We start from the raw sequence: 72,089 nt of genomic DNA, 5'->3' as shown, positions 1-72,089 counted from the left end.
CCAGAGAAGAAGACAAAGTATTTTAAATAGTTTGAAAGGACAAGTGACATCAATCCTGACAGTGGCCAGGCTTCCTTTGATGATAGTCTATTCAAAAATTAAATTAGGTGAGTTAGAGGTGAATCCAGACTATGTAGTAAAGAAGTATTTCTAACTCCTAGGAGATGATATTTCTAAAGGTGTGTTTGTGTGTGTACACGTATGTGTTCTCAGGTGAAGAGGCAGGGAATGTTTCAAAGAAACACTTAGCAGGTTTTCCATCAAGTTCATGTTTTCGAGCCTGGGTAAATCCTCACCTTAGTATTCCTGTAATATTTTTCGATTATATTCCAAAATGTTGAGTAATGCTACTCAATCATGAAAATAGAATGAATTTTTAAACTCTTAAATACAGTGTATTACATTTTAAGAAATAAAAATTATTAAAATGAGAAATGGTCCTGATGAGCAAATACAGTCTCTTAAATAAGGCTTGATTTCTTTTCCCAAAGAACACGGGTTTATTCACTGAGTGTTTGCTATGATTCAAGCATCTTGTTTATATATATATATTTATTTATTTTTGATATTTTGCTGTGTTAGAATCCCTTTTGCAAGGAAAGAGATAATAGAAAAGGTCTGGATTCTTAGATCAGACCATACAATTACCCCAGGCATTTCTGACTTAGAAACATGCACTATCAACCATTAAACAATATGCCCCCCACGTATGTGAGCACATAATACATACAAGATATTATTCTATGCAATTAATCCCTTGCATAGTGACTCTTAATCTCATTAAATCACGAAATATATTTATTAGTTTTTATTTATTTTTGGCTTTTTGAATCTGAGTGTTGCTAGTAGCATTCCAGCTGACCTAAAGCTCACTGTGTAGACCAAAGTGCCTCCAGATTTGCACCAAATCCTTCCTGCCTCTGCTTCCTGAGTGCCAAGGTTACAGGCACACCCAGATCCATTCCTGTTTTTAAGTGACACATAAAATTGCATATATTCAAAAGGCATATAAAACAGGTTTTGTTGCTGTGATAAAATACTGGTATCAATAGCAACTTATAGAAGAAAGGATTTATTTTGGCTTATGGATCTTAGGGAATGTCCTTAAAAACAGGGAGTCATGACAGCTCTGGGAACAGGAAGCTGAGTGATCATATCTTCAACCACATGCAGAAAATAGGGCAGACCGGAAGTGGAGTGAGGTTAGACACTCTCAAAGCCCACCCTCAGTGATGTACTTCTTTCCACAAGGCTCTAAGACCTAAAAGTCCCATAACCTTCCCAAACAGCACCACACAGTATTTCAACACATGAGCCTGTGGGGAGCATTTATCTTTCAAACCACAATAGTACCCAACATTCAGACCTTGGTGTGTGTTCTTCAGTGGGTAAAAAGACCTTTTGAATGCTTTCCATTTTGAGAATTCTTGCCTTAAGCAACAACAAAGAATTTAATAGAATTTAATTGATGAAGAAGAAATGTAGACAACCAAAATGTGACCTTCAACAAAAAACAAGGTTCTTGTCTCAAGAAGAGTGGAGACAGGTAAAAGTTGGAGAGCCTGTGGCTACAGCAGGAAATTGACTAGGCAAGGTCCAGGTCTCATGCAGAACAATGGATTATATTTGCTCAGGGGAAAAAGAGCCAAGGAAGTTGACACTTGTTGGATTTGTAGTCCTTTCTATGCAACTGTAAACTCTTCGGGGCCTCTAAAGATATCCAAAACACCAGCTCACTCACATCCAGTTGTTCCTTGGAAAAAATACTGTTATTGCATAATTGCTGCCTCACTGTGTTTAACTGAAGCGACAATGAGAACTTCTGGGAACAAAGTATGTTACCTTTTGCAAAAACAAAAACAAATAGACCTACGTTCTCCGACACTGATTCTAGCCTCTGTCTTCCAACACTGATATCGATGTGTTCTCAAGTTAGGACTTGGGATCTGGGGTTTTAACAGAGAAAATCAGCTATGATTTTTTTTGCTTTCTTTGTTACAATTTTAAGCAACTTTTTTTCAGTTGTGTTAATTTCACTAACATTGAGGGTAGGAGAGCTGTTAGTAGGAAATCAAGCTGATATCCTGTGCTTCATATGATATGACTTCAAGCTTATCCATTCTTTTTTATGTTTATAGGACTGTTTCTATTTATTTATAACCTATTTTTTCCACAAAGTATTTGAGACATTCATAAGAAAATATACCATAAATAGAAAGCTAAATATAAATAGAAAATGACTAGAATTAAATTATAGCCTCTGCACTAATTTGACCATCATTATCAAAGAGGAGCCACAGATTTCACATAAACGTTGGAAATAATCAGCATGACTTGGTGCAGGATTTACACTGTCCATAAAAATAAACATGGCTAGATCATGAAGAAGATTTTTTTAATCACATTAAACTTTTAAAAGAAAATAGCAGAACGTGTGCTTACTGTGCTTAGAGCCATGTCCCTAGCTCCTGCAAGGTGACTTCACTCTTCTCTGATGGGGATGTAAAACAATGGAAAATTATCGCTCTAGGGAAAGTCAAGTTTTCCTTCCCATATAAGTCTGAGAAAAATGTCTTAATGTTTCTTTGTAGGTGGGGTTCTGAATGAAGCAGGAGACAATATCCCTGAAGCACATACAATAAAAGTTTCCAAATAGCTGTTTCTTACGAGGTCCCCCCAAGGCATCAAATGGCAAAGCAACCACATGCATTCAGGTGGAGAAAATTCTGTGGGGCCCAAAATAATATGGTCTCAGTTTATGAGCTCATCAAATCTTAAGGTTACCTAAAGGATTGAGACCCATGAATGAGCAAGATATTGTGCTCATGAATACAGGTCCCTAGCAACCAACCTCAGCCACAATAACAGTCATGTCCAGAGCCTTTGTAATATGACAGGCACTTGAATGCATTGCTTTATTTAATCCTTGTAATAACTGCAAGTTACGGGCATTGGTCAGGACTCCTTTGTTTGCATTTGACTCAAGCTACCTTAAGCAGAGAAAAACAGAGGTCTTATTGATAAAGTGCTGTGGGATGGTCTGTATGTCAAATGTGTTGCTGATTGGTCAATAAATAAATCACTGATGTATGTATAAATCACAAACTGTATGGTCAGTGGCCAGGCAGGAAGTATAGGTGGGACTAACAGAGAGGAGAATTGAGAGAACAGGAAGCTGGGTGAGAGAGACACTGCCAGCCACCATGATGACAAACAGCATGTGAAGATGCCGGTAAGCCACAAGCCATGTGGCAAGGTATAGATTAATAGAAATGGATTAATTTAAGCTGTAAGAACAGTTAGCAAGAAGCCTGCCACGGCCATACAGTTTGTAACCAATATAAGTCTCTGTGTTTACTTGGTCGGGTCTGAGAGACTGTGGGACTGGCGGGTGAGAGAGATTTGCCCTGACCATGGGCCAGGCAGGAAAACTCTACCTACAATATAGTACAAAGCTAAATGGACCTTTTGGTTCTGTGTATCACTACCCATAAATACTATCTTCTTTCATAAGTGGGAAACATGGCATATCATAGACCCAGGCTTATACAGAAAGATAGAAAGATATTCCTTCTCACAACTCCAAACCAATTCTGGAACTGAACTGGGGAAGTAACAGACCTATGTCAGTCAGGGTGCTATTGAAGACATGCCCCTCTAATTGGCTGGTCTCTGCTGGAAATTGGTCCACAGAGAGATAGAATAAGAATTTCTGGAATTTAAGTGGGCAAACAAGCAAGGCCGATAAAACAATTAGCTGGGCTTTGCACTAAGCACTATTATTTCTACTTTACAGATGAGAAAATGGAGGCTCAGAATAGCAAGAGGCTCAGAACAGAATAACCAAGATGTGATTATAAATTTAGCATTAGTCATAATGGGTTAGATAATGCTGTGGTCACAAAAAATGAAACCTGAAATTTTAATGGGTTAGCACAACAGACATGGATTGTTGCACATATTACCCCCAGCTTAGGTTGGTGGATTTCACTCCTCATAGTACTCATGTGCAGCTGATATAGGAAGTTCTAACATCTGGAAAACATTGGATCCCAATACTCAAGGAACAGCAATAGGAATGGGCATGAACATCAGCAGCTATGGCCCATCAGAAAGGATGAGTCTCATGACCCTGCTTAACAGCAAGACAGTTAGGAGAGAGCTGAGGAATGGGGAAGAAGGGCAAGCTGGACTGTGAACATGGATGTCAGTGTGGACAACTGTATCTAACCTTTTAGTTGGTATCATTACAAACCTTTGGCTTACACCTGTTGCACTTTACATATACAAATGGCGTCCAACGTGGTGGCAAGAGTTTCCACCTAAAACCTGAGAAAAAAGATTCTAAAACGGAGCTAAAAACAGTTCCTAATTGTCTCTCTCAAATGAGCGGCAGCTGCCTGTTTGAGCTACTGGTGGGTTCCTAGAGTGCGTGCTCGACCTGCAGTATGGCGGGAATGAGGCCTCTGCAAGTGGCACATTAAGCTGCATGGTGGATTTAGACTTTGCTAGTACAAAACAAAAAAAAGAGGTTTCTGGACTACACGCTGCTTGGCTAAAAGCATAGACCGATGATAGCTCCCAGAGCTGGTGGAAAAGGTAACACCGCCATGTTGGGAAGCTGAGGTGGGTGGAGTCAGCAGCCACAGCTGCTGCAGTTTAAGGCAATAGATTCACAATAAGACAGATTCAGATGTAATAGTCTACAATGTGTATAAAAGATACGTAGGCTTGAAAGAGACAAAAAAGATGATATATAGAGTTATAGAAACAAATACATAGTTTTAAAAAATAAAGTCTTTAAAGAGACAGTAAAGGTAGTATAAAAAATAAGCCACGTAAAAATGGATATTACACAGAGAATCTGCATTGTGTTGTCTTTGGGACTTTTAACTGCAGAAAAACATTTGATTGTAAAAGCTGTTGAGTTATGCCAAAATGTATATTTTAAAGGTACCTTGACTTCAAAATTTGAATATAAGGATATGTTGCTTTGGAAAGGAGACTCTGCTTTTGTTCCCACAGAAAGCCAGAGGCTATGGATTTGTTCCAGATTAAGATACATCAGGTTTGACCAGCCAAGACCCCCTGAAAGGTCTCCAATGACACCATGGCCCAGATGATCCAACATCCAGAATGTTTTCAAGGCAACTGGCTCAGACGATACAGCCTCATGGACTATTCCATAATCCTAAAATTTTCTTTGTTTCCCCATAAGATACAGCGCCCCCCTCCAGCAGGAAGTAGTAAGAGAAGCTACGCCCAAATTCCCAAATTATATGTAATTTTACTTTGTTAAGGTTAAAACCTTCCTTTTTGAAAAAAAAAAAGGGGGGGGAAGTGCTGTGGGATGTTCTGTATGGCAAATGTGTTGCTAATTAGTCAATAAATAAAACATTGATTGGCCATTGGCTAGGCAGGAAGTGTAGGCGGGACAAGGAGGAGAATAAAGCTGGGAAGTGGAAGGCTGAGGCAGAGAGACACTGCCAGCCGCCACGATGAGAAACAGCATGTGAAGATGCCGGTAAGCCACGAGCCATGTGTCAAGGTATAGATTTATGGAAATGGATTAATTTAAGCTGTAAGAACAGTTAGCAAGAAGCCTGCCACGGCCATAAAGTTTGAAACCAATATAAGTCTCTGTGTTTACTTGGTCGGGTCTGAGGTGCTGTGGGACTGGCACATGATAGAGATTTGTCTTGACTGTGGGCCAGGCAGGAAAACTCTACCTACAGCACTTTGGTCACGCATCCCTACAAAGGATTAGTTTTCAGTGGGTCCTAAAGCAGGAGAAGACTTTTAACAGGTTCAGGTTACTATGAGAGCTTAAGCCATGTGATCCAGCAGACCCAATGATAGCTGAGGTGTCAGAGGTAGAAAGAAATGCTGTTTGGACCCTTTGGCAGGCCTCCATAGGTGAATCCCAAGCAAAGACCCTTAGGATTCTGGAGCAAGGGCTTGCTGTTATCCTCAACTAGTCGACCTTTGAGAAGCAGCTCATGGCCTGCTAGTGCACTTTAATAAAAACTTAACATTTGACAATGTGTTACCAATTTACTAAACAACTTGAACTCCTCATTATGAACGTTTTCTGACCTATCAAACTATAAAGTTGGACTTGCCTACCAGCAATCCATCATCAAATGGAAATGGTATATACATGACTAGGCCCAAACAAATTTTGAAAGCATAAGCAAATTACATGAAGTTACCTAATTGTCTATGGTTCTACTCTTGTTGCAATGTCTTATTCCCCAAACATGTACACATGGCCTCAAAGAAGATGGCCTATAATTTGTAAGAGGAGCCTAGGGCATGATTTATATGCAGGCATCACTTGGAAGTAGACAACTACAACATTATAGTCCCTTCTGGACAACTGTTAAGGACACCAGTGAAGTCTTGAATAAAAATGGCCCCCTTTAGGCTCATAGAGAATGGCATTATTAGGAAGTGCGGCTTTGTTGGAGTAGGTGTGGCCTTATTGAAGAAAGTGTGTCACTGGGGGTGGGCTTTGAGATTTTAAACGCTCAAGCCAGGCCCAGTGTCACTCTCTCTTTTCTTACTGCCTGAGGATCTGGATGTAGAACTCTAAGTTACTTCTCCAACACCATGTCTGCCTACATGCCACTGTGCTTCCCACCGTGTTTGGGCCTAGTCATGTATATATGATTTCTATTTGATGATGGATTGCTGGTGGGCAAGTCCAACTTTATAGTTTGGTAGGTCAGACAATGTTCATAATAATAATGGACCAAAACTCTTTACTTTAAGCCAGCCTCAGTTAAGTGTTATCCTTTATAAGAGTTGCCTTGGTCATGGTGTCTCTTCACAGCAACAGAAACACTAACTTAGACATGCATTTTACATAGAAGAAAAATGATCAGATTTGGAAGGGATATGTTGGAAAATTGGCAGGAAAGACATTTATGGAAGAGATATGTAGCTAGGTCATTCAAAATTGGTAAAAGACATAAGATAATCTGCATTCCATGTAATTCTTCATCAAAGTGTGAATTCTGCAGAGGAGGAGTTCAATAACAAAGCAGATGGAATAACTATTTTGTAAACAGCAATCTCTTTTCACCCATTCGTCTTTGTCAATGTCCAATAGGCCCATGAACATATGAGTTATGGTGGTATAGACAGAGGATGTTCTAGAACTCAACAACAAGGATTTCCATATACCAAAGCTGGCCTGGCTATGGCTATTGCTGAGTGCCATATCTGCCAGCAGCAAAGAGCAATGCTGATCCCAACAAACTCAATAGAAACTAAAAATAATTATCTTTTAAAACATAAATCTTTGTTATTTAAGCAAGATTTTGTAAACTCATACTATTTTTTCTAACAAAACAACTTTGATTCAAATGAAAACATAGGAAATGTATCTAAAACACAGAGAACCTATAAATATTTAACAGTTATAAATACAGAACTAGAGGTAATTTGCTTTCATAATACTTTACTCATTATTTGGGAATTCCATATTGTGAACCCTGAGCACACTCCCTTCTCATTCCTCCCATATCCACCCCCCAAAAAAAAGAAGAAAATGGAAGAAAAAAATACAACAAAATTAACTTTAAATTTGTATCAATAAACCCAAATTCATAGTAATGTAAAATATATAAGATTAATAGTTGTTTTTTGGATTGAAGTAGATTCAATAATCTACTCTTTTGTCCTATCATTTTTATATCATCTCCTCCTTTCTTCTTTTAGAAAGAGATTGACTATGACCAATAACAATTTGTAACCAAACCCCTAAACAAAAACAAACATCCATAATCCATTTTTGGGAATGTGGGCACAATATTTTAGGCTACTTCCTGATGATTGAGGGTGCTATTAATCTTATGGGGACCCTGAGAAAATTCAAAATAATGGTCAGATCCTGGGAGAAGACCAGCTATAACTTTTGTTGATAGACACCTTCTGTCAAAGTTCAGGAGGTCTTGCTTGATCAAATATGATCCATCTTAACCTGGAACAAATCCATAGCCTCTTGCTTCCTGTGGAAACAAAAGCAGAGCCTCCTTTCCAAAGCAACATATCCTTAGACCCAAATTTTGAAGTCAAGATACCTTTAATATGTTTAACTCAACAGCCTTTACAATCAAATGTCTCTCTCCGGTTAAAAATCCCAAATGCAACATAATTTAGACTCTCTGTGCAATTTCCATCTTTGTGTAGTTTATTATATTTTTCTGTATTATTCTATTTTTAAGACTTTTATTTTTATGACTATCTATATCCTTTCTCTTCTCTCTCTCAAGCCTTTTACATACACTGTAAACCTTTTAGAGGTTTATTCCATCTGAATCTGTCTTAAATTGTGTATCTATAATCCTTTTTTGGTCAGGAGAGATTTTAAACTGTTAAGTTGCATGGCTAGGATGAAAAAGCAGCAGCCCTGGCTGCTGACTCTAACCGCCCCCCCACAGCTTCCCAATGTGGTGGAGGTACGTTTACCACCAGCTCTGAGAGACATGCTCACCATCGACTCTGGGAAGCAGTGGGTCTATGCCTCCATCAAACAGTGTGTAGTGCAGAAACCATTTTTTTTTTTTTGTCTGTACTAGCAAAAGCTAAATCCACCGTGCAGTGCTCTGCACAGCTTGAAGACACCTCTGTGTACCATGGTAGGAATCCACCATGCTGTGCTCGAGATCAAATGCTGGAGCGTCTCTGTACCATGGCCCAAATGAGAGACGGGAACTAGAAAGCTGCTCGTAGCTGTGTTTGTAATCTCTTCTTAAGCTCTCCAGGATTTTAGAAGGAAACTCTTGCCAACAGTTATGGGCGCCATATATTGACAGAAGTTTTCCTGTGTCCCACCTGGTCCCACAGCTGCTGGGTCCCAAGTAAATACACAGAGGCTTCTAATAATTACAAACTGTATGGCCTATGGCTTGCTAGCTAGCTCTTTCATCTTAAATTAACCCATTCCTATTCATCTATATGTTGCCACATGGCCATGGTGTTACCAGTCTGCTGGCATCTTGTTGCTCCTTCTGCAGTGGCTGGTGTCTCTCTCAACTCCGCCCTTCTCTCTTTATCTCTGCTTGAATTTCCTGCCTGGCTGTAAGCTTTCTTGCCTTAGGCCAAAACTGCTTTATTTATTATCCAATGGGAGCCACACATATTCACAGCATATGGAAAGACATCCCACAGCAGAGGTGGTTGTCACAGAAGCCTTTTATGTCCCTTTTTTCTCCTCTGTGAGTCTGCAGTCATCAATGCCTAGACAAAAGTAGCTTCCTTGCCCTTTACAGTCAGCAGCAGCATAGATCATGGACGTCCACATGGTGACTAGAGACATCACAGATTAGAGACATGCACGTTGTCTCTGGAGTCAGCATGTGCCACAGTCCTCAGCAGATAATTTTTTAACCAACAAATCTAAAATAAGTAATTTGTTAAATATTTAAGTCTTATTATAAAAAGCTTTCAGAAAATGATTTTGCTAAAAAATTAAAAACTAAAAGTACTTTCATTTGAGTTCATGAGGCAGCAAAACCAGGATAATCCTTGACATCTGCTTTCATTCTCCGTATGCTCTTGTTCACTTCTGCAGGTAAGCACATATTATTTAAGGAAAGCTAAAAGCACATAGATAAATGACTGTTTCAAGTCTTGCATTGCTAGAACAGAAAAGCCTAGAGCAGTGGTTCTCAACCTGTGGGTCACCACCCCTTTGGGGGTTTTGAATGACTCTTTCACAGGGGTCACCTAAGACCATTGGAAAACACAGATATTTTACAATTCATAGCAGTGGCAAAATTACAGTTATAAAGTAACAATGAAAATTATTTTATGGTTGGGGGTCACCACAACATGAGGAACCGTATTAAAGGGTCACAACATTAGGAAAGTTGAGAACCACTGGCCTAGAGGATACTTATCCATGAGGCGGAAGTTGCACCTTGGGTCAAGAGTTCTTATGTCTTCAGAGACACTTTACTTGCCCCAAGCAAGAGTGGCTTCTTTTTAAAACTTCTTAAAATTTAATTAAAATATAATTACATCTTTTTCCACCTTGCCCTGCTTCCTCCTGTTCCTTCAAGTTGTCCTCTGACCTGCACACTCATGCCTTGGCAGATGCTAAAGTACACAAGCAAACACAATAAATGCATGTAGTTTTTGAAAGTTAAAAAAAAAAACATGATTCAGAAGATATGGGCAACAATGACAGCAAAAACTTGAACCATATGTCAACAAAAACCTCAAACCATGATGCAGCAAAATAACTGAACCACGGCTCAGCAAAAGTAACTACCCATGAAACTTTGGCCCAGCAAAATGTAGGGACAATGTAGGTATGTGATACTTAAGTTGCGAGAAGATGCCTGAGACATTGAGAAAAAGCACTGATGTGGGAAAATTCAGTCCTAATTACCTTTAACTGTCAACTTAATACATCCTAAAGTCATCTGAGAGGAAAGCCTCTGTGGAAGAATTGCCTAGATCAGATTGGCCTCTGGAGCAGGGTTGGGGGGATGGGTGGGGAGTGGGGAATGGGGGATGGGGGTTGGGGTTGTTGTCATGATTGTTAATTGATGGAGGAGGAGCTAATCCACTGTGGGAGGCACCATTTCCTGGGAGGCAGTCCTTGGCTATATAAGAAAACTATGTAAAATGGAAGTAGGAAGCAGTGTTACTCAATGGTTTCTCCTTGAGTTCCTGCCCTAACTGTAAAATGTATGTTAACAAAAGCACATGTGAAAATAACCCCTTACCTTAAAGAAAGAAAAGATCATTTGTCTAAATTGCAGAGCCTCATGAGGCACAATGGCAGTGCTTACTTTATTGGTGAGATAGAAGTCCAGAGGCACTGGTTTGAGCTGAGCTTCTGCATCCTTTAAGGCAAGTTCTTTGGTTCCTTAATCTACCAGCTTGCTCTTTGCACTTCTACCCCCATAAAGACAGTCAACATTTCTTAGTAGGTAGCCTTGAAACTCTAACATCATTGTCTGACAACCCCTAACACATTGTAAGCTACATAGAAATAGAACCTTGCTTCGATCAATATTTGGATGAAAGGCAAAAAACTGAAAAGAAATTTTGAGTGTAGAAGGAATCCTGTTGTTCACTCAGGAGGTTTCACTTTTGACTGTGAGTCAATAATACCACTTACCCAGTAGAGAAGTAGGGACTGTTTGAAAAAAATTGTTCCCATCCTGTGCAACACATAGAAAGTCCAATTTCTAAGATCTGGCACATTACACTACATGAAATAAGAAGAATAAATACTACACAATGTCACTTATGTGAAGCATCTAAAATTAAAGCCTAGCTCCCAGGTGTAGAAGGTGGAATAGCTGTTATCAGGGTCTGAAGCAAAGGAAAATTAGAAGATGCTATTTAATGAGCACAAACTTTCAGCTACATAGGATTAAGAAGTTCTGGGGCTGTTATGCCACATGGTACCAATAATTAATGAAACTATACTGTATACTAAAATACTCCATATACCAAGTAAGGTGTTCATGCCCTATCCCTAAAAGGGCATCAGAGAAAAGAGGAAACTTTAAAGGTGATGAAATGTTTATTATCTTGACTATGGTACTGGTTTCATAGATGTATGAACATTCAAATCCAACAACTTATACAGATTAAACATACAGACTTTTGTACACCAGCTGTCTCTCAGTAAAGTGGTTTTTAAAAAGAAGTCCTATAGTATTTCCAGTTAAAATAGGATGGCTTTAGGGTGAGGATCAACTCAGGTAATAATGTCTAGTACTAACTGTCAACACACCCTGGAATCACTTAGGAAGAGAGTCCACAAAGGACTGTCTAGATTATGTCAGCTTCTGGGCATATCTGTGGGGCATACCTCAATCACTGTGATTGTTGTCAGGAGAACCAACCTGAAAGTGGGTGGCACTATTTCGCAGTTTGGAGTCCTCCCCTGCACAGAGTAGAGAAAGTGAGCTAAGTACTAGACATACATGCATACATTTCTCTCTGCTCTTGACTGTGAAAGTGATGTAGTCAGCTGTCTCAAGTTTCTGCCAGTGTGACGTTCCTCCAGAGATGGACCATACCATGGAACTGGAAGCTAAAATCAGCCCCTTCTCACCTACGTTGCTGACTGTCAGTCAATTTCATCGCAGCAACAGAAAAGAAAGTAGAACAGGTAATTATATTCCAATCCAAATTTCCAATGATTTACAATTTATTCAAACAGGCATGCTGACACCGACTGCTATAAAATACAGTGTTCAACTAAACCATGATCAAATACATATTTTATCCTTTAAAAATCATCCTAAGGAAACTTGGTATGAAGTCTAAGATACAATGCCTATTTTGGTCTGGTCTTCTTAGAGTTTCTCACCTAGCTAAATAATGTTATTGAGATATAATAACTATAGCATTCGGTGTCTCCATTTTAAATACATAATTCAATACTTTTAATAAATGTACAGTCAGGAAAGTGATCATTAGACATTCTCTCTCCCTCCTCTCCTACAAATCATTCCACAAGTATCATCCCCATCTCTGTAGCAGACCATCTGCTGTGGCATCCGCTTCCACTCTGTAGCCATCTCCAGAATAACACGCAGATCTTCTCCTACAGCCTCCCTCACTACCCTGTCATTTGGCCACAAATACTAACTTCCTCTGGCATTCTCTGGGAATCTGCCATCCGTGCCAGACAAGGAAGCAGATAGGCCAGCAAAACAGGTATACAATCTTGGAAATACACACTCTCCTTCCTTTCCTCCAAATTCAATGTCCTGGTTTCCTCCTAAGCTCTGTAGTAAACTACTAGCCATGCCATCTTCTCTGTCTCTGCCTTCATTCCTAGGGGACTAAGAAGATTCTGGTAGCTCACCCTATTTACCTCCCTTCTGTGGATATAATCATCACCCCACCCTCTTATAGCTCATCTCCATCCCTGAGTGTCAACTGCCAGATGACAAGAAACATATTCTAACCAGAACAACCAGCAGCCAAACCTGGCAGGATCTCAGAAGCATTCCCTATTAGGCAAACCAAAGCAACCACACTTATCTAAGAACCAAAGAGGGCAACAGAAACAAGGAACAAAACACCCACCTAACAAAGAAAAGATCAGATATCAGCACCTAGAATTACAATCAGCCCTAACCTAGATGCCTAGACACCAGTGTAAAATCAGAATCAGTAACAGTCAGGACAATATTTCTCCACAAAAGCCCAGCAACCCTATCAAAGCAGGCCCTGAGAAATGCGACATAGCTGAAGCAAAAGATGAAGACTTCAAAGGAGCCTTTATGAATACATTAGAGGTCCTTAAAGAGGAAATGAATAGATCCCTTAGAGAAATCTATGAAAACACAAACAGTGGAATGAAATGAAGAAAAGAGCTCAAGACTTGAAAGGTGAAATAGAATCAATAAAGACAGTTCAACCAAAGAGAAAATGGGAAATCAAAAATTTAGGAATTCTTACAGGAAACTCAGCAGCGAGCCTCACCAACAGAACACAAGAGATGGAAGAGAGAATCTACAGCACTGAAGACATGATAGAGGAAATGGATACCTCCATCAAAGAAAACATTAAGTCTAAAAATATCCAGGCACAAAACATCCAGGAAATCTGGGACACCATGAAAAGATTAAATCTATGAATAACAGTAATAGATGAAGGAGAAGAAATCTAGGTCAAAGGCAAAGAAAATATTTTCAACAAAATCATAGAAGAAAATTTCCCCAACCTAAAGAAGGAGGTGCCTATCAAGGTACAGAAATATACAGAACACCAAGTAGCCTGAATCAGAAAAGAAATTCCCTACATCACATAATAATCAAAACACTATCAGAAGAAAAAATATTAAAAGTAAAAAGGAAAAAGGGACCAAATAACATATAAAGGCAGGCCTATTAGCATAGCACTAGACTTTTCAATGGAAACTCTAAAAGCTAGAAGGGCCCAGACAGAGGTTCTACAAACCCTAATGTCATCATAGAACACAGCAAAACTTTCAGTCACAATAGTTGGAAAAATAAAGACATTTCACGATAAAAACCAAATTTAAGCAGTATCATTCTACAAATCCAGCCCTGCAGAAGGCACTAGAAGGGAAACTGCAATCTGAAGAGGCTAACCACACCCAAGAAAACACAAAGAATAAATAATATCAGGTCATGGGAGCAGATGCAGAGACCCACCGTCAAATGCTAGGCAGAGAGAAATCCCAAACTGGAGAGCTCCATCAAGTCCCTCCCCTTGGAGCTCCAGGAACCCTGTGGAAGACGGGGAGGAAGAAATGTAGGAGTCAAAGGGGTCGGGGATACCAGGAGAAGACAGCCCACAGACTTCAACAAAGCAAGGCTCATATGGGCTCACAGAGACTGAAGTGGTAATCATGCAGCCTTCATGGATCTGTGCTAGGTCCTCTGCATATATGTTATGGTTGTTAGCTCGGTATTTTTGTAGGACCCCTAAGAGTGGGAGTGGGTATGTCTCTGACTCTTTCATCTGCTCTTGGGACCCTTTTCCTCCTACTGGGTTGCCTTATCCAGCCTTGATATGAGTGTTTGCACCTAGTCTTATTGTATCTTATTATACCATGTTCAGTGGATAAGATCTATTCTTTTCTAAAGGGAAATGGAGAGGAGTGGATCAGGGGAAGATGGGAGATGAGTGGGGTGATGGAAGAAGTGGAGGGAGGGCAACTGTGATTGAGATGTATTGAAAACAAAATAAATTAATAATAATAATAATAATCAGACCAGCAAACCAAAGTAAGGAGAAAACACATATACAACAACAACAAAATAATAAGAATCAACAAACATTACTTATTAATAACTCTCAATGTCAATGATCTCAATTTCTCAATAAAAGGACAAAAACTAACAGAATGGATTTGAAAACAAGATCCATTCTTCTGAAGCATCCAAGACACACACACATTAACATAAAGTGCATACATAACCCTAGGGTAGAAGGATGGAAAAAGATTTTCCAAGCCAAAAAAAAAAAAAAAACTGAGAAGAAAACTGGTGTAGTCATTTTAATATTGACAAAATAGTCTTCAAACCAAAGCTAATCGGAAGAGAAGAGATAGTGAAGGATGCTAAATATGCATCAGAGGAAAAATCCACCGAAAGAACATTGCAATTCTTAACATCTATACACCAAGCACAAGGGCAGCCAAGTTCATAAAAGAAGCACTACTACAGCTTAAATCACATATTGACCCTCACATGCAGATAGCAAGTGACTTAAATCCCCCACTTTCACAAACAGACAGATCATCTAGACAAAAACTAAACAAGAAATGGTGGAGTTACCTGGCATCATAAACCAAATGGATCTAACAAATATTTACAGAACATTTTACCCAATAACAAAAGAATATACCTTCTTCTCAACATTTCATAGAAAGAACTGTCTCCAAAACTGACCACATACTTGGACACAAAGCAAGTCTCAACACACACAAGAAAAGTGAAATAACATGTTGCATCCTATCTGACCACTATGATTAAAGCTGGATATAAGCAATAGAAACTAGGAACAACAGAAATCTTACAAACTCATGGAAATTGAACTATTCACTGCTGAATGAAAAATAAGTCAAGACAGAAATTAGGAAAGAAATTAAAAACTTTCTAGAATTAAATGAGAATTTCTGAAAACAAAATGTATCTAAACTTGTGGGATACAATGAAGGTAGTTCTAAGAGACAAGTTCATACCACTTAGGGTCTACACACACACACACAAAAAAAAAAAAAAAAAAAAAAACCACTCACACTAGCAATTTAACAGCACACCTGAAAGCTCTGGAAGGAAAAGAAGAAATAACACCCAAAAGGTTATTAAAAAGAAATAATCAAACTCGAAGCTGAAATCAATAAGATAGAAACCAAACCAAACAAACAATAATCAATGAAACAAAGAGTTGGTTCTTTCAGAAAATCCTTAAGATTGACAAACCACTGTCAAATTAACTAAAAGACAGGGAGAGAAGATCCAAATTAACAAAATTAGATATAAAAATACTGACATAACAACAGACACCACAGAAATCCAGAGAATAATGAAGACATACTTTAAAGACCTATATTCCATCAAATAGAATATAAAAGAAATGTATAATTTTCTGAACATATACCACCTACAAAAGTTAAATCAAGATCAGATAAGCAATTTAAACAGAACTATAACCCCTGGTGAAATGGAAGCAGTAGAAGCAGTCATTAAAAGTTTTCCAACAAAAAAACAAAAACAAAACAAAAAATGGGGCCAGATAGCGTTAATGCAAAATTCTGCCAGACTTTCAAAAAGCAGTTACAACCAATATTCTTCTAATTATTTCCCAAAATAGAAAAAGAGCATTGCCCAATTTATTTTATGAGGCCACAGTTACCCTGATACCCAAACCACATCAAGATCCAACAAAGAGAGAGAGTTACAGAACAATTTCTCTTATAAACATAGATGGGAAAATAATAAAATACTTGCAAACAGAATCCAAGAGCACATTAAGATCATCCAACACTGCCATACATAGTGGCACATGACTTTAATCCCAGCACTCAGGAGGCAGAGACAGGTGCGACTCTGTGAGTTCTAGGCCAGCCTGATCTACAAAGTGAGTTATAGGACAGCCATGTCTCAGGAAAAAAAAGTCATCCAGCATATTGAATTAAGCTTCATCCCAAAGATGCAGGGATGGATCAACACATATAAATCAATAAATGTAATCCTCCATATAAATAAACTGAAAGGGGGAAATCCACACGATCATCTCATTAGAGGCAGAAAAGGTCTTTGACAAAATCCAACACCCTTCATGATAAAAGTCCTGGAGAAATTAGAGATACAGGGGACAGGCCTAAACAATAATAAAGAACATAATGAAGGCGGTTTACTGAAAGTCCATAGTGAACATCAATATAAATAGAGAGAAACTCAAAGCACAGCACTTCCACTAAAATCAGGAACAAGAAAAGGTTCTCCACCCTCTCATACCTATTCAATATAGTACTTGAAGTCTTAGAGCAATAAGACACTTGAAAGAGATCAAGGGACTACAAATTGGAAAGGAAGAAGTCAGAGTATCTTTATTTTCAGATAATATGATAGTATACATAAATGATACTACAATTTCCACCATGATAAACACTTTCAACAGAGTAGCTGGACACAAAATTAACTCACTAAAATCAGTGTCTCTCCTATATAGAAATGGTGATTGATTGAGAAAGAAATCAGAGAAACACTTCCGAATAGCCTAAAATAATATAAAATATCCTGGAGTAACTCTAATCAAGCAAGTGAAAGACTTGTATGATTAAAAAAAGAGAGAGAGAGAACTTTAACACATTGAAGCCAAAAATTGAAGATATCAGAATATGGAAAGGTCTCTCATGCTCATGGATCAGTAGAGTTAATATGGTAAAAATGGCAATCTACCAAAAGCAATCTACAGATTCTATGTAATCCCCATCAAAATTCCAGAACAATTCTTCACAAGTCTTTTCAGCTTCATATGGAAACACAAAAAACTCAAGATAGCTAAAACAACCCTGATGATTAAAAAAAAAAAAAAAAAAACTGCAGGAGGTACCACCATCTGCTATCTCAAATTATCTTACAGAGCTATTGTAATAAAAACAGCATGGCATCAGGACAAAAACAGACACATTGATCAATGGAATCAAATTGAAGAAAGTAAGTCCCCACCTATGGACACCTGATTTTTTATTTAAAAAAAAAAAGGCCAGAAATACATAATTGGGGGAAAAAGATAGCATCTTCAACACATGGTGCTTGTCAAAATGAATGACTGCACATAGAAAAATCCAAATAAATTCATCCTTATCATCCTGCACAAAACTCAACTCCAAATGGACCAAAGACCTTAACATAAAACAGATACATTGTACCAGATAGGAAAGAAAGTGGGGGATAGCCTTGGACTCAGGATAACCTTGGCACAGGAAAAGACTTTCTCAACACAACATTAATAATTCAGGTACTAAGATCAATGATTAGTAAATGGGACCTCATGAAACTGAAAACCTTCTGCATAGCAAGGATGCCACCATTCGAACAAAGTGGCAACCTACAGAATGGGAAAAAATTTTCACCAACTACCCATTCGATAAAGGGCTAATATCAAAAATCTATAAAGAATTCAAAAATCTAGAAATCAAGAAAAACAACACAGTTGAAAAATAATGTACAAATCTAACCATAGAATTTTCAGAAAAGGAAACACAAACGGCTAACAGACACTTAAATAAATGTTCCACATCCTTAACCATCAAGGAACTGCAAATCAAAACTACTTTGAGATTTCATCTTACACTAATGAGAATGGCCAAGATCAACAACAACAACAAAAAAAAATGACAGCTCATGTTGTAGAAGACGCGGAGTAAGGGGAATACTCATCTGTTCCTCTACAGAGGAACCAGGAACAATATGGAGGATAGGAACCCACAATCAGAATATATTGTATAAGTCTACTTTCAATAAAAGAAAAATATATGTGTAATAACAGAGTTTTATGACCACCACTGTTATCTAATTTTAGAATAGAGAAAAGAAGAAACTCTGTACCTAACAGCAGCTCCACTCCATCCTGTTCTCTTCCCACAGTGCCTAACAATCTTTGATCTACTTTTATCTGATAGATTCACCATTAGGGAACATTTCATATGAATTAAATTATCTTTTGTGAAAAGCTTATTTCGTATAGCATTGTATTTTTAAGGTTTATCCATGGTGTCATTTGTATTGAACTCATTTCCTTTTACTACCAAATAATATTCCATAATATTCCATTTCATGGATATGCCACATTTTGTCTTTCCATTTCTCAGTGGATGGCCAGTTCAGTTGTTCCCGATTTTTATTTTTCTAAATAACAGCACTATAAACACTCAAGTGCAACTTTTTCTGTGGACACTTGTGTTGTGTACTAGTTTCCTCCAAGAGTAAATCTTCCATCTTGGAAGAAAATTTCATAAGACATAGGATGGGAAATGGGAAGTGAAACGATGTTGTTGTTGGTTTTTTTTTTTTTTAATTCTCTCATATATTACAGTCTGACCACAGTTTTTCCTCCCTCCTCTCCTCCCAATCCCTCCCCCCACTTCTCTTCCCCAGATGCACTCCATCTCCATATCCCTTCAGAAAAGGGCAGCTCTTCCAGGGATATCAACTAGCTAAGGCATATAAAATTACAATAAAACTAGGCACATTTCCACATATTAAGGCCAGATGAGGCAACACAGTAGAGGGAAAGGGGTCCCAAAAGCAGGCAAAAGAGTCAGAGACAGTCTCCTGCTTGCACTGTTAGGAGTCCCACAAGGACACCAAGCTACACACCATGACATACATGCAGAGGACCTAGCTCAGACCTGGTTATTAGTTCAGTCTCTGTGAGCCTCTATGAACCTCTTTAGTTGATTCTGTGGGTTTTGTTGTGGTGTCCTTGATCCCTCTGGTACAATCCTTCCTTCTCATCTTCCTCTACCCCCAAACTCCATTGTAATATTTGGCTGTGAGCCTCTGCATCTACTACCATCAGTTGCTGGATGAAGCCTCTCTAATGACGATTATACTAGGCTCCAGTCTATGAGTATAGCAGAATAGCATTAGGATTCATTTCATTGACTTTTTCTTTTTTTTTTTTTTTCATTTCTGCCAGTCATGTTTGGTTCTATCCTAGGTCTCTGGGTTCTTCTGCCTCTGGTTCCTGGCCCTCCAGGTCACACATAGGCAAAAAGAAAAGAAAAGAAAAGTCCTGGGTCCATAAACTTTAGAACACAAGATCTTAAAGTTGCTTTTGAGCTCTTTCTGTATTTCATAAAATATATTAATTTTCAAACAAAACATCAGTGTACTACATCTGCAATATGTGCACACTTGATGATAGCTAATGTGTATCAGGCCTGGAACCATGAAATGTGAGTGGCACTGAATTTCCACAAGGTGTCTGTGAGTTCAGCAGCATCATTTTCCAGACAAGGAGACTGAGGCCAGGAGATGTTCTGGCCAGGAGGTGTTCTGCAAACTTGTTCACACAGGTAATCAATCACTTGTGCATCACTAAGTCTGAAACAAAATGCATGTCTCCTGGATGAAACATGTATCTTGAAGATACTGCCTACTCATGGATATGAAAACCTAAGTATTCATTTAAAATCTGAATCCGTGACCCAATGCAGTCCTCCACAATCCTGAAGTTTCTTTAAATGCTCTACTTTAATCCTCAAATACATACAAAACTTTCCATTCCTATGAGATGTGTGTTTTTAGAAGTGCAACACTCTAGCCATTGTGCCACGGAGCCCAGTGTGCTTATTTAAAAATCATCATTTTATAGGAAAAGATTGAACACGTAAGGGGAAAGACCGTGTTCTTCAGTATTTGAAGATAATTATGCCCAGAGAGGAGTTGTCAGGCAGCTTTGTGGTCTCCTGGGTAACAAATTATAAAGAGATTCTGGCCTAGGGTGCAGCTGAGGAGGAGAATTCTTGCCCGACCTGAGTGAAGGGCCTGGATTTAATTCGCAACACAAAGAAAAAGTTCGGAATTTCTTGGTTACCTGGTTACCTCTTTTCTCAGTTACAGTCCAAATGTTGCAGAGAGTATACACATCACTGCTTTTCTAAAAATGCCTATCTGATTTCTGCTTGTTTGTTGAAATGGGTTTCATATGCATTCCACAATAATTTCAAACCAACTATCTGTCTGATAGATGACCTTGGACTTGAAATCCTCTTGACGCCACTCTCCCATTGTCGAGATTGCAGACACGTGCCGCCATGCATGATTTTATGTAGTGATGAGGGCTGAACGCAGGGTTTCAATACAGCTAGACAAGCATCTACCAACTGAGCTATGGCGACAGCTTCATAATACCTCCTTTTAAAATGTCCATAACTGTCCATATGCCTCCATTTCGGAAGCTACCCAGTCCTAAGACTTCAACTAAAGCCTTGCTGTAAGATGGATGAACTACACGTGTCCTCAAGTGTGGCTACAAAGCAATCTCCTTTAAGCAAATCCTATTTCCATAATGATTTACATTATAGAAGTGAAAAGATATTCCCATGGGCACAGAAATTGCAGCCACAACATGTCATTTTGAAACTAAGTACATCATTTTGACAAAAATAATTGAGCCAAACAAAGTCACCAGGAGGACAAACAGTTTGCAGGACTCAAACGAAGACCATGTGCAAGTGAAGGAGTTGGGCATTCTATCTATCATGTAGATGTCACTAATTTCTGAATCCAACAAGACATACAGCATAGAGCCCAGAACCTCAAAAGGAAAATTAACAAGTCATAGATTACTTATTTTAGTTTTTGAGATTATAATTACATCATTCTCCCCTTCCCTTTCCTTCCTCCAAACACTCTCATATATCCTTCCCTTCTCCCTTTCGAACTCATGACCTCCCTTTTCATTAATTGTTGTTACATACATATGTGTGTGCATACATATATTCCTAAACACATGGATACAGCCTGCTCAGTCTGCATAATGTTGCATGCATATATTTTCAGTGCTAACCATTTGGTATCTGATAACCAACTGGTGTGCACTTCCCTGGGGAAGACTATTTCTTACACTCTCAATTAAAAATAAATAAATACATGTGACCAGAAAAACCCATAATGTGGAAATGATCAGCCTTAATAAATACACCTAAAGCAAAAGGAAGTGATAGAACTATTTGTTTTGAAAAGATAATCAACCTGTAAAAGACTGGAGCTCAAAATGCTTTTCTTGGACTGCCTCCTAAGAGAAGATAATACACAGTAGGAAGAGACACTCACCCACATCACTGTAGATCATTGGATACTGTGCATCTCTGACACCTGAGGGCATGATTAACATTGTGAGGATGTCTGGCAGAGCCATAGGAAGCCCTGCATTCCAGCACCTGGTTGAGAACTTTGATGCTTAGTGAAGCAGAGAAGCCCCATTAGGGATGGACAGTTGTTGAGCACAGGGGAGATGCTCCCTCGAGACACCAAGATCCCCACAGGGGACTTTGAAGGAAGCTGAAGTCTTGAATTATGTAAAGGAGGAAGAGCCAGGGAAATATGAGTTTACCACTGTTACACTTTCGTTAATATACATGGTTTTTGGGTCCTAGGGAAGATATCTCTGTCTCCTCTTCTCCTCTCCCTCTTTCCATATATATATATATATATATATATATATATATATATATATATATATATATATATCCAGCAAAATCAAATCAACTAATTTTATGTGCACATAATTAAAATGAATTTCTTCCTCCGCTTAACAATAGTGCACAATGCACTTTTAACAGCTTGTACATCATTCCTAACCTGTAAATGCAGATAATCGTACTTACTTATTTATAAAGTTCTTTGAGGTTTGGGGATGAAAGCCTCCTTTAAAGTACAAAGCATTAATTTTTGTGACAAGAAATGAAACGATGTTTTGGTTTTTTTAAAAAAAAAAAAACCTTTGTGTTCTTTCTCACTTTAAGTTTTTAGTTGTTTTCTTTACAGATCTGCAAAATCCCGTATCCAACAGGTCAGGACTGGAGATAACAGAGCTCATAAAGGTACTGTACATCTGCCATTCTAGGTAGGCATGAATCAGCCACTCCCTTTGAAGATGTGAGAAATACATTGACAGACAAGGCATTCTGTACAAATGAACTTATTTCAGCAGGTTGTGCTGATAATTGTGAGGAGTGTGTGTAAATGGTGTTCTATTTATAAACCCCTTAGATTCATTTTTGGCCAGGACAAGCAGCACGTGAAGTCCTCGGATAGTCAAGCATTACAAGTAACCGTACCACAAGAGAAAAACGTGCCAGTTGCTAGGTGATGACTTTCAATCTATCATTTTAGGCAATAAATATAAGATGAAGTTATGAAGAAAGAAGCTATTCATAGCTAAAACTCTATCTTAAATGGATATTATTTATTGCACAGAACTGAAATAGGATGAAGTTAAGAAACCCAACCTATCAACCCAGAAGCCAACATGCCTCACAGTGCACATTTATTTCAAGGACAAATCTAAAGACAAATAGTGTTTAGAAGGTGAATGGAAAGGATGCAAGGTAGAGTAACCTGAGCTTAATTGTGTCACTTATGATGTTTCCAATCATTAAAATGGCAAGTAAAAAAAATACTCATACACTGTCTAGAAGTTCCTCTTTTTTGTTTTTTGTTTGTTTGTTTTTGTTTGTTTGTTTTCTGAGACAGTGTTTCTCTGTGTAGCTTGGAGTCTTTCCTGGAACTCACTCTGTAGCCCAGGCTGGCCTCGAACTCAAAGAGATCCGCCTACCTCTGCCTCCCGAGTGCTGGGATTAAAGGCGTGTGCCACCGTTACCCAGCTCCTGAAGTTCCTCTCTTATGAAAAAGAAGACAATTCTATCAGCATGTGTCAACTAAATGGCAAGTGGCAGTCATCTATTAGACACAACAGCATGTACATATGCTACATGAGACTCATTCCCTTGCCCAGTAGCAGGATGGAAATTGGTTAGGATATAGATAGAAAATATGAGGAGAGTCAAGAATATGGTTCTTACACTTGAGAATGTTTTAGAGTTACCTGAAGAAGTTCCCACAGCACAAATTGCTAGGACTCACAGCAGAAACTTTAACCTGTTAGGTCTGGAGAAGAGAATTCATATGGCAAGCATGTATCCAATTGATTGCTATAGACCCCATGTTGAGGATCTCTGTTAACATAACAAAATGTTAACTAAATCTAAAGCTTGGAAAGGGAGCACTAATAAGTAGTGTATGTATTGTACCATTGTGCTTCAAGGGTTGGGGATTTAGCTCAATGGTAGAGCGCTTGTCTAGCAAGCGCAAGGCCCTGGGTTTGATCCTCAGCTCAAAAAAAAAAAAAAAACCAAAAAACAAAACAGCAACAACAACAAAACATTGTGCTTCAAATCATCTCATAGAGAACACACACACACACACACACACACACACACACACACCTGGGGGAGGGGAAAACTTGGATTTATAATGAGAAATAAACAATATAGAGTTTGGCCTTTGTCCATGGCATGGAGCTCCTGTAACACAAATCTTGAAAGGTCTTATTAATAAAATACCCGGAACCACTTTTTGATTGGCACCGAGACTTGCTCCACAGGCATGGTTTTGTACCCAGCTTGATAAACCTCTTCCCATGGTTTGGGAGGTCATAGGCCCTAGTAAAGGAGCCACAGCTATTGTTTTGCTAAATTGACATGAGGTACCCATCAAATAACTGTGCTCATCCTCATAGATTAGTACTACTGTTTGCTTTGACCAGAGAACCTCCCTCCCCCAATGGGCAACAGTAACTGCATAGACTGGTTACTAGTCGAAGTACTGAGAATATTTGGCTATTGAATGCTCAACCATAAATGGAGCATCTCTATCACCCCTTCTTGGGCTCAGAAAACATCACAGAAGAGGCATGGGAAAAGGTAAGATGTAGAGGAAGGAGTGAACTGTCATGGAATGCTGTATCCCAGGCAGGACATGGCCACCGTGCTCAGAACACACAACAGATACAATTTATTCCACAAGATCCACATAAGACTGAGCCTTTCAGGATACTGCCAAAGAGGTCCATGAGGACCCATCCCTCTTTGAAGACCTATAGGTACCTTATGGTTACTAAAAGGAGAAGGCAAATTTTCTTTTTTTTTCCCCCCCAACATAATATTTTCATTGATTATTTGGGAATTTCACATCATGCACCCTGGTCACATTCACTGCCCAGTCTTTTCAGGTCCACCCCTCTCCCTTGTTACCTTCTCCAAAGAAAAGAAGAAAGGAGAAGAAAATACCAAGTCCATTTGTATTGCCCATTACTCAGTGGAACAGGGTCAAATTCCTAGTGGCCAGCCCCTTAAAGAAAACTGAGTCCTTCCCTACCCCACCCCCACTCTCACAAGAAGCCATCAACACCTCAGGATCTTTATCACAATTTTTTTTTTTGTTTGTTTGTTTTTCGAGACAGGGTTTCTCTGTGTAGCTTTGCGCCTTTCCTGGATCTCGCTCTGTAGACCAGGCTGGCCTCGAACTCACAGAGATCCGCCTGCCTCTGCCTCCCGAGTGCTGCTTTATCACAATTTTTAAGAGTTCCTGTCTAGACTGTTTCTTTGGCAGGGTGGGGTAAAGGGGGAGAAGTTGTCACAGAAGCCTTCCACATCTCTCATTCTCAACTGTGAGTCTGCAGTCATCAACACCACTGCAAAAGAAGCTTCCTTGCCCTTTACAATCAACATTAACACAGATCGTGGACTTCCACATGGTTTCTGGTGGCAGTACAGACCACAGACATCCACATGGCCCTTGGCCACAGCACAGACTGTGGATGCCATCATGGTCCTCAGCAGCAGTACAGTCTCAGGCATCAACATGGCCTCTGACAGCAACCCAGTCCACAGACATCAGCATGGCTTCAGGTGGCAGCACAGACCATGGACCTCTACATGGCCTTTTATGGTAACAGGAGCCTTAGACATCCACATGGCCCCCAAGCACAGCAGGACCACAGACTCCAACATGGCCCTTGGTGGAAGTACAAACCATGGAAACCAACATGGCCTCAGGCAAGTGGCATAGGCCATACACATCAACATGGCACCCAGCAGCAGCATGGCCCATGAACATCAACATGGTTTCAGATGGCAACAGAGACCACAGACATTGATCCTATAAAAATCCCTTCACCCATGCTTCTGTAAGCAACTCTAATGAACGTCATAGTGGTGCCACACCCTCTCAAAATAGACATGAAAATAGAAGATGGTGGAACCTCAAAAGGGAAAAGGGAATCAGCAGGATTGGGAGGGGATAAGACAAGTTAATATGATCAAAATACATTATGTACATGTATTGAAATGTTAATGTCATAATAAAATCCATTATATATGTACATATATATGTATTTTATATATGTACATATATATTTATATATATATATATACATAGAGAGAGACTATATGCTAATAAAAACTTTAAAATTCAGTAGAGATAGATAAGTGTTAACATGAGTTCTGAAGCCATTAAACAAATTATCTACACTGTAAAAGGGGTCATGGGTGCCACCAATTTATATCCAATCAGTCAGTCACAAGCACAAGTCACAATTTGAGACTTGGAATTAGCATCTGAAGTGGAGGCAATATTGTAGGAATGAGACATTTAAGCTCATGCTATCACCAGATAGATACTGTCAGGGTTAAGTTATCAGGCACGTAGGTGATGTCGGAAGAGAACTCATACACAGGTAAAGACCAAAACACCTCAGGATCAAAGTGTAAAGAATGAGTGGGCTGGAGACTACTTCCTAAATAAAACACCAGTACCACAGACACTGAGAACAATAATTAATAAATGGAACCTCCTGAAACTGAGAAGCTTCTGTAAGGTAAAGGACACAGTAAATAAGACAAAACAACAGCCTACAGAATGGGAAAAGATCTTCACCAACCTCACCTACGACAGAGGGCTGATCTCCAAAATATATAAAGAACTCAAGAAACTAGGCATCAAAATAATGAACAATCCAATTAAAAATGGGCTACAGCTCTAAACAGAGAATTCTAAGCAGAAGAATCTCAAATGGCCAAAAGACATTTAAGGAATTGCTCAACATCCTTAGTCATCAGGGAAATGCAAATCAAAACAATTCTGAGATACCATCTTATACCTGTCACAATGGCTAAGATCAAAAACACTGAAGACAGCTTATGTTGGAGAGGATGTGGAGCAAGGGGAACACTCCTACACTGTTGGTGGGAGTGTAAACTTATACAGCCACTTTGGAAATCAGTATGGTGGAAATCAGAAAGTTGGGAATCAATCTACCTCAAGATCCAGCTATACCACTCTTGGGCATATACCCAAGGAATGCTCAATCATACCACAAGGACACATGCTCAACTATGTTCATAGCAGCATTATTCATAATATTCAGAACCTGTAAACAACCTAAATGCCCCTCAACTGAAGAATAGATTAAGAAAATGTGGTACATATACACAATGGAATACTACTCAGCATAGAAAAACAATGACATCATGAAATTTGCAGGCAAATGGATGGAACTAGAAATTGTCATCCTGAGTAGTAGTGAGGATACCCAGACTCAGAAGGACAAACATGGTATGTACTCACTCATAAGTGGATACTAGATGTAAGGCAAAGGATAATCAGATTACAACCCACAACTCCAGAGAAGATAGCTAACAAGGAAGACCCAAGGTAGGATGCATGGATTGCCCTGGGAATGGGAAATAGACGAGATCTCCATGAGTAAACTGGGGATGAGGGAAGGGCAATGGAGGGTAGGGAATGGGGGATGAAAACATAAGGGAAAGGGATAATTGAGCTGGAACAGGGATGGGGTGGGAAAACAGTGAAATAGATACCATGATAGAGGGAGACATCATGGGGATAGAGAGAAATCGGGTGCTAGGGAAGTTCCCAGGAATTACCAGGGCTGACCCCAACTTAGACTACTAGAAATAGTGGAGAGGGTGCCTGAACTGAACTGGCTTACCCCAGAGATCAGATAAGTGAATACCCTAACTGTCATCACAGAGCTTCTCTCCAGCAACTGATGGAAGAAGATGCAGAGATCCATAGCCAGGCACCAGGCAGAGCTCCAGGAGTCCAGTCGGGGAGAGAGAAGAGGGATCCTAGGCGCAAGGGGCATCCACATCATGACGTGGAAACCTGCAGAGACAACCAAACCAAAGTAGTGGGAACTCATGAAAGTTGGATCAACAGTTGTAGAGCCTGCATGGGACTGGGCTGGGTCCTCTGCATGGTGAGAAAGTTGTGTAGCTTGATCTGCTTGGGGAGGGGCATCTAGTGGTGGGATTAGAACCCATCTCTGGTGCTTGAGCGGGCTTCTTGGAGTCTACTACCTATAGTAGCTTCTAGACACCTCTAATAGCCTTAAGGCAGGGAGAGGGGCTTAGACTTGCCTCTACTGGATGTGCCTCCTCATGGGAGGCCTCGCCTTCTTGTGGAGAGGAGTGAGGGGGGGTTGGGAGGGAGAGTCTGGGGGGGAGGAGGAGGGAAGAGGGGGATCTTTGATTGGTGTGTAAAATGAATGGAAAAATTATCTTAATAAAAAAAAGAAACTATTGCCCTAATGGAAAAAAAAAGAATGAGTGTGCTTATAAAAACAAAGAAGAGATATGTGTGTAGGTGTTGGTATGTATATACGGAGGGGTCTCTAATTTTCATGTACAACACACAAAAAATACATTACCTAATTCTATGGTGGTAGTATATCTGTAACCCTGGCCCTCCAGAGGAAGCAAGCAGGAATATTGTGGACTGAAAAAGAGTGTAAAATACATGGGAAGACATTGTTTCAAAACAAAGCTAGACATGATGGGGCACACACCTGTAATCCTAGAGCTGAGGAAGCTGAGGCAGAATTGCTGGGAATTTGAGGCCAGCTAGGACTATTTAACAAAGCCCTTGTGTGTGTGTGTGTGTGTGTGTGTGTGTGTGTGTGTGTGTGTGTGTGTGTGTGTGTGTGCAGAGAGGGAGAGAGACAGAGACAAAGAGAAAGAAGAATAAGAATGGAAGGAAAAAAGAAAGGAAGGAAGGAGGACCCAGAACTAGGCTAGCGCAGTTTTTACTTGAAGAAGAAGAAGAAGAAGAAGAAGAAGAAGAAGAAGAAGAAGAAGAAGAAGAAGAAGAAGAAGAAGAAGAAGAAGAAGAAGAAGAAAGGAGGAGGAGGAGAAAAGAAAGAGAGAGAAAAAATGAAGAAATCAAGAGAGAAAAAACTTTCCTATGGTGTGTAAGGGCTGGAATGAAGACCTGACCCCTGGACAGCCTTGTATCGATGTTCACAGTTTTGTACAATGGCATTCTGTGTCTCTGAGATGTGTTAGTCACTGTAAGTAGTGAAAAGAAACAGCTTAGAGCTAGAAGAGCCTGAGAATCAACTGATATATGCTGGAAGAATACAACATGCCATATGACCTGCAGTCTTTAAGGAAAGATAACATAGACTGACCCTCTTCAGGTTGGAGACAAGGTACCTACGTTGGACTACATGGTTTTATTACCTGTGATGACACTTGACCCTGATATGGGTGGCTGTGCCTCCCTGACGGCTCAAGGTTAGTTACAGCTGGAGTGGGAACTGACTGGTTTGACCCTCAAAATCAAGAGAAGGTGAAAGGAGCTGTGCTTCAAAATTACATTTTCTCTTTGAAGGCCTCACACTTCTTCCATGTCTCTTAACCCCAAACAATAAATATAAGTGCAAGCTGAAGGTGGAAGTCAGAGGAAATGTCTCCTGACCACAGCAAACACAGGAAAATGAAGGTTCCTCTTCTCCTCGCCTTGCCCCTTCCTCCTCCCTCACTCATTCTGCCTTCTTGCTTCTTTAACTCCTTGCAAGAGGAAAAGAGACATTTGCTCACAATGCCAAGGGCATGATGCTGGGAAGGAAATCGCTTCCTAGTGACAATTTTGCTTCTGCTTTGTCAAGATTACCTTCAGATTTTGAGCTGACCAGAGATCCTGAAGATTCACTAATGTATCCTTTTCTTTTCTTCTATTTTTGGTTGTGAGCCTAGCCTTTAATGGCTGAGCCACCTCTCCAGCCCTTCCCCCCCCCTTTCCTTTCCTATATTTTATTTGGTGTATATCCACTGTACATAATGATGGATTTCAGGAACACGTTCTTATCAGACATGTCACACACTTTGACCACATTTACTTCTCTGTGCCTGAGCTCCTTTCCGAGTTTTGATGTGTCTCTTTGACTGTGAGACATGGTGACAACTTCTTGTCTTTTGTTTACAATCTCTCCTTCTGCTTTTCTTTCCCCTACCTAAGAATATGTCCCCAGTATCCAAATCCTGATGGCAGATCCATTTATTAAGCCAAGCATATTGGTGCACACCTATTGCCCGAGCACTTGGGAGGTAGAGATGGGAGGATCAAGAGTTAGCAATTATCTTCAGCTACACAGCAAGTTCAAGGCTATGAGAACCCACCTCTATCTATCTACCTCCCAGATCTTGGGGGAAAAAAACTAAAGAAAGGAAAAGAAAATCCCATCCATTCACCCAGAGTCTTTTTGTACCTCTGGTTGTATAGCTCTGTGAATTAAAGCCATTCTATAGCTAACCCTACAAAATCAGGTGTCAGTCTAACATCCTTTCACAGTTACATTGTTTTTGTTTTAGTCAGTTAGTTAATAATCTCTTTTTTTGCTCAGTCTCTGTTTTCCTCAGTTTTCGTACAGCATTTGATACCACAGACAATGTTGGAAACTCTCTCATGCCATATGTAGTGGGTAGCCATTCCAGCTTTGATCTGGAAGTTCCAACCCCCATTGAGACTTCGGCAACTGTCACGCCTACAAGGCGGGGCCAAGGGAGGCGCCGGGGGACCCGAGATCTGGATCGGCGGGCGCTCTCTCTGTTGCGGGACCCTGGACTGGAGAGGTGGACCGAGCAGAGCTCCAGAGAACACCGCTGGACTGTGATACACCTTCCCCAGACTCCGCGACCTACCTATTCCTTAATTTGTAAGTTACGCCATTAAATAAATCTCCTTTTAACTACGTGGAGTGGCCTTAATAATTGCACCAATAGCCATAAATTGGTGACATCTCTCAATAATACATCTCACAATTTACCAACCGTTGCTTCCTTCTCATTTGTCCTGTTTTCTCCTTCCTCACACCTATAGTTGCAGAAATTTCTTTCTAGAGATTTCCATTTCCCCTTTACAGTCTGATCTATTTGCAGAATTCAATAACCTGTTTGTCAAAAGAGTCTCCACCATTTCCATCTGAACTCATAGCTCTTGAAAAGTTAGCTGTACTGGGCGGTGGTGGCGCACGCCTTTAATCCCAGCACTCGGGAGGCAGAGGCAGGCAGATCTCTGTGAGTTCACGGCCAGCCTGGGCTACAGAGTGAGTTCCAGGAAAGGCGCCAAAGCTACACAGAGAACCCTGTCTTGAAAAACAAACAAACAAACAAAAACGGAAAAGTCGGCTGATTATTGGACATTTCCACCTGAGTATCCCATTAGGACCTCAAATTCAGCATGTCTCTAAATGAATTCATTATCTTCTCCTGATATGTTTCTTCTCTCTCCTCTACAAAACCACAGCACTCATTAATCATCCCAAATCAATAATACCCTGACCTCATCTGAGTCACAGTTGATTTGCTTCATTCCTGCCAATACAAGTACACTCTCTCTAATTATGTATTTTACGTACTTCACCTAACATAAACATTTTAGTACATTTCGAGATATACACACATATGTGTGAGTGTGTGTGTGTGTGTGTGTGTGTGTGTGTGTGTGTGTGTGTGTTTCTGGATGCGGAGAATACTTTACATACCCTGGATACAAAACCTTTGGCAGATACAAGTTCTAAAAATATTTTACTCCCAAATTCTGACTTGGGTTTTGGCTTTTATTTTTTTGTACTTGACCATGTCTCTTAAAGAGAAGTTCATAATACAAAGTCTGTCTTTTATAGATCGTACTTGGGGTGTTGTGTCTAAGAATGTTTTGCCTAAAGTTATAAAGATTTCCTCCTATGCCATCTCTATAAAGTTGCATTGCTGTAAATTTCATATTTGTATCTTTGATCCATTTCAGTCAACTTCCAGGTACAGGGCTTGATCAAAATTCCTTGTTTTACAAATGAAAACCACTAGGCACCATTTATGAAATTCTTCACTTTGTTAAAAACCAGCTTGTCTGTGCATCTCCTCATTGTTTCTGGGCTCTGTTTTAGCCATGGATTATTTGTCTACAATGGCATGATATGTCTTGATTAATATAAATTCATAAATTGCAAAATCAGGTAGTATATATTTTTGAAAGTTCCTTTGTCTAGTATAGGTCTATTTCATTTCCATACAGATTTTATGGATTGTGATTGGTACCACATTAAGTACATAAGTCAACTTAGAAAAAAAATAGATACATTAAAGTCATCAAGACGTCAGATCTTGATGGGTATGGCACATCTCTCCATTTATTAAGTCTGGTTAAATTAACTTCAGCAACATTCAATGGTTTCCAGTGTATAAATATTTCACATATTCATTCCAACATAGGGAAAGCCCTATTTTGTCATATTTTTTTAATTCTTATTTATTTAATTTATGTACAAGTACTCTATATCTGCATGTATGCCTACATGCCAGAAGAGGGCATCAGATCCCATTATAGACAGTTGTGAGCGACCACATGGGTGCTGGAAATTGAACTCAGGACCTCTGGAAAAGCAGTTAATGCTCTTAACTTCTGAGCTACCTCTGCAGCCCCACTATATTGTGGGATGGCTCATCCCTAACAGGCTTGAGGGCCAGCCAGTCCAAACAAGTAAAAAAAAGATACTTTCTGAGAGTCAACCTGGGTCTGCCAAAGGGCCTTAGCAACTGCAGCTGAAACACGATCTGGAGATGACCTAGACCAATGAGAGGCAGCCACGTTTCACCAGCAGATGCATATTCATCAGACCTCCCCCCAGGGTGGGGTGGAGGGTATATAAGGCTTGCCTCTTCCTGAATAAACCGAGCTTGTTGTTTTGACACTCTCCCAGGGTCTGTGTGGTTTGACTCTGCGCCTACTTGGCCCCCTCCCCTAAAGGGAACAACAGCAAGGACCCTGACACACTATGTCTTTATATTTCTATAAATATTGTCGGTGTTTGTTCTGGAATATAGTTTCTTGGAAAAATAGAGATGATATGATTCTTTTGGGTCTTTCTACAAAATGTTGTTAGGTGGGACCAGGGTAGAACTTGGTTAGGCCCCTACTCCCAACCAACAATTGAATATGAACTTTCTGACTGGTCTGGCAGGTTTAAGAATTTTCTGCCCTTCCTGATGTGAACAAGAAGCTTCTTGGCCAACGATGAACTCATAAGACCCATTTCCTCAAATTATTTTGGGTACTTCTTTTCTTGATCTTGGGCAATTTCTTCACATGTGTGAGCTGATTGTTACCCAGCTTGCTAACCAAGGAGTTCTGTACAGATTCCCACAGTCCTCTCTCCCTATGCTCCATGTTGTTTCAAACTCTAACCTCCTGGAACCTTGCCCTCTTTGAACTTTCACCTGCCTTCTCAATTCAGAAACCTCTGAATCCATCTGAGTTCCTGTTCCTACTCTAACATCTGGATACTCCATCATTAATGTCAGAGTGCTCAGAAGGCTTACTTCATTTGTCTCTCGTCTCTCTGTGACTACTGCTATGTGTGGTCTCATACCCTTTATCTTGAAAGACTTTATTACATACATTTTGTCCAATTTTAGTTTGTTGTAAGCAGAAAGGCAAACACAACCCTTGTTCCTCCACCTTGGCTATGAATTAAAAAAAACCCTGCAATTTAATTCTCTTTATCCATTCCTCCTTTACCCTGTCTTTTTCATTCTAATATCCTCAGTATAATAGTATAAAAATAACTATGAACTAGCTTTTAGTTATAAAAACTCACAAATTCTCAGGGCTTGTATCATGCCTGAGATACATCCTATCATCAAAATAGATGTAGTATTCCAGAAACTACATTTCATGCTGGATTTATTTTGTTCATTTATGAAATATTTTATTAATAAAGTTGAAAGTAATATAAATATTCCCAGGAACGACCTTGCTTACCTTTGTCATATTTATCTAACTGTTGTTAATGCTCTTTGAATCCCTTTTCAAACCCCATTCCCTACCTCACCCTCCCCTTTGAGGTCCCTGTTATCCAGGAGTTAATGTCTATTTGCAGTGAACTGAGTTTCTTCATTTTAAGATGCAGTCGTGGGCTTGGAGAGATTGAGGAACATGTACAAGGTCATTCAGTTTATAACTAATGGAGTTAATATTATGGGCCCAGGGCCATGCGTTTCCCTAGATTTAGCCTCCTAAAGTCCTGTTCAAATCAGCTAATCCCAATTTTGACTTCTCTCCCTCAATTAAATATGTTTCTCATGTGACTTTATGACTTGAGAAAAGTACGAGTTTAATGTGATTTGATGACACCTTCTCTGTAAACCTCTTCAAATTTAACAACATTTGTTTTGTATTTTTTTCCCCTTAGTATTACAGTGAGTTTTCTTCCTTCCGTGTCCTGCTTGTTTTTTTCCTCTAGCTGGAATGACTTCCTTTCCTAGATTCAATGGATCAAAAATCACACCAAGCTTCATAGTTGATTTGGCAAAGCATCTTGTTCACTCATTCATTTAGTCGTGTCTGACATGGACAACAAAGAACAGATGACCAGTGACTCTTTTTTTCCCCCTTCCATCTGGAAATTCTGTCACTCCATTCAACCTTACAGCAAATTAAGTTTGCATCTCTTCCCTCAGTATTTTTCCACATTTTGTATACATGCTTTCCTTCTTCTGGGTGGTAACTTCATCTTTTTATTACAGAGAATTTCTAGCACAATGCCTTCATACACAATAGGACTCCTGTAACAATTATTAAATTGAATTGTGCATGCTACACAAAATCTAGATATCATAGAGGATGTAGGACTTGGCACACACAGTAGTATTTGCTTTGAGTTCATTTTCATTCATGTAAAAATACTGAGTACAAAAGGTTCTCCAGCAGAGAGCAGAAGCACATGCCTCAGCCCTTGGGAGGTGGGATCACGGTCATTCTTGACTCTATGATGAGTTTGAGGCCAGCCTGGACTATACAAGACCCAGTTTCAAAATGACAAGAAGAAAGAAAAGAAAAAGGTTTTCTTAGGTTACAACACATGACAGACATTCAAAATAGTCAGTGTTCTGGCCCATGGAGACTTGATACCCAGTGTTTCTCCAACCAGCCTCTGAAACAGGAAAGGAATGTCAACTCTGACCTTCCACCCACAGAAAATGGCATTAACATCTTAAAGCAAGTGGATTGAAAGACATTTGGATCCAAGCAATGATATTAGACCAAATTTCACACTGATATAATCTGATGTTATCTTGGACCGCAGACGTTTTGTTCTGTGTTGGCGTGAGTGATTATATGTTATTATTATTGCCATGTGAAGTGGCTCTGAAATGAAAGAGGCTGCTATCAATGGGTCTCTTTTATGGTCACTGAGCTGCCAAGCAACCCTGCTTGAGCTGTAATAATGGATACCGTGGATTCCACAGCTAAATCTATGCGAGTCTGATGTCGTTTTATAGATTCCTTTGCCTTCGACTAAAATAGGATAGTGACTTTGAAACTATTCATTTCATAAGGCTATAAATAAATTATGTATGAATGCTACATATTATGAAAGAAAGGGATATAATATAGAAAAAAAACAATTGATATTGGGCAGAAATACTTGGGTTTACTTCCATAATTTGGTATACTTAATTTCACTGAGCTAGGCAAATTAACTAAAAAGTGAGAAGAGAAAAGAATAATCTAAAGCCAGAATAAATTTTCCAGGCTGCTTTTCTTTTTTCAACTCTGTGTGCATGGACACCATTGACCTGGACACATATTATTTAATCATTTATCTTCCTGCAAACTGAACAGACTAGAAATGTGCTAAAGATGTCATGAAAAAAAGTAATCAAGTCTCTGCCATAGTCTGCTTTCTCGTCCTGTGTTCCATTCACATGGATGCAGGAACACAGCCATACACTGAGCCTCTTGTGACAGGAGCACCTAACACTCCCTTTCCTATCCACCTTGGGATACATCAGTGAGCGTCCTTCCAGCACTCACATAGTTTAGATCAGTGAGCATTGATTGGGCACCTATGGCATGCTCACCACAGTGGTAGGTTTTACAATGGATATAATATGATCTTTGGTTTTAAGGCTCTCACAACTGAATAACACTGTGAAAACAAAACAAAACTTTAAGATACAGTATTACAAACTATTGGCTCACCCAAAAAGTACATGCCTCATTCCCCCACAGGACTGTCCAATGATGTATATTTGGACTGTGTGTTCTGAGCATTCAATTGTTGTTCTAATTTAGTTGGGTTCATCCTAACTTTGGCAAAATGAAAAAGAATTTTCTATCCAGAACTTAATTTAAAAAATGAAAAACATTAAATAGCCTGCTGAACCCATACCTTATAATGGGTTAGATACATTAAATAGAAAAAGTAAGCATGTGTATATTCATTAAGCAAGTGTACACCATACTAAAGTTTAATAAAAATATACATACCTAACTAAAATATAATTATAGTATGAGCAGTCTTGCTAATAGTGTTACCCAACAGAGTGTTATCACTGTGTAGCTGAATTCTTTATCTTCTAGTTCTGTTGGTTTTATCAGTGTGTTGGCTGTTCAAAATTGGTGCCTCACTCGGTGGTTTAGTTTTTAATCAAAGGTTGGCCTACTATTGGGGGAGTTGCTATTTCTTCTTTTATTATTCTCAAGGTGCAGGTTTCAAGACTTTGTCAGACACTTTACTGTAATGCTAATTCCATGGCTCCCAATTTGATATTGCACAAGTGTTTGCAGCTCTGGGCCACAAAATGCTTATTCTCTCCTGGTGCCTATTCTGGACTGTTGCCGGATACAGTCATCAGTTCTTTGTTTACACAAAGACGTGATAGTAGGAGGGCTTCTATAGCACACCTTGACCTTGGAAAAGGAAAGAACAACATTAAGCTCAGTGCACCACGAAAAGGTTTCTGCATTCTGAAAGCAGCTCTCGCTTCCTCCTGGGGTTTCTGTGAGTAATCAGTGTGTACCTGTTTATGCGATGCTGACATTATCCTAAGAATGAAAAAAGTGCCTGGGGAACACAGAGCAAAGCATGACCAATGCTGAGATAACAATGATGCCTGATGATAATGATTAGAAATTCCTCTGTCTATTGTGGATTTCCTTTGGCTTTTGCTTAAGCAGGTTTTGACATGGTGTAACTTGCTTTTTCTAAAAGAAATGGCTTCAGAGTACAAGATGTTCTGGAGAGGAGAATGACAGAGGCAAGGAGACCAGTTAGGATCCCAGCAACAATACTAATAAAAGTCAAGGAAGAGCTCAGTGGAAAAGGCAATAGAGAAAATGGGAGAAAATGACATTTTGAATGTAGGTTAAAGAGATTTAAAATGAATTGGATCAGAGGATAAAGGAAACATAGAACCCAAGGGTAAAGTTCAGACTTCTAAATTAGACAATTGGATAGATCATGAAGCCATTAGTCAGATTAAAAATATAAGAAGTGAGGGGTTGGGAGATAGCTTAGTGGGTAAAATTCTTACTGTGCCAGCATAAGAACTGATTTCTGATCTTACGCACTAATGCAGAAAAGCTGGGCACAGTGGTGTCTGTCTGCAACTCAGGCTCTGAAGAGGCAGAGACAGGTGGATCCTAGGAAATTCCTGGACAACTTGTCTAGTTGAAATGACAAGGCATAGGTTTAATGAGAGACCTTGTCTCAAAAAATAACACAGAGTGGTAGAGGAAGACATCTGGTATCAGCCACTGGTTTCCACATGAACATGTGCACCCCCACTTACATGTGCACACCATGCCCATGCATGCAAATGCGCGCGCGCACACACACACACACACACACACACACACACACACACACACACACACAACTGGTGTTTTTTTTTTTTTTGGTTTTTTTTTTTTTTTTTTTTGGTTTTTCGAGACAGGGTTTCTCTGTGTAGCTTTGCGCCTTTCCTGGAACTCACTTGGTAGCCCAGGCTGGCCTCGAACTCACAGAGATCCGCCTGGCTCTGCCTCCCGAGGGCTGGGATTAAAGGCGTGCGCCACCACCGCCCGGCAACAACTGGTGTATTTTTCCTTTGGAGAGATAGAGAAGAAAGGGAAAAATAGAAATGCCAGGCTGGCCTAAAGGGATCCTTACCTCATGGACTGGTCAACCTACTTGTAAAACAGTATTAAGGGGCAAGATGAGTTCTATACAAAACAAAAAAAATCTAGCTTCCTCAAGTCATATAAGCAAGACTATTCTTGGCACATGGGAACCACCAACAGTTCCAGGCTAAACCATTAGTCTATGAGCTCCTAGTGTAGTTGGTCATAGGGGTATTCTAAGGGAAGGAGGGTAGAACACGGGTGGTATGAAGGGGAAAGGAAGAAAAGAATGAAAAGACAAGGCTTAAATGGGGTTGGGGATGAGAGGGCAGAGAATTGAGTATCGGGAGGAATAGCAAACACTGAAGACCATTGAAAATGCCGTATTGAGCCCTACTACTGTAGAGGCTTCCTAAAGCATGCACAAATACATATATAAAAGTATTTTAAATGGAATGACCCCATAACAGAGGACAATGCCTCTCCCAGTAACTATACACCATCAAATACACAGTGCCAGGTATATGTACTCTTTTCCAGTTATTGATCAGTGGAGTTCCCCAAGCATTAGATAATTACAGACCTCCTCCAAACATTACAGATTATTACCATTGCTCTGTGTTACTTTCCATAACTAGATGGTGATACGCTATTGCTTAAGACACTACACACTTGATCATAAGACATGGAGAAATCAAGCTGATACTAACCTAAAGGTTTTATCATTACTGACTGATTTTCCTAATGCTGGTCACTATGCACACTGCCTGAGCAAGAAAGTAATCAACAATCTCACCCATTTGTGAGACACAGTAGCAACTTGCTTGTCAAGATATGCCCACTGGAGCAAAAATGGCAAGAATGCTAGGAAAGTATCCAATCATTTCCTGGTTGGTTTAAGGCATATTCTACAAAAATGAAACCCATTTCTGATACCATTAACTAGGACAGAAATTGTAACTAGTTATATCATAGACCCTAGGGGAGAACCTAATACTATAACTATGCTAAATCAAGATAGTAATAAACTGTCCCCTCCATTTTTACTTTTATACCCATAGATAAGTACATCTCTCAGCCCTCATCAGAGATATTTCTTCTTGCAGTAGATGACAATCAACATGAGAGATTCACATTTGGACAGGGGGCACAGAATATGAGACTGTGGAGTAAATAAGACATCGATATCAGAAACCCCTCTCCAAGGCTCAAAGTTTGGGGAAGAGGGGGAAAAGATTGTAAGAGCCAGAGGTAGTAGAGGTCTACAGAAAGACAGTATTTGACAGACATGTCAGGGCATGCACACATGAACTTACAGTGGGTATGACTGAATTCACAAGAGCTTCACAAGATCAAGGTAGCCAAAAAAATCTCAGTATGAGTGGGAGGGGATCATAAATTATGTCCCCTGGCTTAGGAGCTATTCGCTGAGGGAAGGAAAATCACTTTTCTTCAGAGATGAGGTTCCTGAAGGCTACTCATGCTCCAGCAGATGGTCCTAAACCCAAACACATCCAAGTAGCACTAAGTAGATTTATGGGCATAAAAACAATAACCACATGAATTTGGTAGTAAAAGTGGGGAGAAAGGTTATGGTAAATTAGAGTGAAAGGGTGAGGGTGGATTTGATCACAACACATTACAAGCACATATGAAATTCACAAACAAAAACACATTCAAGTTTCAGAGAGGAAAAAGAACTTCTCACTGGACATCCATTTGTGCTTTTTCACTTCTTTCCAAGTGCATAGACTACCATCCCAATGATAAAGAAAAGTCTCCTATGAAACAAATTCGGTAAAAAGAAGACTGCTTTCCTTAGGGTAGATGTTTGTTATTTGCTCCGATTCTCCAGTGTACTCATGAAATTATACCACAGCAGCAGGTAAAGCTTGAGGCTAAGCACCAAAGATGACATGAGGAAATAATTAGTTTATACTACGGAGTTTTGGCATGTTTCGTTATACAGTGAGAAATGACTGATTCAATCCATTAAGGAAAGTGAATGGTAACCTGCTGGTCTCACTTACCAACTCCATTCAGCCTGCCAAAGGTTAGTAGTCTGTCTAATTACAGGTTGCTCTGAATGGCAGCTGCACCTAGCAAGATCCAAGTCCAATGTGGTCACATTCATTATATGACCCTGCATCGATTTTCAGCTACCATTAAAAAAAATCTGTTTCTGATAATGAATAGTGCTGTGCTTTATAGCAGGACGAGATTCCACTACCAGCATTCGACTTGTCCAAGTCTAAATTACTCCTAAATCAAGCAATTCTTGCTATTTTGAATCTCAACTTCTTTTTCCAAGTCTAAGTTTGAAAACTTTTACTTAGGCTAGGTAAGGAATTAGGTGTCTCATTTTGTTTTCTGAAGATATCAGATCCTAACTTTAAATTCTTGAAGACAAGTATTAAGTAGACCTTTGACCCTTCTTTCTCCAGGTAAACAACACAACCCATTTAAGCTCTCCCACAGGTTCTGTTTGCCAATTATTTGAACATCTCCCTGATATTTTCCAAATGCTTTCGGCTTTGTTTTGTTTTGTCTATGCTATAAGACCGAAATTCAGCTTAGTCTTTATGTCTCGGCTGGTGCCAAGTAGTAACCTTTTATCCGTGGGTCTTTGAGAAGGTACCAACCAGACACCTCAAGGTTGAGGTACAGGACTATGAAGGAAGGTTTGTCACTCTTTGGTTTTCTCAGTCTCCTATGGCACCCCAAATATTTGGTTGTTAGTTTGGAGGTTTCAAAATCTCTATATATGGTCTCTTCCATAACGACTACAGGTTGCTAATAATTCTTAATATCTTCATTCTTTCTGCTAAGATGTAGATAATCTAGACCCGTGCTTTCAAATCATAAAGATAAACATGACATAAAATACTTAGAATGAGCATACACCAAGCTTACAATCCTAAACATAGTATTCAACTATGCGTTTCCATAAGATTTACCCAAATATAAAACTAGAAAATGACACACTTTCTGTAAAAATGCCCCCCAAATGAGTGAGGAGCCTAACAAAAACTATGGCAATAATAAATGCTAATGTTTATTGAATACTAACACTGTTCCAGACACTGTGACATGTTCATATCTTACATTAATCAGGTTCTGCACAAGAAAACTAATAGACAAGAAATTGTTGTAGATGATTTATTAAGATACCAACAGCCCAGTAAGGGAATGGAAAAGACAGAATAGGGAAGGGATACACACTGGGTAAGAGTGAAACTTCAGGTAGATTTATGTTAGGGACCTTCAGGCTTAAGGCCAGAGTTCAGTATTCCCCAAATGTGATCACTGTCTCTGTTCCATTGCCTTGGGCATGAATGAATTCCCATGAATATCTGTATTAACAAGCAAAGCAGCTCTAGTAGCTTAAGACCAAAGTCCATTGGAAAGATGTTTAGGCACATATCTTTGGAAGTACAAAATGCTGAGTGTTTTAGTTACTTTTCTATTGCTGTGATAAGACACCATTACCAAGGCAACTTAGGGAAGAATGAGGTGACCTGGGGCTTACAGTTTCATAGGATTACAGTCCATGACCATCATGATGGGAAGCAGGACAGCAGAGGGGCAGGCATGTTGTTGGAGCAGTAGCTGAGAGCGTACATCTTGATCCACAAGTGTGAAGCAAAGAGAGCTAATTAGGAGTGCTGTGGGCTTTTGAAACCTCATACCTCTTCCAACAAGGCCACACCTCCTAGTCTTTCCAAAATAGTTCTACCAACTGGGAATTAAATATTCAAATATATGAACCTATGAAGACCACTCTCATTCTAATAACTACATCAAGTGTGCTGGCTGGTTTTTGTCAACTCGACATAAACCTAGACATCTCTGGGAAGAAAGAATCTTAATTGAGAAAGTGTCTTTATGATATTAGCCTATAGGAAAGTCTGAAAGGTATTTTCTTGACTAACGGTTGATGTGGAAGGGCCCACCTATTGTGGGTGGTGCTGAACCTGGCTGGTCATGGATAGGAGATAATTTTGTGGATCACGAACACCTTAGAAGTAGTTATACCACTGTTTTAGTTAGGACTTCTATTGCTATGATAAGATATGATGACCAAAAAGCAAGTTGGGGAGGAAAGAGTTTATTTGGCCTACACTTCCACACTATAGTCCATCATTGAGGACAGGAACTCAAACAAGGCAGGAACCTGGAGGCAAGAGCTGACCCAGAAGACATAGAGGGGTGGTGCTTACTGGCTTGCTCTTCATGGCTTGCTCAGCCTACTTTCTCTTAGAAACCAGGACCACCAGCCCAGGTATGGCACCACCCACAATGGGCTGGGCCCTCCCCTATCAATCATGAAATCAGAAAATACCTCAGAGCTGTATCTTATGAAGGCATTTTCTCAGTTGAGGTTCCTTCCTCTCAGATGATTCTAGCTTGTGTCAAGTTGACATAAAGCTAGTGAGCACAACCACTGAAGAAAATTACACCATTCTCCCAGTTACCATTAATTGTCATTAGCCACTTAGAAAAGAGTGGGGATTCGTGGGCCCTTCCACAGTCTATGAAGAAATGGTGATGGGCTCAATGGCTCAATCTTGTAAGTCATCACTATAGATAAATGCAGTGAATTCATAAGTGCAGTGGCTGTGTCTTGTCAAGGAGATACTCTTTCACTTCAGTACCATACCCCAAACCCTGGCTCTACCCCATCTTCCTTGTTCTTCAAACTTTGAGAGCTGGATGATACAGATATCCTGCTTAAGGTTAAACATATCACTTGTTCTCTGCACTTGGACTAGTTGTAAGTCTCTGTATTGACCAGCAACCTTTGCAAAATACTTCTCTGATGAGGGCTGAGAGCTGCACTAATCTATATATATAAAGATAAAAATTTAGAAGGCAGTTTAGTATTTGTCCATTTCCCCTAGGGCCTATGACTTCACCAGCCAGGATGTTTATACATCTTTACCGTCCCAGGCATGAGTTTCCTCCTGTAGAGAGGGCTTTGCATTCAATCATACACCCATAACTCATGCTACTACCTAAATGTCTTTTTATAACCTTCATGGCCTTGAAGAAAGCCAAAGTATAGGTAAAGAACTTGCCTGATCTCACACTATCAATCAGTAATTGGACAGAAAATTGAAACCAGACATTCTAGTCCTGGGGCCCACTTATTTTATATAGCAATATATATTCTATTAAAAAATGTTTATTTGTGCTTGTCTTAAAATGTATACAGAATCACTGAAATCTTTCTTAAAGCCAAGGCTCCTATGGGAAGTAATTAATTTTCCTAATTGTTTGAAATACTTCCCATACACTCTCAAAGGCCCCACAGAACACAGATGAGAATCTCCAGTACAACGGAACTCTCATATTTTAAAGCTAGATGGCATAGTCACAGAGAAGTCACAGGGTATACATAAAGAAAAGCAGTGCAGGAAAGAGAAGCCGCTTGTTAGTATGCCAGCATCTTTCACCTCAACACAACATTGTCAGGATGATGCGAGGACCAATGCTAAGAGTGAAAGAGTCATGAATGGAACCCAGGACTTTAAACCAGTCATTGTAACTAAATGCCATATGTTTGAGATGGAGAGATTAAACATGAAAATTAGATACCTGGAAGGTGATATATAGGTAATAATAGACTGGTAGATAGGTAGATGGTATAGGAATATACATCATTTGTATTGTACTATGTATATATGTGTGTAAAAGAAAGAAATAGAAACTTTAAAAGAGGAAATTAAAGTATTGGAGATGAAAATATACTTGACAGGAATATAAGCATGTTAAATATTTGAGAAGAAAATTAGGAAACTTAAAGATATAACTATAGAAATTAACCAAAATAAAACACAAATGGATCAGAAAGGGTTTTTAAAGGAACAGCGAATCATATAAGTGGGGGACAAATTCTCAGTCAAATGTCCACATGTTTGGAATCCCCAGAAAGGGAGGGTCAAAGAGAGGAAGTGGTGTCCCAGCACAAACAGCCTCATTTGAGCTCCCCGTAACTCTTTGATTTCAGTTCTGGGTGATGCCAAGAAAAAGCATTTCCAGTATCAACTAGAAACCAGTGGTAGGGGTGGAGGCAGCTACCTTGTATCATCAGTGAAGAAGGTAACAAGCCCAAAACGATTGTTAGGAGGAAATGCAACTCACACTGCACTAAAGTATATCACAGGAGACTTTTATAATGAAAAGTTAGAGACAGGGAAGGAGAAAATGAAATTCTGCAAGAAGCGTACAAAGACTCCTGTGGAAAAAAAGCCACAAAAATCAACATGAGAAATGAGGCTTTGCTGAAGCTGTGGCTGGGCATGGTTATTGAGCTTGTTAGGAAACAGTCATAACCGATTCCCATATGAAGCCCAGCCTACAGCAGCTAAGGAACTAAAAATAGAAATGGCTTTTGCTTGCAGTCGATTTGGGCAGTTTTATCTGCTAAAGGTTGAAAACACGCAAGCTAAACATGTTAAAAACAAACCCAGTGTCAACGCATCATCGATTCTCTCTTAGTGAGAGAATAGGGAGGGAGAGGGAACAGGGAGAACGAAGGATTACTTTGCTGTGTCTGTTGACCAAATAGCCTTTGGGATTGAAGCAGTTTCTCTAGATGGCTCGGTGTTCATGGGTGCAGTGTGTGTTCAGTTCCTGCTTGATTTGTGTCCCCGCGATAGCCCCAAGCACGGAGTGACTGCTGATGGCTAAGCATGACTGGTTTCTACCTACTTTCAGCTGATAGTTTTCAGTTATTTGCCTTTTTCTTTGTATTGTGATTTGAAAGCCAAAAATTTATTCTTTTGTAAGTTAAATAATAAATGTGTTAGCCGGGCGGTGGTGGCACACGCCTTTAATCCCAGCACTCGGGAGGCAGAGGCAGGCGGATCTCTGTGAGTTCGAGGCCAGCCTGGACTACAGAGTGAGTTTCAGGAAAGGCACAAAGCTACACAAAGAAACCCTGTCTCGAAAAACCAAAAAAAAAAAAAAAAAAAAAAAGAAAAAAGAAAAAAGAAATAAAGAAATGTGTTATTATGTTAGTTTAAAAGAAATTAGTGGATATTTTTCTTGGTTGCCCACCCTAAGAAGGTGGTAAGAGCCTGTTGCTGAAAGCGTCATTCATGGTTGCAGGACATAGAACAATCAGTCTCAGACTGACTTGGACACTTCTTCCCTGTTGGCCATCTTCCATACTAAAGGAAGGGCGGGGCAGGTAGCTGTGGGAGAAGAGTCATCAGTGATCTCCCCTATCAGTGGACCCTGAATGCTAGAATATTAACCTACTAGGAAATATGTGTGCTCTGATACAATAATGGCATGACAGTTGTGGGGCTAACCAACAGCTTTTGATTGCATTTGAGGCTTGATCCAAAAGAGGGAAATCTTGTCTAATACTGTAAATATAATCAGGACCTAAAGACTGGGCAGTCATAAACACTACGGAGGAGCATAATCATTGTTTTGTCAAGTGGACATGCTGTCCAATTGCCTTCTAACTATTTATGTTTATACCCATAGGTTAGTGCTGTTCTCAATCTCGGTTAGAGAAGTGCCTTTTTACAGTGTGCGACAATTAATGAAGATACCCATAACTGGTCAAAGTGTTGACAGTAAAGGGCAGTTGTGTCATCAGAACTAAATGGGACCTGTATATTCACCTCCCTCCACCACCCCAAACTCAGGGAGCATGAGGGCAAGAGGGAGAGGAAAGAATGTGAGAGCAGGAGGGTGAGGAAGAGAAATGCTATCTTCCAGACATGAAATGGCCATTACACACATGAACTCACATGAATATGGTTACCTGCATAAAATCAAGCCAATCAATGTTGCTGCATGGATGGGTGAGAGGCTGTGAGTATATTCTTATAGCTTATGGGCTATTGGCAGTTAATGGCTATTGTAGGAAAAGGAGTCATTTTGCCTGAGTAGTATGGCTGCTGTCGTGGGTGCTTTGTGGATAGCCCAACACTCATAAAAAAATATGTATACAGTATTAACTGGAGTGAGAGGGGGAGTTAGGGATGGATATAACCAAGAAACATAGTAGATATGTATAAAAATTCTCAAAGATAAATAAAAATCTTCTTTTAAAAAAATCAAAAGTGTTAGGGCCAGACATAGTGGCACATGCCTTTAATTTCAGCCCTCAGGAGATCCCTCACACAGGCAGATCTCTGTGAATTCAAGACCTGCCTGGTATAAAGGGGAGTTTCAGGCCAGCTAGCGCTACACAGTGAGGCCATGTCTCAAAACAAAAAGAAAAACAAAACAAAACAAAAACTAACAAATGATTAATTTTTTTCAAGTAATGGCTATATCTTTTCCAATTTTTTTTGAAATGTATAAACTTACACATTCAAGAAGCTCAATAACCCTGAAATACAAGAAACATAAAATGTGTCCACCAAGGAACATTCTACCAAATTTCGTTAAGACTGGTATTAATGAGAACAGGCTTTAAGACAGCTAGAGGAAAATTACATGTATATACAGGAAGGGGTAAGGGTGAAGATAACAGCAGATTTCTTCCCAGAAATAATGCAAGTTAGAAGCAGTGGAGAAACATTTTTTAAGAAACTGTAAAAAAGAAAAAAATATGTCAACCTAGAATTTTTAGCTCACAAAAAATATCTTTCAAAAATGAAGGAAAATAATTTTTCAGATTTACGGAGAGCTGGGAGAATTCAGCAGCAACAGACTTGCATTTTAATCAGAAGGGAAATGACACCATATGGAATTTGGAGTCTATGGAAAGGAATGAAGACTTTCAGAATGAGTGAGTACATATTAAGATGTTTATAACATATGTAGAAGTAAAATTCTCTAGCTGTAACGATAAAAAAAAGTGTGTTCAAACTTTATTACTTATTCCCTCCAGAGGGTGGGTGGCAAAATTCCTTCAGCTGAAAGTCACTGGGATAAATTGATCAAAACCATGTGACAAAATGGTGCAAGATGCACAAATAGAAACAAATCAGTGTTTCGGAAAAGAGTCCATAAATGAACACACATGACTGTAGGTAGAGTTTTCCTGCCTGGCCCACAGTCAGGACAAACTCTCTCACCCGCCAGTCCCACAGCCTCTCAAACCCGACCAAGTAAACACAGAGACTTATATTGGTTTCAAACTGTATGGCCGTGGCAGGCTTCTTGCTAACTGTTCTTACAGCTTAAATTAATCCATTTCCATAAATCTATACCTTGCCACATGGCTCGTGGCTTACCGGCATCTTCACATGCTGTTTCTCATCGTGGCGGCTGGCAGTGTCTCTCTGACTCAGCCTTCCACTTCCCAGCTTTATTCTCCTCCTTGTCCCGCCTACACTTCCTGCCTAGCCAATGGCCAATCAGTGTTTTATTTAATGACTAATCAGCAACACATTTGCCATACAGAACATCCCACAGCACATGACTGTGGCCAATTGGCCTTAAACTCAGAGATCTACCTGTGTTTGTTTCCCGAGCACTGGGATTAAAGTTATGCACCACCATGACCAGCAAAAAATTGTTCTTGGGGGGGGTTTAAATTGGTTAACTTCAACCAATGTCTCATGTCATATACTAAAACTATATAAGTTAACTAAACATGAACTATGGGTATAAATGTCAAACAAAACCTATAAAACTTCTGGAAGTAAACATAGGCAGGGGCTGGGGAGATGGCTAGGTTGGTAAAGCATGTATAGCATGCACAAACATGGAGCCTGGAGTCCAGAGCTACATCCCCCACATCAACACTGGATAGGTGTGGCCACCAGCCTATAATCTCAGCACTTGGGAAGTGGTGATACAGGATTCCTGAACTAAGCTAGCTCGTTAGGCTAGCTGAATGTGTAGCTAAGAGACCCTACCTCAAAAGATAAAGAAAAATCAAGACAGATCTTTGATGTTGATGTCTGGCCTCCACAATCATGGGTGCACATACACACACAACATACACCCCCACACATGCAGGCATGTGCACACACACACACACACACACACACACACGAAAGAAACTATAGAAGAGATTCACTGTAACTGTCAACTAGACTGTGTTTTCTTAGAAAAGGCACCACAAGCATAGACTATAGAAGGCAAGTATTATTATATTATTTCATCAAGTTTTTATTTTGAATTTTTATTTTTCAAAAAATTGTTAGGACAAAGTAAACCTAAGCTAAAAACTAGAAAAGGACATTTTCAGATCACATATTACATAAGACTTGTACTTAAATGACATAGAGAATGTCCAAGAGACTCCCAAAACATTACAGACCACTGCTATTGTCCTTGATTGCCCACTAGAGGTGGAAGGGAAGCCCCTATTGCTGAAAACACCATGCACTTTACATGCAGGACCTAGAGGCCCCTAAGACAGATGGAACTGACCTGAAAGGCTCCTCCCCAAAGACTAACTTTCATGGTACCAGAAGGTACCATGCAAGCTTCCAAAGGGGGCAGGGGGGGTGGTGGACATAGTCCTATGTAGCTATGATGCCTATGAACACAAAAATAACCAACATAGTATGAAAATCCTAAGGGTACAGTAGTAGCATATATAACGAGTTCTCTAAATGGATCTAAGACCCGCTGAACAAGAGGGAAATCATATTTGATACTGGAAATGTAGCCAACTACCCAGGACTAGTGAAGTCATGGATCTTGGAAGAGAACCTGCAACCCCACTTTACTAAACCCGCATAATTCCGAACTACACTCTAAATATTTGTCCTTGTACCCAGAGTTAAGTGTAGTCCTCACCCCTCATCAAGAGAATATTACTTTGCAACAGGCAGAGGCTGTTATAGGAAAATCAAAACCAATCAAAATGTAGAGTTGTGGCACCCAGTCCCAATGGATATATCTATAAAGCAATTCCCACTCTGGGAACATTGTAGAAGATCATACCAGGGACAGGCGAGTTTGCTGTGAAACTGTCTTAATATCAGAAGCCACTCCCATGAAGTCTTACCAACATGACTGCCTAAACATGAGCTGAACAAGGACAACAACAGACGTACCAAAGTAGACAGGGAAAGGACCATGAGGCTTCAGCCCTACACAAAGAACTACAGACAACTAAAAATGCCGAGAGTGAGAGATACAGTCTTCTCCAGGGAAGAGCACACCGACTGGTTATCCAGTACCCTGAAAACATACATACAAGTAACATTATACACACTGAGCAGGTTATATTTAGGAAATATATACACATGCATATAACAGCAATTAATGAAAAAAGAGTCCATGAATTTGATAGAAAGCAAGGAAGGTATTTGGGAGGATTTGGAGGGAGAAAGGAAAGAGAGAAATGATATAATTATATTATAGTCTCAAGAATAAAATAATTTTTTAAAGAATAGGCAGAATTCAGTGCTAAGGAAACAATCCAATTTCAAAAGACAAAAATATTCAAAATTGTATAGATGACAAATATGCTTATTCAGGTGCTGGAGAGGTGGGTTGGTGATTAAGAGCTCTTGCTGCTCCTCCAGAGGACCCGAGTTTGGTTCTCAGCATCCATGAAAGGTGGCTAACAACCACTTAAAACTCTAGATCAAGGGATCCAAGGCCCTCTTCCAGCTTCTGGGGGCACTACACTCATATGGCATCCACTCATACTGGAGTGTGTGTGGGGTGTGTGTGTGTGTGTGTAAATAATAAAAAATAAAACTGAAAAATGTTCAACACTAGGGCTGGTGAGATGACTCTGGATAAAGACACTTCCCACTAAGCCAAATAACATGAGTTCAGTCCCAGACCCCACATGGTGAAAGGAAAAAACTGACTCCCACAAGTTGTCTTGTTGACTTCGATGTACATGCTGTTACATGTGCACATCCTTACATACACACATACACACACACACACACACACACACACACACACACACACACACACAGAGTGACACACACTGTGTTAGTTGCTCTTCTTTTGCTATATTAAGATACAATGACCAAGGCAAGTTATAGAAGAAGGAGTTTACTTATATGGCCTATGGTTCTAGAGGGAGAGTCCATTGCTGTGGGATGGTCTTTCCGTATGTTGTGAATATGTGTTGCTACCATTGGTTATTAAAGAAGCTTCTTTGGCCTATAGCAAGACAGGTTATAGCCAGGCAGGAAATCCAAGAGAGATACAGGGAGAAGAAAGGCAGAGTCAGGAGGGATGCTGCAAGCCACGAGGGTAGCAAGATGTAATAGAACACAGGTAAAGCCACGAGACACATGGCGATACATAGATTAATAGAAATGAGTTAATTTAAGATGTAATAGCTAGCCGGGCGGTGGTGGCGCACGCCTTTAATCCCAGCACTCGGGAGGCAGAGCCAGGCGGATCTCTGTGAGTTCGAGGCCAGCCTGGACTACCAAGTGAGTTCCAGGAAAGGCGCAAAGCTACACAGAGAAACCCTGTCTCGAAAAACCAAAAAAAAAAAAAAAAAAGATGTAATAGCTAGCTAGCAATAAGCCTGAGCCATAGACCAAACAGTTTGTAATTAATATTAAGCCTCTGAATGATTATTTTATAAGCTGCTACTGGGTCAGGCGGGACATAGAAAAGCCTCCGGTTACAGTCCATAATGGCAGGGGAGGCATGAAGGCAGGAGCAGAAGGTTGAGAAATCACATCTTTTAACTGATAATAGAAAGCAGAAAAAGCAAACTGGAAGTAGAGTTAGGCTATAAACACTCAGAGGCTCACCCAGTACTCTCTCCAAAGAGACAGCTCCTGCTAAAAGTCTTAGAATATCCCAAACAGTGCTACCAACTGGCGACCAAGTATTCAAATGTCTTAGCCTATAGAGAATATATCTCTTTTATACTACCACCACCACCACCACCACCACCATCACACACACATGCACATACACACACACACACACACACACACACACACACACACACACACACACACACACTAAACAAGCATAATAAAAAGTTGTTTAAATGTTTAACATCAGCAGTCTTTAGGTGAGTACAAATTAAAATCACAATGTAATATCACCCCACATATGCTAGAATGGCTTCAACAAAAATATACAATCACCACTACCAGCCAAGGTGTAGATAAACTTGAATCTTCACAATGTGCTGGTGAGGCTACAAAATGGTGCAGCCATATTGGAAATCTATTTGATATTTTCTTTAAAAGTTAAACAGATGTCTACCATATGGTCCAGTAATACTACACTTAGCTATCTATTCAAGAATAACAAAAACCTAGTCTATGAAAAAAAAACTTGCATGGGCTGGATGATGGTGGTGCATGCCTTTAATCCCAGCACTCAGCAAATAGAGGCAGGCAGATCTCTGTGAGTTCCAGGCCAGCCTGGTCTACAGAGAAAGCTGCAGGACAGTCAGGGATACACAGAGCAACCCTGTCTTGGGGGTGGGAGGACAAATATCCATATGAACATTATTCATAACTGCTGAAACCTGAATGTAATCTACATGTCCTTCAGAGAGTGAAATGGTTAAATAAAATACTGTTCAGCAGATACAATTAGCAAATTGTTGGACATGTGTAACATGTATATAGCTCAAAATATTATGCTAAGGAGAAAAAAAAAGGTGAAAATGATCACATATCATATCCTTATGTCTGTTTGCTCCAGATAGGTGAACATGAAAAGAAAGAAGGTGCTGAGACTGTCTAAGAAGGGCAGGAACGGGGACTGATGTAACTGTGATAGACAGGGGAGGGTGGAAATGCTTTAAAACTGGATTTGGTAACCCTTGCACTCTGCAGCCTTGCCAAAACCCATTGAATTATGCAATTTAAAAAATGGGTAAATGTTATAAATATATAAATTATGCCTTAATAAACTCTCTTTTAGAAAAAGAACATAATGTACATATCATTTTGCATTCTACACTAGTTACCAAATAATAGTATGCATATCTGTTGATGTAATCAATAACATTATGAAAATAGTTTTCTAATAAATATTTAAGTCTTTTATGTACATAAAACCAAATTTTGTTTCCGTTGAGCTTACTTTCAGTTTTTCAGACAATGTTTCTTTCAGTTTTAGTGCACATTCCTACATGACCTCAGCCATTTTATTTAACCTCTAATTTATTCATTTATTTGCTTTGATTTTTCTCATGATCAATTGTTCCTGCCTCTTAGGTACAGTATGGTCATTCTGAGCATGCATAAAATTAAAGACAAAGCCTTTAGCATGGCAGCAGCAAACACCAACTAGATGCTCACCATCACTGCTATCAACAATAATGATTATAAAACTAAATTTATGATTATTTCCTCAGAATAGGATCCTTCAAGTGGAATTCTAGAGCTCATTTTTTACACACTGCTTTCTAAATTAGAAGCAGGAAGAGCACACTTTTGGTTCCCCCTCGTTCCCCTTTCTGGAAACCCTATGTGGTTTTTGGGATTCTAGCATCCATGTCTCAGTCTGATGTCTTCGTGAATGTCGTGGCTTTGTGCTGTCTATCTTGTCCATCACAGCCCACCAACCTTGTGAGTGCTGTCGTATCAAGTGATAGATTGAGTGGCCTTGGGTAAGAAATTTGACAAAGGGACAATGAGTAATAATGAATTGAATTCTTCTTCACTGGTAAATAGTTGCCCATTTTAAGGGCCAAACACATCCAGAGTCTTAGAATAAGGAATCTTAAAGTTTCACCAAAAGGTCGGCTGGGAAATGGTTGCTATATATTTATACTTTCAAGTCCTAAAGTACTTTGCAAATGGATTTTTGCCTACATTTCTTAGCATGATGTGCATTTTTTTAACCCCTGTTTTCTTCTCCAGTTTCACCTCTTGTTTTACCTCCTTACAAAGAGACAGAAAATCAGTCAGTGGTCCTGCTCCACTCTGCTCCACAGAGTGCCATGCCTTCTCTCCTATGAGGCTTCATGTTCCACGTCTTCTTGGCTTGAGTCACGTCCACCTAGCCCATCTCCTTCATTTGGCTCCTTCTTATAATCCAGACATTCTATTGAACACTGCTCCTTCCTGGACATTTCCTTGTCCCCAAGCCTGAGTCTAGTGCTCCATCCTTAAGCTCCAATGGCACCCTGTCATTACCCTTACTGGATTTAAATGGCCTGTTTATTTGCCTCCTTCCTGATCACACTATGTGGCAGCCATGGGTTACGTCACTTTGATCTCCCTTCAAGAGAGAACTTGCTATTTAGCTGCAAGAAGTGCAGTTTGCTGCCAGCCTCCAGCTGTTAATGCCTTCAAGATTTGCTTCAGCTCGAAAGCTGAGGCCATGATCTTTTCCGAGCAGCCCAGCCAATGGCTGAGCTTAACAGTGGAACCAGGGCCACTAGAAACTCTTCAGTAGGAAATCTTCAGGTTGGCAGAGACTGCCATAGATCAGCACAATGGTCTGAGACTCCTTCCTCCTTCTCCAGCTCCTTCTGATTCCCCCTCTTTCCTTTCATGGATGGCTTGCCTGCCTTGGGGGGTAAGGTATCTCCTTGCCCAGTTCCGTTTCCTCACCTGTCCAGATTTCTCCAACAAAGCTCTTGTACTCCTAACTTTGTCTGTGCACCCGCTTTCCAGAAAACCTGGCGTTCATGAATAATGAGCTCTTTACCATTCGGAGCTACGCTGTCATCCAAATTGTATCTCCAGTTTCCAGAACAGCACACAATAGGATCTCAATAAGTGACTATGGGATGAATGGTGAATGAGTGGATCAAGATGGTGTCCAACCATGATGTCACAATCTTAGATAACTCACAGGTGTTGTTCAACATTCATGAACATCATGACTCAAAGACACAGATCCACTTATGAAATATGCTGCAGGAGATAGAATTATGCATTTTAAAGTAGGTGTTTCCAAATAGCTGGATTTGTGCCAGACATAAAATTTACCCTTTAGGGTAATCCCACAAAGTAAGGGAGTGAAGCGAAAGTTTCGGTATATATGTATACCTAAAATTGCATAATAGCTATAAAATTATTATTTGCTATGAAGATATCAAGTTTTAAATGTGGTTCCTGGTGCCCGAAATGTTCATCCAAATGTTGCTTTCTGAAATAACACCCAAAGGCATTAAAGACATTCAATCCAGGCCCCGCATATTTGGGACCTGCATGCTGTGATCTGTATGAGGAGTCTAGCTAGCAAACGCCCTAATGTACTACCAGCTCCTTGAGGGCAAGTGTGTCAAGCATGCTTCTGCGTCACTGCCCTGACTTAATCCTAGAATCCAGCCAGAGATAAAATGTATTAAAAGATACACGGATTTGGTACCTTGGGTGAAATACAAGCTCTGCTCCTCACTTTACAGTCTTTAGTGTCTAATCTCACCCTGCTCTGGTCACTTTTAACCTAATCTCATAAGAATTTGCAGGTAAAATGGGAATAACATTCCCTGCCTTTTCTTTCTCGTTCACTTTCCTCTCTTTCCTTCCTTTTCCCCCTTCCTCTTTTCGTGTCTTCATTCCTTCCTGTTTTCTTCCCACACGTTGCATTTTTACAGATAAAACTGTATTTGAGTGGTTAAATTAAAATACTAAATGTATGCATCTATTTGTATTAAGACAAGGTTTAAAGATAATTTTATTAACTTAGCAAATATTTACTAAATGTGTGCTCTGGCGGGCACTATGCCCAATGCTTTGGCATCAGCCATAAGTAAAAAAGACAAGGTTCTGCCCTCTGTCATAGACTCTCATACCAGGGGCAGGATTGTCAAAAATAATCAACTACCCAAGCTGGGTATGATGAATCACACTGTAATCCCAGTAGTCGGAGGCCAGGGCAGAAGGATCACAAGTTCAAGATCAGCTTCGGACTGCACAGTGAGACAGTGTCTCAAAACAGCACAGATCTGAAAATTTTACAGTAACAAAAGGAAGGAATATGATTGTCAGAAACAAAACACTACGGCTGGATGTAGTGATGCACACCTTTCAAGCCAGCACATTCATGAGACAAGTAGATCTCTATAAATTTGAGACCAATTTGACTGATAGAGCAAGTTCTAGGGCAGCCAGCAATACATTGTGAAACATCAGCCTCCAAAACAAAAGACAAAAACAAAATCACTCTGACTCCCTGAAGATATTCAGATGTTCTTGCCAGATGCCCAGAGCCTGAGAATATAATCTTACCTGGAAAAGAACCTTTGTAGATGTGGTCAAGGCCCTTTTTTGAGAAGAAGAAATGTCCTAGACTACCTGGACAGGTCCCATGCGCCTTCATCACCACCATTGTAGAGAGACACAGAAGAGAAGAGGGACAATCTGGTCACAGAGGCATCAAGCTGGTTGATGTGGTCAGTCTATGGATGGCCTGGAGCCACCAGAAGTGGAGAAGCAGAGAAACAGCTTTTCAAAGCCTTGAAGGTAAAGCTTGGCCATGTAGCCACCTTGATTTAGGATTTTTGGCCTCCAGACTATGAAAAAATACATTTCTGGTTTGTTCGTTGGTTTGTTTGTTCAACAACAGAAAGTTTGTGATCATTTCTAATCCTAAGAAACCAACACAAAGGAATAAATAAACAAGTTAACTATAATCTATGCCAGAGGCCCAGAAAATGCTGGCATAGTTGTCTTCTTGATTTCTGTATTCTTGAGTGTTTTAGAATAGTGTCTCATTTTCTGCATCTACATTACATCCTGAATGACACACTATCATTCTGTGCTTCCTCAGGATGTTGCAGATTAATTCTTAGTAGTCTAGTTTAACCTCATGAATCAATGTACTTGGACAATACCTCTTACCCCCATTGGTCTGAGGGCAAACATGACAGGCATAAGGCTACAAATACACATTTGCCCACAAGTGCTAGTCACAGCACCTTTTCCATTCTTTACACTGTGATGTGAAGTGCACAGGTAGACACTGCAAGCTTGAGATTTAGGTTAGCTTTTCATACCAATTGGTCATGCGACCTTTGATAGATTCACAACACGCCCCCATGGTTGGGTATGTCCAGCAGACCTAGACACTTCTGCCTAGCCAGTTCCGGGTCAAAACAGCCATTTCCAGGTCAAAACGTCTCACATGACCAGGACCCCATGGCTTTGCATGGTTGCATAAAAGTGCGCAACACAACCATGAGATCTACGCACATGCATGGAGTAGCCACATAAACCTGTGTACGCATGTGCGACCCAGCCTTTATAAGCCAGTGCCATATTCCCAGCTTCCTTCTTTATGCACGTGTCCTTCCGAAGGCCTGAGCACACCTGTCTTTCTCTCTTATCTTAATAAAACTTTTGTTAGTGGATTCTGTCATGTTTCGTGACATTTCCTCGCAGGGTAAGAGCACCATCAAATAACTAACAACCTTTGATAAGTTACTAAGGCTACTTACAGGCCCATTTCCCCATGTGTGAAATAAGGGCTTGAGTTAGGTTTCACCTCAGACTTCTCTGGCTTTAAAATTAGTCATAATTCCATAGTTAAATGGATTTATTGCTGTTATTGTTTTGTTTTTCTTTGCTTTGTTTGAAACAGACTCACTGTGATGGCATGAACAGTCTCTGCGTGGATCTGGGCCAGATGGGGTCCCAGTACTGGGAAGGGACATGGAAACAAGCCCCTATCCCTACCCCTACCCCTACCCCCATCGCCATCCCCATCCTCATCCCTACCCCTATCCCCATCCCCATCCCTACCCCTACCCATACCCATACCCATACTCCTAGCCCCATCCCCATCCCCATCCCCATTCCTATCCCTATCCCAGAAACTATCTTCAACTGATAACTGCTCATAAAGGAAAACTTAGTTTTTCTCCAACGGAGTCTCACTGGCTATACAAACTACTCTTAAGGGCAGGTCCCACAGCCAGCAGAAGACGGCCAACACAAAATGAACTCAATGTTATTTTTGGAGGTTCCTTGTCTCATATGCTTTGTAAGGACATTATTTTTATGTTCTTTCTTTCATTCATTCATTCTTTTTTTACAGGTTTTTTGGATATATATGTTTTCTGGTGTTGTGTTTCTGTGGGATTTGTGTGTGTGAGAATGCGTGTGTCTTTGCGTCTATAAGCATTCTTGTGCTTTTTCTTTGCCTCTTTTCTCCTGAAGTTTGTTTGCTATTCCAGTTGGTTTGTATTTTCTTATTATTTTTCAATACCTCTTTCTAGTCTAATGAGACAGGAAAAGACATGGTGTAGATTTGGGTTGGGGGAGGAGTTGGGGAGGATTTGGGAGGAGTTGGGAGTGGGGAAACTAAATTCAGAATATATTAAATAAAAAAATCTGTTTTCAATGTTTAAAAAAAAGGTTTATTTTCTTTTTAATACTGTCAAGTGTGTGTGTATCTGTGTGCGGGTCTGTACTTATGAGCTGGAGTTAGAAGGGGTTGTGAGCTACCTGACGTGGATGCTGGGACTCAAGCTCACACCCTCTGTGCGAGCAGTATGTACTGTCAGCTGCTGAACCATCTCTCCCAGCTCTAGTCAAATAATTTCAACATTTGTCCAAAAAATATTTATTTAAGTTGACTTGGGGTTTCTACATAACTAGTCCCACAGTCGGGTGGATTTTACATACAGCAAAATCATTTATGCAAATTGACTTGGTATGCGACATAACTAATACTGGAAACAAGTTTTGCAGTACAGTTACTTAAAATGAAGTGAATCTATGCTTTCTACCCTTGTAGCCACTGTGTGTTCATTTCACACAGCCCAGGTGATTCCCAATAAGTCAGAATCAACCTTTGGGAATTCTCTTTAAGATTATAAATTTCATGGTGCCATTTTCACGGCCTGGATCGGCTTAAACAAGTTAGCATAGCTGAGTCATATAGAGAGTCACCATCATGCCTACTGGGCGAGTTTGGCAGTAAGCAGGCCCTAGCTCGTATCTGTGGTTTATTCATTAACATTATTCATTATTTGAACAAATCTTCAATCTGTGCTTCTAGCAGTCCAGGTCTAAGCACATCTCTTCTTCCCTCCTTCTTCTTTCTCTCTCTTCTTCCAACTCCCATGGCTATATGACACAGGGTATTACTCACGTATGTGCAGGAGTAGATAGTCATCAAGAAGCCTACTCCATTGGCTTGTATCATATTTCACAATCACAGGCAGAGCCACACCCATCAAAGAGTTTATCTGCCCCAAGACAGCCAAGTGTTCATGTCAGTAGCTGACTGTTAGGATTAACATAAGAATACTTGAATTCATTAGAGGAACAGGAAGCAAACATTCTGTTCTGTTAGGCTGGAAATGAGCTATTAATCTAAGTTGTCCAGCGCACCACTGTGTTCCAGTCCTAGCACAGGCCCTGCAGTGAGTAAATCCAGCACTCTGTTGATATGAAGAAAACGGCTGTAAGTATGGTCAAAAGTAGAGAGTAGTAGTCAGGAGATGTTCACAGAGATGATTGGGGCTTGAAGAACTGAAGGGTGTTGGATGAAAGAAAGCAAGAGGGACCTTTTAGAAAAAATGCAAGGAAAGATACAGAAATAGATACTCTTTGTAGAGATGAAAGTAGGATTTGGATGCAAAATTAATGCTAAAATCGATTCTTAAAAGGTTATGTCATTTCAGTACATGACTTATACACTGTTGAGTAGTTGTAGCCTGAGTCTAACATTTGTTAACTTTGGCAGTGGAAACAAGGGGCTCAAAGTCCTAGGAAAGCTTCAGACCTTCTGCTGAGGATGAATGGAAAAATCTTTCCTAGTCAGATGTTAAGGATTGTCAACTTCAAACATTAATAAGAACCTGTAAGTGCTCTGGGAACCTGCAGGCCACTCTAGCAGGGAAGCAGGCAGCCTAACTATGGATCTTCACTTCTCCCTCCTCTCCTCCAAATCCAATTCCCCTGTCTCACCCCTAACTCTGTAGCAGACCTCCTCTGTGTTCTACCCTTCGTCTTTGCCCCCATCTCCAGTGGATCATGCAGATCTTCTCTTCTATACTCATCCTATCATCCTAGTCCCTGATTCCTGCAGGTGTTCCCTGGAAATCCACTAGCCAGGCATCCTAGAGAAGCAACAAGGCCAGAAAAGCAGGTAGGTGAGCTTCAGCTCTTTATTCCCTCCTCTTCTCCAAATCCAACTCCCCAATCTCATCCCCAGCTTGCTAGAAGACTACCGCTTGTGGCCTCTCCTTACTCTTTGCCCCCATTCCAGGGGACTAAGCAGATCCTGATAGCACACCCTGCTTTCCACCTTCCTGTGGACCCCCTTAGCAACCTCTTCTCAGCCCACTTATATCCCTAAGTGTCAGCTTCCAATACCTAGAAGCACATTTTACCTACAACTCCCAGTTGCCACACCTAGCAGAAGCCATAAGAATTCCCTAGGAGCTGATGATACATAGCCAAGAACCTTCCTAAGAACCAGAAAGTGCAACAGAAACAAAGAAACAAAACACTCACCCAGTATACACAAGACCGGATATCAACACCTAGAATTACAGTCATTCCAAACCAAGATACCTAGACACCAGTCAAACAAACAAACAAATAAACAAACAAACAAACAAACCAATATCAGCCAGGACAATATAGCTGTACTAAAGCCCAGCAACCCTATCAGAGCAGGCCCTGATAATTGAAACATAGCTGATGCACACACAACAAAAAGACCTTAAAATAACCTTTATGAATGTATTAGAGGTCAGTAAAAAGGAAATAAATAAATCCCTTAAAGAAATCTATGAAAACACAAACAAACAATGGAAGGAAATGAATACAACAGTTCAAGACCTTAAGGTGGAAATAGAATCAACAAAGAAAACCCAAACAGAGCTAGAGAGATGGTTCAGCAGTTAAGAGAATTGGCTGTTCTTTCAGAGGATCCCAGTTCAATACCTAGCACCCATATGGTAGCTCACAACTATCTATAACTCCAGTTCCAGGGGATTCAACACCCTTAGACAGACAGACAGGCAAACACCAATGCACATAAAATAAATTATATATATATATATATATGTATATATATATATGTGTGTGTATGTGTGTGTGTATGTGTATGTATATATATATATATATGAAGGAAGGGAGGGAGGGAGAGAGGGAGAGAGGGAGGGAGGGAAGGAAGAAAGGAAGGAAGAAAGAAAACCCAGACTGAGAGAAATCTAAAAATGAAAAACTTAGGAACTCAAGCAGCAACCTCAGAGACAAGCCTCAATAACAGAATAAAAGAGATGGAATTGAGAATCTTAGGCACCAAAGACAAGATAGAAGAAAAATATACCTTGGTTAAAGAAAATGTTAAATCTGAAAAAAAAAAATCAGACACAAAATATCCAGGAAATCTGGGATACTATGAAAGGACTAAATCTAAGAATAATAGAAATAGAGGAAGGAGAAGAAATCTAGGTCAAAGGCACAGAAAATATTTTCAAAAAAATGACAGAAGAAATTTTTCCTGACTTAAAGAAGGAGATGCCTATCAAGTTATAAGAAGCATACAAAACATCAAATAGACTGAACTAGAAAAGAAATGCCCCACATCACATAATAATCAAAACACTAGCCATATAGAATAAAGAAAGAACACTAAATGCTGAAAGGGGAAAAGACCAAACAATATATAAAGGCAGACCTATTAGAATAACATCTGTTTCTCAATGAAGACACTAAAAGAAGAAGGGCCTAGACAGATGTTTTACAAATTCTAAAAACTCATCAGCTTAGACTATTATATTCTGCAAAATTTTCACTGTCAATAGATGGAGAAATAAAGACCATCTGAGAAGAAAAAAAAACAAATTTAAGTAATATCCATCTACAAACCCAGCTCCTATAGAAGGCACTAGAGGGAAAATTCTAATCTAAAGAGGTTAACCATACCCAAGAAAACACAAGAAATGAATAATACCAGACCAGTAAACCAAAAGAGGGGAAATAAATACACACACACACACACACACCACCACCACCACCACCACCACCACCACCACCACCACCACCAAAACAACAATAACAAAATAATGAGAATCAACAAACACTTTTCATAGCTATTGCTCAACATCAATGGTCTCAATTCCCCAACAGAAAGACACAGACTGATAGAATAGATGCAAAAATATCTATTTTTTTCCATGTTATCCATCCTTTGGCTGAATCCAAGAAACATACTTTAACATCAAGGATTAACATCAACTTAGGGTAAAAGGATATATAAAGATATTCCAAGAAAATTAACCTAAGAAGAATTCTGGCATAGACGTTTTATTTTATTTTATTTTATTTTTTCATTTTACATACCAATCACAGATCCCCCTCTTCCCTCCTCCTGCCCATCTAGCCCTCCCACCCAAAGCCCACCCCCATTCCTTCCTATAAGAAGGTAAGGCCTCCCTGGGGAGTCAGCAGAGCCTGCTACATTCAGTAGAGGCAGGTCCAAGCCCCTCCCCCTGCCTCAAGGCTATGCGAGGTGTCCCACCATAGGCAGTGGGCTCTAAAAAGCCAGCTCATGGCATAGCCATTTTAATATCTGACAAAGTAGACTTCAAACCAGAACAAATCAGAAGATTTAGGAAAAGACACTACATACTCATTAAATGAAAAACCTACCAGGAGGATATTGCAATTCTTAACAAAACAGAAAGGCACCCAAGTTCATAAAAGAAACACTACTACAAGACACTTGAAAGAGATCAAAGGAATACATATTGTAAAGGAAGAAGTCAGAGTATCATTGTTGGCAGATATGCTAGTATCCATAAATGATGCTATAATTTCCACTGTGATACTCTAACAGCTGATAAACACTTTCAACAAAGTAGCTGAATACAAAATCAACTCACAAAAATCAGTACATCAGCATCCCTCCTATATACAAATGACAAACATACTGAGAAACAAATAGGGAAACCTTTCACAATAGCCTCAAATAATATAAAATATCCTGGGGTGATCCTAGCCAAGCAAGTGAAAGACTTGTATGATAAAAAAGAAAAGACATTGAAGCAAGAAACTGAAGAAGATATCAGAAGATATAAAGGTCTCCCATGTTCATAGATTGGTAAAGTTAATATAGTAAAAATGGCAGTCCTACCAAAAGCAATCTACAGATTCGATGTAATCCCATTGGAATTTCAACACAATTCTTCACAAATCTTAAAGGACAATTGTTAGCTTAATGTGGAAACACACACACACAAAAAAAAAATTCCAGGATAGCTGAAACAACCCTGATGATAAAAAGAACTGCTGGAGGTACCACCATTTGCTCTCTCAAATTGTATTACAGAGCTGTTGTAATAAAAACAGCATGGCATCAGGACAAAAACAGACACATTGATCAATGGAGTCAAATTGAAGACCTAGAAGTAAGTCCACACACCTATAGGCACCTGACTTTTGATTTTTTTTTTTAAAGCCAGAAATACACCCTGGAAAAAAGATAGCATCTTCAACAAATGGTGCTTGTCAAACTGAATGGCTGCACACAGAACAATCTAAATAGATCCATACTTATCACCCTGCACAAAACTCCACTCCAGATAACTCAAATACCTCAACATAAAACCAGATACACTGAACCTGATAGAAGAGAAGCAGAAAATAGCCTTGGACTAATTGGCACAGGAAAAGAGATTCTGAACAGAATACCAGTGGCACAGACACTAAGAATAACAATTAATAATTGGGACCTCATAAAAATGAAAATTTTCTTCACAGCAAAGAACACCATCATTCAGACAAAGCAGCAGCCTACAGAATGAGGAAAGATTTTTATGAACTACAATGTCCTTTAGAGGGCTAATATCCAAAATATACAAAGAACTCAAAAAACTAGATATCAAAAAAACCCCAAATAACTCAATTTTAAGAATGGGGTTATCGCCGGGTGGTGGTGGCGCACGCCTTTAATCCCAGCACTCGGGAGGCAGAGCCAGGCGGATCTCTGTGAGTTCGAGGCCAGCCTGGGCTACCAAGTGAATTCCAGGACAGGTGCAAAGCTACACAGAGAAACCCTGTCTCGAAAAACCAAAAAAAAAAAAAAAAAAAAAAAAAAAAAAAAAAGAATGGGGTTATAGATCTAAACAGAGAATTCTTCAAAAAAAGAAAAAATGAATGAGGGAAAGGAAGGAAGTAAGAAGAAAGGAAAGAAGGAAGGAAGAAACTTAAATGACTGAGAAACGCTTAAAGAAGTGTTCAACATTCTTAGCCATCAGAAAAATGCATATCAAAACTACTTTAAGATTACATTTTAGCTGGGTGGTGGTGGCGCATACCTTTAATCCCAGCACTCAGGAGGCAGAGCCAGGCAGAGCTCTGTGAGTTCAAGGCCAGCCTGGTCTACAGAGCGAGATCCAGGACAGGCACTAAAACTACAGAGAAACCCTGTCTCGAAAAACCAAAAAAAAAAAAAAAGAAGAAGATTCCATCCTAAACCTGTAAGAATGGCTAAGATCAATAACACAGGTAACAGCCCATGCTGGTGAGAATGTGGAACACAAGGAACACTCATCCATTGCTGCTGCGAGTGAAAACTTGTATTGCCACTATGCAAATCAGTGCGGCAGTTCCTCTGGAAGATGGGAAATCAATCTGCCTCAAGATCCAGCTATACCACTCTTGGGCATGTACCCAAAAGATGCTTCATCCTACCCTAGAAATACTTGCTCAGCCATGTTCACTGCTGCTCTAGTCATCATAACCAGGAATGGAAAACAACCTAGATGTCCATCAACAGACGAATGGATAAAGAAAATGTAGTACATTTACACAATGGAATATTACCCAACAGTTTTTAAAAAATGAAATCATGAAACCCAGAGGTAAGCGGATGGAACTAGGGGGAAAAAAATCATCCTGAGTGAGGTAACCCAGATCCAGAAAGATAAATATGGATGTATTTGCTTATATGTGAATATTGACTGTTAAGTCAGTGATAACCAAGCTACAATTCATAGACCCACAGAGATTAGTTGTAGAGTAAGGGACTAGGGATGACACATATATCTCATCAGGAAACGGAAATAAAATAGACAGTTATGGGTGGGTGTTGGAGGTACTGAAAGAGGAGGATCAAGTAGGGAGGGGAGTGGAAGTTGGTGTGAGAGAGGGACTGTGCAAAAAGAGAGCTAAAATTAAGGTCTATTTGACGGGTAGTATGGAAACCTATTACAGTAGAACAGCAGTTCTCTAGGTTTCTCTCCACAAACTGATAGCAAGGCCCCGTTGCTGAAGACAGCACCTATACAACTCATGACCTTTTAGGGGTCGAACGACTCTTTCACAGGGGTCGCCTAAGACCGTGCTGCAGATCAGACACTTACATTATGATTCATAACAGTAGCAAAATTGCAGTTATTAAGTAGCCATGAAATGATTTTGTGGTTGGGGGTCACCACAACATGAGGAACTGTATTAAAGGGGTGTAGTTTTAGGAAAGTGGAGAACCACTGCAGGAGAAGCTTCCTAAAATATATACATATATGAAGGCAATCTAAACAAAACTACCAAACAACGGAGGAGACAGAGCCCAAACTGGCCATCTTGTTGTCAAATGAAACTTCCAGTGCCAGGAATGGGTAACATCTATTTGAGTTATTTGTGAAAGGGGTTCCATGGCCACCCCCAAACAGCCTAGGCTGTTGCCAACACTCTAGGTTTCTCTCCACAAACTGATAGCAAGGCCCCGTTGCTGAAGACAGCACCTATACAACTCATTGAATATGGAGAAGTGAGCTGAGCTGGTGCCTACATGGAGCCTTTATCCCTAAATGCTAACATCTGTGGTGCAGGAAGGTATTCTGCATGTTGCCAAAGGAGAAAGGTAAACACCAACTCAGTAACAAGCCCTTCTTTCTGCAAGTGACCAGGCTGCAAGATACAAGGTGCAATAGTATCACAAAACTTGTAGGAGTAACCAACCAATATCTGATTTGTGGTAAAGCTCAGTCAATGAGATGGAACTCATACCCAAAGCTGCTTGAATAACCGAGAACCTGAGACTAAATGGTCCAGAGACCTAGGGTAAAACCAAATACTATTATTCTAAGGAATGTAGCAATAAAATGATTCCTAATGACATTCTGCTACACTCATAGATCAGTGTCTTGCTTAACCATCATCAGAGGAGGAAATTCCTCCTGCAACAGATGGAAAAGAATACAGACACAGCCCGATAATATGCAGAGAGTGAGAGACCTTGGAACACTCAGCCCTAAATGGGATGTCTCCATCAAATCCCTCCCTTGAGGTTCAGGGAATCCTGCAGAAGAGGCGGCAAAAGAATGTAAGAGCCAGAAGGGATGGAGGAGACCAAGAAAACAAGATTCTCTATATCAACAGGATTGACTTACATATGAACTCACAGAGACTGAGACAGCATGCACAGGGACTGGACAGGTCTGCACCAGATAGTGTCCTAGAGCTGAAAGAAATGGTCACATGCCCTCATTCCTAACCCAGAAGGTATCTCCAATTGATAACCACTTGGAAATGAAAAGCTAGTCTTCTCTAAGGGAGTCTCACTCGGGGAAACAAACTACTCTTAACGTAATGCATACTCAACAGTAGATGGCCAACAGAAAATGAACTCAAGGGTGTCTTTGGATGTTCCTTGTCTCATTATGCCATATCAGCTCCCCCCACCCCTTTTAACTTTATCTTAGTTTTTTTTTTTTTTTTAATTTACCTTACAGGTCCTTTGAATATATATTATGGCTTCCAGTTTAGTGTTTTTATGGAATTCCTGAGTGTGTGAATGAGTTGGTCTCTGCATCTGTATCTGTTCCTTGTGACTTTTCTTTGGTCCTTTTCCTTCTGTTTTGTCCTATTCTGGTGTGTTAGTTTTTGTTTTATCTTATTTTATTATCATTTTCCTTTGGAGGCTGGTTTGATTTCTCATGAGAGACAAAAGGGAGGTAGAACAGTATGGGAGGAAGTTGGGGAGGAACTGGAAGGAGTAGAGTGAGGAAATAATAATTCAGGTATATTATGTGAGGAAAAAAATCTATTTTCAATAAAAGGAAAAAAAGAAAAGATTGAAAAATGAATCCCTAGGATTAGATATATGTGTCTAATCCTTTGACCACAGGATATATATGTCTGTAGATGCTATAGCTAAGAATGTATCATTTCCTGTTATGATTGACTAAAACTATAAAATGTATGACCTTGGGAACATGCTAAGGAAAGGCTATTTTCCACAGATTTCTGGAAATTTGTCACATTGGTTGTCTAGAAGTGAGTCAGGATCCTGACTTCTGTATTATTCCTTTTCCTGATTTGGATCTTGGAAGGAGATTATCCAAAACTGGTTTTGCTTCCTGCTCACATCCTAATGATGGAGTCCGGATGTCTAGCAAAGATAAATGAAGAATGGAGTTGCTCCATGTAACATCCATGGCATGATATCAGGCAAGATATGAAATCCTAACACTCAGGAAGCTGAGGCAGGAGGATAAAAAGATTAAGGACAACCTGGACTACATGTAGAGATCCTGCCTTATAAAAATAAGATGAAACAAAGCAATTCTATGGACTTCTATTATTCACAGAATCAGAGGTGGTATTCATACTCTTTATCCAGAACTATCTACCAATGTTCTGAAGGCTATCTCACTCTTATCTTTGTATCTCTTATCAGGGAAAGTCAAACACCAGACTGTCAGGCAGCTACAGGCTTAGACATTCGCTGCAAAACAAAAGACCTGGGTTTTGAAATGTGAACCTGTGTCTTCTGTCGGTGATCTCACCCCACCCCACCCTGCTCTGGTGGAGTGGGGGCAACCCCACCAAACCTGTGATCTCCATCTTTACAGGACCCAGGAGACTCTAATGACTTCCTATGCTTATAAGAGCCTTTGCAAATGTAAGTTGTGTAAGCATGAAGAACTGCTTTCACTTTTGAATCTTTTGTAGGCACATGTCAATGTCGTTGAGTACAGAAAAAAAAAAGAAAACTACTAAATTCCTAGACCTTTTAGGACACCCAGGTAAGGGAAGGGTCAATGATGTCTTAATCACTTGTAATTTAATTCTATCATTTTCTGTGTTTTTGTTAGTTTCAGAATATTCTCGTCCTGGGTGATGGAGAGATGGCTCAGAGGTTAAGAGTTCTGGCTGCTCTTCCAGAGGAGCCACGTTCATTTCCCAACACCCACATGGGAGCTCACAACTCATAACTCCAGTTCCAGGGGATCGAACACCCTCACACATACATATATGTAGGCAAAACACCAATGCACATGAAATAAAAATAAATCAGTTATTTTTAAAAAAATTCTTGTCCTTGTGACTAACACTCATGTGTTCCGTAAATGTGAGATTAATGCATGAATAATTCAATGTTTACTCCTTAGCATAGTCTATGGTCCATGGCAATAATGGATATACCCTCAAATCTAAGTGACTTAGCCTAACAAAACTTTCTTACTTCTGTAAAAGTTATTAAAACTAATAGGATTGGAGAGGCTCCTCATGACTTTGACATCCAGCAACCTCTGTCTTGTGAATCAAGACATGGATTCTAAAGTTTCATGGGATTTAAAAAAAGAGAGAAAAATTCTCTGTGCATATCTGTTCTGGCCTAGAAGTAACATATTATTTCCACTTTCAGTCTATTGGCTGGAACTAATTACACAGCCCAACCAAAATGCAAAAGAAGCCAGAAAATGTAGGGGAACAATGAAAGACCTGTTTAGCACCAACTTTCCTGTGATACAATGGTCCACTACCTCCGCAGGAGTCCTTGCATGCTCTGTTCCAGGGACTATTCTTAGCACGGGGAAATACAAAATACAGAAGACACACAAACTGACTGAGTCTGTGGAGATTGTGTCAGGTAGAAGACTGAGGGCATGGCTCCGTGGGTAAAGGCATTTGTTGCCAAGCCTAAGGGCATGGTAGAAGGAAAGCCCTGACTTCCTCAAATTGTCCTCTGATCTTCACATGTATGCAATGATATGTGTGCACAAGCACACACATAAATAAAATAAATTTAATAAAAATCTTTCAAAACGGAGGGTGTCTGGCTACATTCCGGGTGTCATGTCCATCATCTCTTTCACTCTGTTGTTACCTATCCTTTCACAGCAATTGTGCCATTTGTGAGGGTGTCGACATTTTGTGGAAAAAAAATAAGCCTGGGACCCTTCTCACAGTTCTGTACTCCCAGTTAAGGAAGTGAGACATCTCTCTCTTGTCTCTTTCCTCGGCTCACGTCTGTTGGCCATGATGTTCAAAACCCCTGCGGTTTCAGCTGAGAGGAGGTCAGGGCAAGGAAGTTCAGCTCTTCGCAGCCAGACTTGTTTTGATTGGCACCATCTCCCAAAGCAGGGGGCTGCTGGAAATTTTGCTTATCACCCTAGGGGATTGAGTGGAAAGAGCAGGTCCTAGCTGATAGACTCCAAATGAAAGCTAATGGAAAAATAGGACTGAAGACTTTTGTAGGCGAACAGGAAGCTACGGGGCCCAGGCTCTGGGTACGAACAACCTGTGTCATACCCTCAGCCAGATAGAACGGCAACTGTGGTTAGTTTTCATTGGGTCAAAGGGAAAAACCCACAGTCACATTTCCTTCCTATCATTTTCTTCTAGGGAGTTGCTTCCCTCTATCACTGGGTTTCTCTCCAGCTAAAGAAAGAGATTGTTAATGTTTGCCAAAACATGATGACTAAACCCTCTGGGCTGACTGCATCCGACAGGAACTGCCCCTCCTGTACATTAGCACGTCTTGATTCTTGTTACTGCACTTGATACTTAGGCTAAATGTCATTACCATCCATTTCTACCTCCTCCTTGGTCTCTTTGTTGGGTCAGAAAGCTTATCCCTAGATTCTCCCTTGCTGTCAAGTTGAGTGCCATGTAGGAGCTCACAATGAGATATGTTCTTAGGAGACTAGCAAGGCGATGGGGCGGAGGCATGCTTCTTCAGTGATGGTATTGGCTGATGCACATGCTTGTCAAATAGGGAGCTTCTTCATAGACCAGAAAGTCTCTCTAAGAACTTACTGGAGGCGGTCTGAAGCTGGATTGGTGAATATGGTTTCCCAAAACTTCACAGAGTGTCAGCTGCAAGGGAAGCCTTGGAACCTACTGGTAGTTTTAATCCTTCCTATGACTTGTAACTATTCATTTTTCTACTTTAAACCATATTGTGCTTGAAACACTGTCTAAACCTGAACAGGTTGCTAAAACAAAACACTCTAAATTCAGTAACTTAGAAATCACACAAAGTTTATTTCTCATAGTTCTGGAAGCTGGAAAGGCTGAAATCAAAATACCTGCAAACTCAGTGTCGGGTGAGGGCTTGTGTCCTAGAAGCAGTACTTTTTAGAAGTGTCTTCACAAGTGGAAGGGTCTCTGTTTCTTTCCTAACACCACTCTTAAGCCTTTGTCTCTGTGACAGAATCATGTCACAAAGGCCCTACCTCTTAATTTTATCAAGTAGAGGGTGAGAATTCAACATGTGAAAACTTGGGGTGCACAGGCATTGAGACCATGGCAAACACTAGAGAGATTTCTGTTTCCTGAGCTTCTTGCCTGACTTATGCCTCTCCTTACGCTACCTCATTCAGACATCTCTTCATTTTCCCAGCAAGACAGAATGAAAACTGTGGTTAGTTTTCACTGGGTCAGAGGGGAAAGCACGCAGCTGCATTTCCTTCTTGACCATTTTCTTATAAGAAGTGGCTTCCTGGATCGCTGGGTATCTCTCTAGCCTAAAAAAGGGATTATTTTAATGTTCACTAAAATGTTAGGAATGGGTAAGCTCTCTGGGCTGACTTCCCCCAACAGGAATTGCTCCTTCAACATAGACTAGTATAGGCCTATATTGTTCAAAATCACTCCCTCAGTAAAAGGTACAGTCAGGTTGAATATTCTAAGATCACCCATTCTTATCTGTTTCTAAGTCACTTCTTTCCTCTTTTTTATTTTATTTATTTTTTTAAATTTTCTTTGAGACAGGATTTCTCTGTGTAACAGCTCTGGCTGTCCTGGAACTCACTCTGTAGACCAGACTGGCCTCAAACTCACAGAGAGTGCTGGAATTAAAGGCGTACACCACCACCTCCCAGCTCCTTCCTCATTCTCTAAGACACAAATGAAGTTTCCTTGCAGTTCTGACCTTGTCCTTATTTCTCCGCTGTGCACAGCTGCCAATCCCACATCTGTTTCAGTTGACTCCTCCCATCTAACATGGGTACTGAACTTCTCCCTCCAACCATAGTTGCACAAAAAGAAAGAAAAAAAATAAAGAAAATGAAAGCTATCTCTCATGATCTGAAAGTGCCTTCTTATGTATGTAGGATGTTTGTAGGATGGCACTGTGTTAATCTGAAGACTTTTCAGAAGAAAAATGTGTAAACATTGACTTAAAGTGATTCTTCGCCTCCAAGCCAAATCAGTCAAGGAGCAGGGGCTTTACAAGTACTGGGAGATGGGATGCTGGAAGAGAAAAATCTCTTGCCACAGAAATAAAGGAGAAGGAATCCTAAAGAAACCATCTATGACTTTCCCTACTGGGGAAGATGTAGGTTCTCTTCTTGGCTGACTTTGTATCTTCCATGTCTCCTATAGTTTCTTCCTGCCATCATTTTACAGCAGACTTCAAAGTGACTGTACCTCCCCTGATTTACCTGTGTGCAGCAGGGCTGAGAGAGCCAGATCCAGGAGCAAAGCTGTTAGCGGTGCCCAACTGCCAGCATTCAGCAAAGGGAAACTTCAAAGTGGTTTTCGAAGGTGAAGGGAAACTTGCCGGTCTGGAAGCTGCTGAAAGAACCCCACACATATTTGACTTGTTTCCCATCTCAAGAAGAAGGGCTGGGGGCTGGAAAAGCTGCAGCTTATTGGATAGAGAGTGGTAAACAATAAGAATTCGTCAGTTGGTGTCTAGATTTGCAGATGGAAAATCTTTTTAGAAGGAAAAATCAGTTCTTTTCCTTAGATTCTACTTTATGAATTTCCTCCCAGACCTCTCCCAAGTTTGAGCTTTGGTCTCAGTTTTTTGGTTCATGAGAATTGAAGCAACAAAACAGACAACGAAGGAGACTGTGTGGTGACAAAATAAAAGCGTGGTGACTGGAGAGGGCACAGCCGCTAAAGGCACCTGCCATGCAAGCCGGACGACCTGAGTGCCATCTCTGGACCCCTTGTGGAGATTCAAGAAAAGAAACAACCTCATAACGCTGACCTCTCACCTCTGCATGCATACCAGTAAGTGTGTCTCCTTGCATGAGAGAGAGAGATAGAAGAAAAAGAAGATCTCTGTGAGTTCAAGGCCAGCCTGGGGAGGGAGAGAGAGAGAGGAAAAGAAGGAAGAAGAAAGAGAAAGAAAGAAAGAAAGAAAGAAAGAAAGAAAGAAAGAAAGAAAGAAAGAAAGAAAGAAGAAGGAAGGAAGGAAGGAAGGAAGGAAGGAAGGAAGGAAGGAAGGAAGGAAGGAAGAAAGAAAGAAAGAAAGAAAGAAAGAAAGAAAGAAAGAAAGATGAATGGTGGATGGATGGATGGATGCATGCATGGATGAATGCATGGAAAGGAAGAAAAAAATGAAGAGAATGTTATGTGAAAGGAGATTGACAAGAAGAAAGGAGCATTAAAACAGAGAGAGAGAGAGAGAGAGAGAGAGAGAGAGAGAGAGAGAGAGAGAAGGGCATGAAAGGTGACTCAGAGGTTGAAAGTACTAGCTGCTCTTCCAGAGAACAGGTTTGATTCTCAGTACCAACATGGTTGATCCACAACCATCTGTAACTCTGGTTTATGAGTCTATCTGTAACTCAGATAGACTCATAATAGTCGCTGCTCAGATCTCCTGGTCTGTACGGATCAATGAACCAGGGCTTTGCGATCATTTTACACTTTTGCCATTGTATATTTGGCTTCCCAAATGCCAGCCGTTCTGGTCACTCTGTGTCATCTCTAGAGCAGCAGCAGCAGCAACAACAGCTGTGTCACCTACCATCTTGTTAGAAATGCAGAGCCTGATGCCCCGTTCTGGTCGTGCTAAATCAGAGTTTACATTTTAACGAGGACTTCAGTGACTTGGATGAATATTAAAAGTTAGAGGCCCTGTGCCATGCAACCAGAGAAATGAACAAGCAGAGGAGCACGACAGTGAATGGAAGAGTTTGCTCTGAGGGTGTTGGTACAAAGGTGACTATGTGCTTCGTTCTTAGGGAGAGTAATAAAAATTAAGTGACAAGGAACGAGTGGTCAGTGAACTAGTTAGTCTTGCCCTACCACAAACAAGAAAAGCCTAGTCATCCCTAACCTAGTGTCTCTTGAAGTGTGGTGTGCACTATTATCACCTGGAGAGCTTATTAAACACAGATTGCAGGACCCTCCCCACCTGCTGAGGCTCTGGTTCAGCAGGTCCAGAATGGACCTGAATATCTATTGTCTAACCAGTTGCTAGGTGATGTTGATGGTGTTGGTCCAAGGATGATATTTTGAGAAAACTCCCCCAAAGCAA

Source organism: Peromyscus californicus, unplaced genomic scaffold (genome assembly GCF_007827085.1).
Source record: "Peromyscus californicus insignis strain IS unplaced genomic scaffold, ASM782708v3 Scaffold_20__1_contigs__length_68692818, whole genome shotgun sequence".
NCBI lineage: Eukaryota > Metazoa > Chordata > Mammalia > Rodentia > Cricetidae > Peromyscus > Peromyscus californicus.
This window is presented reverse-complemented; position numbering follows the sequence as displayed.